Below are 71,218 nucleotides of genomic sequence, written 5' to 3' on the forward strand. Positions count from 1 at the left end.
TCATCAATTGGGTACTGGTATTGCGGTTATATATATTACTATATATTTCCTCTACTATTTCATTGTATGATACCTTTAAATCTCTTGGATATCTGAAAGAACAAAAAAATTAAAGCTGAATTCCTTATTTCCTGCAGTATTATGCTTTTCTAGAATCTGATGTGGGCACTACTTGCATAGGAAAATGTGACCTTTTCAATGTAGAATGGCTACCAAATCCTTCTAGCCCAGTCAAGCTGTCGTTTTATAAAGATAACAAGAACTGCATGAGAATGGTAGACCAGACACCAGGTATCTTCACTAGAAACCTAATAAGCGTGATCTGCCCCATTTGATGAAGTTAGATTTCTAGCTGCTATGAGGAGCAAAGCATGGGACTAACCAGTAACTTCATTCTTTGTAGACAAGTTCAGTCATTGATTTGCATGTTGTCTAAGGCAAATAATATAGCATTACGTGACTCCTCCTTTTAATTCTCCATTTCTCATACTGAGGTGTTGTTGTTAATGCTTACTTTGAAGCACCATGTCTGTATTGCATTTACTTATTGTTTATGTTCAAATGCCGTCAAAATAGCATTAAGATATTCTTAGAAAGGGTTCATGTGGTCCCCGTGATTATGCCTTTTGAGAATGGGTTGATAGTAGGTCCTGTGCTTCAGATAACTGAATGTCCAGTAATATCATCAACCTTCAGCGAGCAGCGACTCTAAACTACATCGCCTCAAACGGTCTAGGATATATTGATGTGTCCTTTCATGTGCTTTGTGAGCTGAATTTCTATTGGCCTCGACCCAACATGTATCTTCACTTTCAGTTGTCGAACTGTAGACTATGAAACTGAGGAAGATGTGAGGCTTTTGATAGGTCATGTGTTTTTACTAAAATGTTTGATTCTAAAAGAATGTCCAGCAATATACGGGTTGTTTGCTAGCTAAGGGATCATTTACAAGGCTTTGGAGAGGGGATTTAGATTGTGCCTTGCTAGAGCTAGAGAAATAGATAAAGATTATTGGGAAAGCTCTTTGCAAGCATAAAGTGAATCTTTCGCAGTTTACTTCTTAATATTGTTTGGCAAGTACATTGTTTTTATTTCTGAAAATTATATCCTCAAGGTAGATTATCTCCGATGAAAAATTAAACCAGATCCTAGGGTTTCCCCCGGAGCAGCACAAGTGGGTCGACAGTAGTTACACGATGATGCCTTCATCAAGGTAATGACGCAGAACGCCGTCATCGCTTGTCGTCGGCTTGGTTTTCACCGGCAACTCTGTCTCCCCAACTCCCAGCTAGGACTAGATGACGGATCTCGAGACCTGACCACCCAACCTCTGGCCGGCCACCTCCGACAGAGAAGATGACCACCATCGCCGGCTGTGTCGTGGATCTAAGACTGACAGTAGAATGGGGGGTAGGTATGAGGAGGCAAGATCCTAGCTATGGGTAGTTGTACACATGAGTTTTACGAGTTCAGGCCCTTCTTGGAGGAAGTAACAGCCCTACGTCTTGGTGCCCTGAGGCGGTCGACTAGATTATACGTGTGTGTGTGTGTGTGTGTGTTTACAAAAGTGCGGACCCTTGTCCCAGAGGAGGGAGGTGGCTTATATAGAGTGCGCCAGGACCCCGGCTCCCCTCTGTTACACAGAGTTCAATGCTCATAAAGGAAAGGCGTTATAGGTAACGTCTACAGTAAATGTCATAAATGCTCATAATGCTATGGTTTAAGTCTTAACCATTGCAGAGTGGAGGGTTCCTCATCTTCTGGTGGTCGAGTGTCTTCAAGGTGGTCGAGTGAGCGCATCTCCACGGTCGAGTGGATGATGATTTCTCTTTGATTGCTTCTGATTCTTTGTAAAGATGTCCTTGGGGAGGGTACGCTGGACAGATCCATGACCCTACCCTAGGTACATAGCTTCATCATTAGCCCCCGAATGGATCAGGGTTTGAGTGAGGAAGGGGTCGAGAACACTTCCGACCCACTCTTTGTGCTATGAATATGCCTTGTCCTGAAACAATGAGTTGAGGAGACGAGTCGACTCCTTTCTCAATCGCCTTGGTCCATTTTTGGTTGTTGTCAAGTGAACTTTCATGGTTGAATTCCGAATGATGATGTAGAGGGTGTTTGTCTTCAGTCTGACAGGTTGTTCCGCTCTCCGCGGATCTCGCGGGATTCGAATTTTGGGAATCGCGCCAGAAGGGAGGAAACGAGGTTATCGGGACGGATTAGGTAAGTCTCCTCGATCCCCGCACCACCTTCTTCGCCATGTACTACGCGCGCGACTGTTGCGGGATTTGTTTAGATCGCTTGGGTCCACTAGTCAGCCACTCGGTGGAAGGCCTTATAAAAGGTCTCGGGCCAGGCCTCTGCTCCGCACGCCCCCATTCTCTCTTCTCTTTCTCCCGATCCCTCCGCCACTCTCGCTTCCGCCTCGTCGCCGGACCTCCGCTCGGGCTCGATCCGCCACCATGGGGAAGGACAAGACGGCAGCGTTGGAACGCGCGAAGAAGGCGACCGCGAAGGCGAAGGGCAAGCGGACCAGCCGGGGCGGATCCTCGTCGAGGTCCGGCCTGCTGGCGGGCTGGATCCAGGGCGACTGGATCTGCTCGGCAATCACGCAGGACGACCTCGACGACCTGGTGGAGGGGGGATTGATCCCCCACAAGTCGGCTCGGCTCCCGAGGGACAAAACTGAGCCGCAGCCTACAGAGGGTGAGTGTGTCCTCTTAGCAACCCACGTAGATCGCAGATTCTCGCTGCCTCCCCACCCTTTCTTCCGGGGTTTTTTGAACTTCTTTGGGGCTCAACTCCACCATTTCACTTCGAACACCATAGTCTATCTGGCCGCTTTCGTGTCCATGTGCGAAAACTTCTTGGGCTGTCGACCGCACTGGGGGCTTTTCAAACACATTTTCACTTGCCGATCCCAGTCGGTTAAAAAGGCCAAGTCGAGTGACGAGAGGACGCGGGTGATCCAGATGTGCGGTGGTCTGGGGATCCAGATGAGGAGCAAGAGTACTTTCCCAGCGATGATTCTTCCTGACTCGGTCCGGGGCTGGCAGTCGACTTGGTTTTACTGCAAGGATCAGCCAACCCCTGGCCAGTCGACTGGACTTCCTCCTTTCTCCTTGGCTCGAGTGGAGAAGCCTGCTCCCCTGAAGATAGTTCCAGAAGAGAAGGCGCAGGTCAAGGAGCTGGTCGAGTGGGTCGTCCAGCTTGTCTGCGACGGAGTGACCGGGATGGATCTGCTGGAGGTCTTTCTCGGTCGACGCATCCAACCTCTTCAGGCACGCGACCATCCGATGTGGATGTACTCTGGGCTCGAAGATACCACTCGGATCCACCCGGAGGAGGTCAGCGAGGATATCTTGGAGAACTGGTTGAGGGGAATCACTGGCAACAAAGACAACCCTCGGGGATCCAGGAGGGTGATTCCATTCGACAACTCGCGCCAGCCGGAGCAGGTATATTTCTGTTTTATCAAGTATCTTTCTGATTCACCACGTGATGTCCCGTTTGTGGTCGACTGAATGTCTTTTGATTGTTATCCTTTCAGGCCCTCATTGAAATGTACTCGATGCCCAACGGAGTGCAGGACCCCGGCGCTGAAGAAGAAGGGAGCGGGGGCGAGAGCGGCGAGGAGCATTCGAAAGCCGAGGAAGACGAGGAGAGCAATGAATCGACCGATGAGGAAGAAGTCGACTTGCCTCCTCGCAAGGAGAGGAGGTCCAAGCACACTCATGACCCGGCACGCGCTCCGGACTAGGTGGCTGCGCCGATCGGGCAATCCTCGAAGCGCCCCAGGACGTATTCCCCGACGCCGACTGAGAAGCCTCCAAAGCAATCCAAGGTCGCGCCGCTTCCAGCGCCGAAAGTGCCGAAAGCCATCTCTTCCAAACCGCCCAAAGCTTTGCCTCGGATCAAAGTGACCGTTCCTACTATCTCCGGGTAACCATCTGACTTGTCCTTTATGTGGATTCAATTAACTGGATGTAACCGATTGAATGCGGGCCTTTGCAGTGCTGCTACGTCAGGGACCTCTTCATACCAGTACCGGGACGAGGAAATGGAGGATGCGGTGACCTCTAACCCAGGTATGAACTCTTGTGATTTCGATTCTTGATCCTTTTAGGGTCGAGTGGTTCACTTGGGGTCGAATGTTCTGTCTTGCAGCTCCACCCAACATCATTGACCTTCCGGACGACGACGAAGATGTGGCTCCTAAGCCTAGGAAGAGCAAGAAGGTAACAGCTGGCAGGGTGACTCGGCAGGAACCAACTGCAACGCCTCTCGTTTGTCAGGCTGAAGATGCGGGCAGGGCCGCTATGACGTTCGCTGCACCCTTGCCGAGTGAGCACCCCACGCGGTCGACCGTTCTTGTGGTTCCTTCAACTATCCAACTCCACACCACGGAGCCTCAAGCATCTGCACCTGGGTCGTCTGCACATTTTTTTACCAGCTACCCCGTCCCAGACAACCAGTCAGAAGCGGCTGCGGAAGCCATCCGACAGGATGATATGTTGATGGAGCGGGCGAAGATAGTGCACGAGAGCAGTCAGGCTGCCTACGATGCTAGTGCCGCTCTTCGGGCCAACGTCAAGGTGAGTAGACTTTCTGACTGTTTTTGTTCTCGAAAAATCTTCTTCTGCACAATCTCCTGTTGTTCGCGTTGAATTAGAGCACCCAATGGGTGTTGCTGTCGTTTTTGGTAGTTTCGCTCTTCCACTCGGTCTGGGCGAGTGGGATCAGAACCGGTGGGGGCACGCCAAGTGCACCCACCGGGTGTAGTCCCCGAGACCACGGTCGACTGCTGGCAGTCGACTGTGGTCTGAGTTCTTCTTTTCTTGACGGCGCAATTGTTCTTTCTCTCTCTTTTTTTACTCCTTGCACTCGACTCCGGCGGGCCGGGCGAGTGGGATCAGAACCGGTGGGGGCACGCCAAGTGCACCCACTGGGTGTAGTCCCCGAGACCGCGGTCGACTACTGGCAGTCGACTGGGGTCTGAACAGCTTGTTGTCCACTTCTTTAGGTTTTATTCATTCGAAAATGAGCTGCTTTCGAACCTATCGATTGACCTGTCTCTTGCCTCCTGCAGAAGTCTTGTACTCTTATCTCCAAGTTTGCCGAACTCGAAGAGAAGCAGAGGCAACTCAACTTAGACTTGGAATTGGCTCAGCAAAATCTGAAAAAGCTCAAGACGAGGCCGCTGGTATGGAAGGTAACTGATTGCCGACTGAATTTCAATATATCTCTTTGATCTCTTTTTTGATTCGATTATTTCTTTTGCAGAGAAAATGAAGTTGGCTCTGGACAAGAAGGACTCGAACCTCGCCACCACGCAAAAAGCAGCCCAAGACAAAACCGCTCTCGCAGAGAAGAAGCTTGCTTCAGTCGGAACGCTTGAAGGAGAGGTGACTAGACTGACATCATGTCTTAATGAAGCTAACCGCGAAGTGACCGGCCTGAAGAAGGATAAGGTCGCCCTGAAAGAAAAGTTGGAGTCTGCGATCCGCAAGAGGAACGACACAGAAGCCTATCTGAGGACCCTCACCAAGAAGTTTTATCTCGCGCTGGGAGGTATTTCTTTTAATCCGACTGTGTTGATGTTTGCCATTGGATTTTTCTCGGTTGATTGAACTGACTCTTGGCTGCAGAACTTTGTCAAGACTTTGACGAAGAAACTGGGAGGGTCGAGACGGGCCTGGACCCTATCGCTTCCCTGGTCTGCGACGAAACTACGATGAATGTGCTCCGACTGGAGTCCCGTATCGCCAGCGCCACAAGCTACCTCGCACGCCTGAAGGAGGTTGTCTCTCGAATCGACTCGACACTTTGGCCGGAGGTGACGCTTCAGAATGATCTAGAATCTCTGATGACTCGACTGAACGAGATCCCTGACCGAGTGCAAGAATGGAAGAAATCCTCCGCCCGTGTGGTGCTGATGTGGCGTTGTCCCTGGTGCGAGTCCATTGCAAGGAGGTTCGTGAAGACAAGCTGGCTGTGATCAAAGTTGCTAACACCAAAAAGCACGACTTCCAGTCCTTCATGGAGACTTTCATTGCTGCTGCCACTCGGATCGCTGATGGGATCGATCTGGACTCATTCGTGGAGCCTGCCAGTCCTCCTCCGGCTGAGTGAACAATCTTGTGAAACTTGGATACGCTTTAAATTTGCCTCGGAATGCCGAGTGGTTTCTGTAACCGTTAAACTCCTTCGGGCTTGGTGCCCGAGTACTTTTGATTCGCTGCTTGGAACCATTTAGTATTTATCTGAATTTGGTTTATCTCCGAATGTGCTTGTGTTTGCCTTCGGATGGACTTTGCTTGCTGCACCTCTTCGTCCTTGCGGATAGGGATGGAGCGGACATTGTATTTGTGCCGCAGCTCCGAAGGAGAAGGTAGCAGTCGACCTGCACCTCATTGTCCTTGCGGATAGAGATAGAGCGGACGTTGTATTTGTGCCGCAGCTCCGAAGGAGAAGGTGGCAGTCGACCTGCACCTCGTCGTCCTTGCGGATAGGGATGGAGCGGACGTTGTATTAGTGCCACAGCTCCGAAGAAGAAGGTTGTAGTTGACCGGCACCTTGTCGTCCTTGCGGATAGGGATGGAGCGGACGTTGTATTTGTGTCGCAGCTCCGAAGAAGAAGGTTGCAGTCAACCTGCACCTCGTCGTCCTTGCGGATAGGGATGGGTCTCAAACTTAGGCGAGTACTGGACTGCAGCTAAGCCCCCGAGTGGGAGGATTACTCTCCACTCGGTAGGATTTTTCCAAACTTAGGCGAGAGCTGGACTGCCGTTAAGCCTCTTAGTGAGAGGACTTAGGCGAGTGCTCGACTGTAGCTAAGCCCCCGAGTGGGCGGGCTGCTCTCCACTCGGTAGGATTTTTCAAACTTAGGCGAGTGCTGGACTGCCGTTAAGCCTCAAAGTGAGAGAACTTAGGCGAGTGCTCGACTGCAGCTAAGCCCCTGAGTGGGAGGACTGCTCTCCGCTCAGTAGGATTTTTTCAAACTTAGGCGAGTGCTGGACTGCCGTTAAGCCTCTTAGTGAGAGAACTTAGGCGAGTGCTCGACTGCAGCTAAGCCCCCGAGTGGGAGGACTGCTCTTCGCTCGGTAGGATTTTTTCAAACTTAGGCGAGTGCTGGACTGCCGTTAAGCCTCTTAGTGAGAGAACTTAGGCTAGTGCTCGACTGCAGCTAAGCCCCCGAGTGGGAGGACTGCTCTCCACTCGGGAGAATTTTTTCAAACTTAGGCGAGTGCTGGACTGCCGTTAAGCCTCTTAGTGAGAGAACTTAGGCGAGTGATCGACTGCAGCTAAGCCCCCGAGTGGGAGGACTGCTCTCTGCTCGGTAGGATTTTTTCAAACTTAGGCAAGTGCTGGACTGCCGTTAAGCCTCTTAGTGAGAGAACTTAGGCGAGTGCTCGACTGCAACTAAGCCCCCGAGTGGGAGGACTGCTCTCCGCTCAGTAGGATTTTTCCAAACTTAGGCGAGTGCTGGACTGCCGTTAAGCCTCTAAGTGAGAGAACTTAGGCGAGTGCTCGACTGCAGCTAAGCCCCCGAGTGGGAGGACTGCTCTCCGCTCGGTAGGATTTTTTCAAACTTAGGCGAGTGTTGGACTGCCGTTAAGCCTCTTGGTGAGAGAACTTAGGCGAGTGCTCGACTGCAGCTAAGCCCCCGAGTGGGAGGACTGCTCTCCGCTCGGTAGGATTTTTCAAACTTAGGCGAGTCCTCGACTGCCGTTAAGCCTCTTAGTGAGAGAACTTAGGCTAGTGCTCGACTGTAGCTAAGCCCCCGAGTGGGAGGACTGCTCTCCACTCGGGAGGATTTTTTCAAACTTAGGCGAGTGTTGGACTGCCGTTAAGCCTCTTAGTGAGAGAACTTAGGTGAGTGCTCGACTGCAGCTAAGCCCCCGAGTGGGAGGACTACTCTTCGCTCGGTAGGATTTTTTTCAAACTTAGGCGAGTGCTGGACTGCCGTTAAGCCTCTTAGTGAGAGAACTTAGGCGAGTGCTCGACTGCAGCTAAGCCCCCGAGTGGGAGGATTGCTCTCCACTCAGTAGTATTTTTCCAAACTTAGGCGAGTGTTGGACTGCCGTTAAGCCTCTTAGTGAGAGAACTTAGGCGAGTGCTCGACTACAGCTAAGCCCCCGAGTGGGAGGATTGCTCTCCACTCGGTAGGATTTTTTCAAACTTAGGCGAGTGCTGGACTGCCGTGAAGCCTCTTAGTGAGAGAACTTAGGCGAGTGCTCGACTGCAGCTAAGCCCCCGAGTGGGAGGACTGCTCTCCACTCGGTGGGATTTTTTCGAACTTAGGCGGAATGGATTTGTGACTAAGCCCACCCACTGGGGGATTTCAGGAGTAAATAAGAACAACACAATCGAATGAGAGAACCGTAAGCTCTCATCTTTGATAAATGAATTACAAAAGGTGTTGCTTATTACATTTTATTTGAACAAGTGTTTAAGTATAAAAGGGGCGGAGCAGCTCCGCGTTCCAAGCCCGTGGCTCGTCTTTCTAATGCTCGATACTGTAAAGATGGTATGCTCCGTTGTGGAGAACTTTGGTGACGATGAAGGGGCCTTCCCAAGTTGGAGCGAGCTTGTGTGGTTTCTGCTGATCCACTCGAAGAACCAAGTCTCCTTCTTGAAAGGCCCGACCCCTCACATTCCTGGTGTGGAATCGACGCAAATCTTACTAATAAATGGTCGAGCGGATCAAGGCCATCTCTCTTTCCTCCTCTAAGAGATCGACTGAATCTTGCCGGGCCTGCTCTGCTTCTGCTTCGGAGAAGAGTTCAACTCGGGGTGCATTGTGGAGCAAGTCACTTGGCAGGACAGCTTCGGCTCCATAGACTAAGAAGAAAGGAGTTCTTCCAGTCGACCGATTAGGAGTTGTCCTTAAACCCCACAGAACTGACGGAAGTTCATCAACCCAAGCACCTGCTGCGTGTTTGAGATCACGCATCAGTCGGGGCTTCAGTCCTTTGAGAATTAGGCCATTGGCTCTTTCTGCTTGTCCGTTCGACTGCGGGTGAGCAACAGAAGCATAGTCGACTCGAGTGCCCTGAGAGGCGCAGAAAATTCCGAACTCATCAGAATCGAAGTTCGATCTGTTGTCCGTGATGATGTTGTGTGGGACTCCATATCGAAACGTCAATTCTCTGATAAAACTGATAGCGGTGCTAGCGTCAAGGTTCTTGATGGGTTTGGCTTCGATCCATTTGGTAAACTTGTCGACTGCAACGAGCACATGAGTGAATCCGCTTCTGCCGGTCCTCAGCGGTCCAACCATATCCAGTCCCCAAACAGCGAAGGGCTAGACGAGGGGGGTGTTCTTCAGGGCTGACACTGGCTTGTGAGACATATTGGAGTAAAATTGACAGCCTTCACATCTGTCGACTATATCTTTCGCCATCTCATTTGCTCGTGGCCAATAGAATCCAGCTCGGTATGCTTTAGCCACGATGGCCCGAGAGGACGCATGGTGACCACAGGTCCCCGAGTGGATGTCATTGAGGATCATTCAACCTTCTTCTGGTGTTATGCACTTCTGACCGACTCCAGTCACACTTTCTCTAAACAGCTGCCCTCTTATCACAGTAAAAGCTTTAGATCGGTGGACGATCTGTCAAGCTTCTTCTTCATCCTCTGGGAGCTCTTTCCTGAGGATGTACACAATGTAGGGCACCGTCCAGTCGGGAGTAATGGCCAGAACCTCCATGATTAGGTCGACCACAGCTGGGACCTCGACTTCAGTCGGATCTGTGGCGCTCTTGGGTTATGGGGGCTCTTCAGTGAAAGGGTCTTCCTGAACTGTCGGCGTGTGAATATGCTCCAAAAACACATTGCTGGGAATGGCCTCTCTCTTGGAACCTATCTTTGCCAATTCATCGGCTGCTTGATTTTTCAATCGGGGGATGTGGTGGAGTTCTAACCCCTCAAACTTCCTCTCAAGATTTCTCACCGTGTTGCAGTAACCAGTCATGGCTGGGCTTCTGACGTCCCACTCCTTCATCACTTGATTAACTACCAAATCTGAGTCGCCATAGACCATGAGGCGACGGACGCCGAGTGAGATGGCCATGCGCAACCCATACAGGAGTGCTTCATACTCTGCTTCATTGTTAGAGGAATCAAAGTGAATCTGGAGGACATATCTGAGCTTGTCTCCTCGGGGGGATACTAGAACTACTCCAGCACCAGAACCGTTCAACATCTTGGATCCGTCAAAGAACATGGTCCAGTGCTCCGAGTGAACTTGAGTCGGCAGTTGCTGTTCAATCCACTCGGCGAGGAAATCTGCTATTGCTTGGGACTTGATAGCTTTCTTTGCCTCAAACTTGATATCCAAGGGAAGGAGTTCAATTGCCCATTTTGCCACTCGACCAGTTGCATCCCTGTTGTGCAGAATCTCTGACAATGGAGCGTCACTTACGACTGTAGCAGAGTGATCTGAGAAGTAGTGTGCAACCTTCTTCGTGGTCATGTAAATTCCATAGACAAGCTTCTGATAGTGAGGATATCTCTGCTTTGACGGGGTAAGGACTTCAGAAATATAATAAACTGGGCGTTGAACTTTGTACGCTTTTCCTTCTTCCCGCTCGACCGTAAGTACTGTACTGACGACTTGTCCAGTGGCTGCTATATAAAGCAAAAGAGGCTCTTTGCTGATTGGAGCAGCAAGCACCGGCTGGGTGGAAAGTAGGGCTTTTAGCTCTGCAAATGTTGTATCAGCTTCTGGAGTCCACTCGAACGCATCTGATTTCTTCGTCAGTCGGTAAAGAGGCAGGGCCTTTTCACCGAGGCGAGAAATGAATCGACTTAGGGCGGCCAAGCAACCAGTAAGCTTCTGGACATCATGCACACGCACGGGGCGTTTCATCCGAAGTATAGCGCCTACTTTCTCTGGGTTAGCATCGATTCCTCGTTCGGAAACAAGAAAACCGAGTAACTTTCCGCCTGGAACTCCAAACGTGCACTTTGATGGATTGAGCTTGATATCATACCTTCTGAGGTTGGCAAAGGTTAGGGCGAGGTCGGTTAGCAGGTCAGAACCTTTACGTGACTTGACCATAATGTCATCCATGTATGCTTCCACATTCCGACTGATCTGAGTGAGCAGGCACTTCTGAATCATTCGCATAAATGTGGCTCCGGCGTTCTTCAAGCCGAATGGCATTGTGACATAACAGAAGCACCCGAATAGGGTGATAAAGGCTGTCTTTATTTCATCGGGTCCGTACAGACGGATCTGGTGGTACCCGGAGTAGGCATCCAAAAGGACAAACGCTCGCACCTAGCAGTCGAGTCGACTATCTGATCGATGCGAGGGAGAGGGAAGTGATCTTTCGGGCAGGCCCGATTGATATGCTTGAAATCGATGCACATGCGGAGTGAGTCATCTTTCTTTGGGACCATGACAACATTGGCTAACCACTCGGAGTGGTAAATCTCTCGGATAAACTCAGCTGCCAAAAGCCGAGCCACCTCTTCGCCGATTGCTTTTCTTTTCTGGATGGCGGACCGCCGAAGATGCTCTTTGACTGGTTTCACTTTCGGGTCGACTCACAAACGATGCTCAGCCAGTCCCCTGGGAACACCTGGCATGTCAGAAGGCCTCCATGCAAAGATGTCCCAGTTCTCACGGAGGAACTGGATGGGCGCTTCTTCCTATTTGGAGTCGAGTGTGGTCGAAATGTGGGTCGGAGCCGCATTGGGGTCCGTCGGGTGAATGTGAACAGACTTCGTCTCGCCAGACGACTTGAATGCTGAATCCGTGGCTGGCTTCTTGGCTCGCAACAAGTCACTTGGGTCAGCATTTTTCTGGTATTCTTGCAATTCTGCCACGGCCATCTGGGCATCGGCGATCTTTGAGCCCTTCTGGAAACACTCTTCTGCCTTTTTCCGACTACCAGAGATAGTGATCACCCCTCTGGGACTAGGCATCTTCAGTTTGAGGTACACGTAACAAGGTCGAGCCATGAACCGTGCATAAGCTGGCCTGCCCAGAATTGCATGATATGCACTCTGAAAATCCACGACTTCAAACGTCAACTTCTCTTTGCGGTAATTTTTGGCATCACCGAAAAACACGTCGAGTGCAATCTGACCGAGGGACACAGCCTTCTTGCCTGGGATGACCCCATGGAAACTCATGCGGCTTTCACTGAGTCTGGACATCGGAATGCCCATTCCTTTCAATTTTTCTGCGTACAGAATGTTCAGGCCACTGCCACCGTCCATCAGGACCTTTGTCAGTCGAGTGCCTTCGACCACCGGGTCGACCACCAGCGCTTGCCTCCCAGGGGTGGCGATGTGCGCTGGGTGATCAGACTGGTCGAACGTAATGGCAGTCTGCGACCATTTCAAGTAATTGGGTGTCGCCGAAGCGACCATGTTCACTTCTCTGTTGATGACTTTCAATCGACTCTTGTTTTCAACATCAGCAAAAATCATCAGAGTGGAATTCACGTGAGGATAACTATCATCATCTTCCCCTTCACTCTCAGCCTTGTCTGCCTCCTTCTCCTTTTCCTTGGACTGTTTCTCTCGGAACTGCTGGATCAGGAGCCGACACTGTCGAGTGGTATGCTTCGGGTAAATGAAATTACCTTCTTCGTTTTTTTTGGTGTGGATATGGCACGGCAGATCCAACGCATCATTTCCATCTTGATCTTTTACTTTCTTGGGGTTCCACGGCCCTTTGGGCTTCCCCTTGAACTTTCCTTGAACCACAACCAAGGCCTCACCCGGAGCAGCTGGTTCGGCCTTGCGTTTTTGTTTCCGACTGGAGTTTCCTCCTCTGGCTTCGTGGGCGACTGCCTTGTGCTTGTCGCTCCGCAGTCGCTCCTCCTCTTCACCATTGGCATACTTGGTGGCGATTTCCATCATCCGAGTCAAAGTCATGTTCCCTGTCCGACCGAATTTCAGATTCAACTCTCGGTACCTGACGCCTTCCTTGAAAGCACAAATTGCCTGATGATCAGACACATCTTTCACCGTGTGGTGCAGGGTGATCCACCTCTGGATATAATCTCTCAAAGTTTCATTCGGTTTCTGGATGCAACACTGTAATTCCGTCAAACCTGCTGGCCGCTTGCAAGTACCCTCAAACGTTCTGACAAACACTCGGGCGAGATCTTCCCAAGTATAGATACTGCCAGGCGCCAACTGATTCAGCCACGCCCTAGCCGAGCCCTCCAACATCAGAGGAAGGTGTTTCATGGCCACCTCATCATTTCCGCCACCAATCTGGACAGCCACTCGGTAGTCTTCGAGCCAGGTGTCAGGCTTGGACTCTCCGGTGAACTTACTAACTCCAGTCGCCAACCTGAAGTTGGGGGGAATCACTGCAGCTCTGATAGCTCTGCTGAAGCACTCTGGGCCAGAGACATGCACCCTGTTGCTGGTTTGCGGGCCTCTGTCATGGCCATCTCGGTGAGCTCTATTTCTGTCAACCAAGCCTTGTACGAGAATAGATCTCGCATCAAAGCCTGGTTCCCTGGGGTCGACTGGAATACCTCTTCTGACGCTGTTAGGGCGCCTGTCTTCATGTGGCCGCGGCACGTACGACCCACTCCTTGGAGGAGGCGTGGGCACTCGACGGCGACCATCACGATCGGCTTGACGATCATACTGCTCCTGATTTCTGTACTGATCACGCCGCTCTCCACGTCCCTCACGCCTCGGGGGCAATCTCGGGCTATGGGCCGACTGGACCGTATCTGCAACCACAGATCTGCTATGGATCCTATCCCGCGACTGAGACACGGTCGTATTCTGCTCTCCTGCTGCCCGGAGCAAGGCCCTAATCTGAGCCAGACCTCGACCAACTTCTGACTGGGAAGGTTGAATCGACTCTGCTATCCGGGCCGCAGCTGCTAGGTTTTGGACCGGTGTTCGGTATACCTGAGCTGGAGGTGGAAAAAGTTGACGTCGGCTGGACTCATGAGCACGTTGACGAGCACGATCATCGAGTGCATGCTGTAGGTTCTCCAGCCAAGTGCTCTCAGCCAGATTAGCCAAGTGAGCCCGTTCCAAGGCCTGGGCCTCGGGCGTTTCTCCAACGATAGGAGGATGCAGGGCATCCATGTTTCGGCGATGAAGTTCTTCTCTCTGCTGCGAGGAGAGAGGCTCGGGGCGGTACTCCTCGTGAACGTGCGATGGATCGCCGTTCCCGTCACCTCTGTCTTCACGATCGAAGCCAGGAGGACCGCGTGGTTCATTGACCATCAGGACTTCCGCTGTCGAGTCATTGCTGCCGCACTCGGATGCAGTCTCTATGGAGCCAGTCGACAGGTCGAACAGGCCGTAGAGAGACTCGTCGGGCTCGAGCGCCGCGATTTGAGGGGTGGCCGACTGGCGGGCCACCGCATGCTTCACCCACCGTTGAACCCTCGATCGGCCGGTGCACTTGTTCCGGCGGGTCGCAGGGAGGGGGAAAGCCGTAGGAGTCGACTGGTACTGGGTCGACAGTTGCTGCAGGAGGACGCCGTGGACGCACGCGTGAAAGTGCGTCGCCCCGCGGGCGGGGAGCGCATCGACGTTGAGTGGTGCCTCCTGAAGCCAAGCGGAGTCGTCGGCGACAAACACGAGCGCGCCGAGACGGATCTCGCGGCCCTCAGCCAAACCTCCGCCTGGAACCATGATGATGGGGATCGGAAAAACTGCAACTTCTCCAACAAGTCGCTAAGACACCTGCCCCACGGTGGGCGCCAACTGTCGTGGATCTAAGACTGACAGTAGAATGGGGGGTAGGTATGAGGAGGCAAGATCCTAGCTATGGAGTAGTTGTACGCACGAGTTTTACGAGTTCGGGCCCTTCTCGGAGGAAGTAACAGCCCTACGTCTCGGTGCCCTGAGGCGGTCGACTGGATTATACGTGTGTGTGTGTGTTTACAAAAGTGCAAACCCTTGTCCCAGAGGAGGGAGGTGGCTTATATAGAGTGCGCCAGGACCCAGGCTTCCCTCCGTTACACAGAGTTCAATGCTCATAAAGGAAAGGCGTTACAGGTAACGTCTACAGTAAATGTCATAAATGCTCATAATGCTATGGTTTAAGTCTTAACTGTTGCAGAGTGGAGGGTTCCTCATCTTCTGGTGGTCGAGTGTCTTCAAGGTAGTCGAGTGAGCGCATCTCCACGGTCGAGTGGATGATGATTTCTCTTCGATTGCTTCTGATTCTTTGTAAAGATGTCCTTGGGGAGGGTACGCTGGACAGATCCATGACCCAACCCTAGGTACATAGCTTCATCAGGCTGCACCGACCATATTAGATCTGATCGGAGGTGCCGCTAAGCAGTCCACCAGGTCCTCGACGCCGCCGCCAATCCAAAGCCGGATGACGCACCGCCACAGCATAGACCGCCCGCCCAAGGAATTTTCAAGCTTTGTGTACCTTATAATAGTGACACCCATGGACGTGTCAAGTTGAGTGATACTAAGAGCTTGTTCGGAATCCTACCAGCTCCGCAAAATCCCGAGAGCTGCAGAGCCAGGAAGCAGGCGCTCCACGTTTTTCGCTCCGTATTTTTCAACTGTAACCCCACCTGCTCCTGAAGTGGAGTTGTGGGGTAGAGGTACTCCGTACATGGCCTAATACTATTTAATCGTGGACGACATATATCCAGTTAATGAATGATTTGGTTGGTTAAGGAGACACAAAGACTACCGAGAAGGAAACAAGTGGAAGAGTCTTTATTTGTCGTTATATGAAGAAAATCAGATGCCACCTTGCTTACCACATATTTCTGAATTAAAAGAATAATTTGATCAATATATCTATATTATTATTATTATTATTATTATTATTATTATTATTATTATTATTATTATTATTATTATTATTATTATTATTATTATTATTATTACGTGGCAACGCACGGACATTCGGCTTTTGCCTGTAGCAACACACGAGCATTCTACTAGTTACAATCATATTCCGGTTTGGATAGAAATGGTTTTGGTACAACAAATTGATCCAGTACGCGCTTGACAATCTCTGGACCAGTTTTCTACTTTTTCATTATTATATTTTCCTCGGATTTGCCTTCTCATTTAGATATGAAAATTACCAAATGATCATCTGGCTCCTAAGCAATTTGGTTTTACGTGAAGGTTCGTGTGATCTTTTCCTTTTTTTCTTAATGATTTTTTCTTTTACTTTTGTACTTTTCATCGGACATGCGCACCCGATTTAAAAAAACCCCGAACGTGTGTGCACCCGTAGTTGCACACCTTTCCACAAATGCATATGCATCGCTAGGGGCGGCGCTAGGGGTATTTTTGGGTCTTCATGTGAATACCCATGATTTTTATAAAACAGTGTTAATTTTGGCAAAATAGTGACAACCTTCGAAAAATAACAATGATTTTGACAAAATAAATATGCATGAATACCCGGTTGCAAATTCCTGAAGCCGCCACTGTGCATCGCCCGCGTGCAATTACAATTGCGCACAACCGACATGGCTCAACTGCATGTCCATCGGTTGCATGCAATTGCAATTGCATACATGCACATGTATGAGCGCATGCCAACCGGTCGCGTGCAACCATCCTTTCATGTGCAACTGTATGCCCACAGACCATATTCATTTATCTACATTCGATCAGATCCATTTAGACCTACCTAAATGTTGGGATGAGCAGCCTGTTCATCGTCCGATTAAAAAACTGTCATCCAACCGGCCTTTCTATGTCCAGTTCAAATGTCCAAACTGTCCGATACCCCTCAAACTCAGCCCATATATAAGATGGAGTATATGAGAAGGACCAGACACGGCTGTCATGTTGGTCTGGCCCACACTAGCACACCTCGTCCCCACCGAGTCCTCATAAAAATCCCACCGGATCCCCACTCGAAACCAAACCCTAGCTCACACACTCACCCTCTCCGCTCCCACCGCACACCCGTCTTTGTCCCCCCTCGTCCCTTCCTTTCCCCACGCCACCACTGCCGGCTCTGGCAGCGAATCTGATATCATGGCAGACCTTGTCGATTGGGACGCGTGCTTCTTAGGGAGGATTCAAGCGATGCTCTGGGCGATGAGGAGTACACGCTCTGCATCGCCCTCCGCCATATGTGGATGGATATGTGCGGGAGCTTGAGCTTTTGCATCGTCCCAGGTTGCCAGCAAGGTAGGTCCACCCTTGTCCGCGCTCTGTGGCCGTTCCTGCTGGTCCCTGCTCCTCTCGGATGGCGCTAGGTTTTCGTCCTCGCACCGTCGAGCCCGTGGCGAAGTATGCGCGAATCGAAGAAGCAGGCTTCTCGTGGCGCGAGGCGACGAGCCGCGTAGAAGACGACAGAAGCCAGTCCTAGCTACTTTGACTGTGCTCGTGCATATTCGTGACCGTTGAGCCCGAGGGCAACCTTTTTCGCGATGTCACCCACCATGCGTTGGCCTTAGAGGAGACGGACGCGAGGAGGCGCCGCCACAAAAATGCCAAGGCACTTCGGCTGGCATCATGGAGTCGGAGCGCCTTGCGAAGGAGAAGGTGGCCGCCGCGGCAAGAGCCGCTAGCCTCGCCAAGGGCCAGGATCCTCTCCTCGGCAGAAATCACATATTTGACCTGAGGCAAAAATCAATTCACAAACTGACCTGCTTTCAATAAAATTTCACTCTGCTGACCCTTCGGTGTGACGCCCGACAGCTAGGCGTCGCACCCTACTGTGCAGCGCCCATCACTTAGGCGTTGCACTTGCTGCTAGCGTGGCAGCCCTGGTCCAGCTGCGGCCCCACACGCACCTGTGCAGCGCCTAAGTCTTAGGCGCCACACGTGTAATGTGCAGCGCCTAGCTCGTGGGCGCTGCACAGTCTGTGTTCCACTTGGGCTGGCCCCACCCTCTCTCCCCTCCCACCCCCACCCCACACACCCCCACCCCACCCAAACCCTAAGGCTTGCGGCCCTCCTCTCTTCCCCTCTCCCTAAGGCAGCGCCTAACTGTTGGGCGCCACACAGTACAGTGCAGCGCCTAAATGTTGGGCGCTGCAGTGTTGCTGTAAGCAAAACTGCAGAAACAGATGCCATTTTGGGTGGGGTGCACCAGCACTCAAATAACTAAAACATCAATAAAAGTACTATAAACTGGACATGCTAAGCAAAGAGAACAAATAACTTGAACATCACATCATTTAAGACAATTCAAGTTTGCTTCAAGTTTGCAAACACAAATACCATAACATAACCTCACAAGTTAATCAACCTCACAAGTTCACAAGTTCATTATATAACATAACCTCACAAGTTCATCAACCTAACACAAAGCACTAATGCCTTCCACGCGTGTTCCTGGTGCCACGCCTGCAGGTAATCTTCTTCTTTTTAGGAGCACGAGGCTCCTCTTCGTGCACTTCCTCCTCCGCCTGCGGCTCCGCCTCCGCCTCCTCCTCCGCCTCATCATCCAATCTAGCCATCCGCAAGGTCCCTACGACCACCTTTGGGTTGCCTCTGTTGTCATAGTCGCTGGGCGTGTACCGGCGTCTGGGCTGCCTAGGCTTGAACACATATGCGGACCGAGCTTGAGCGTCCGCCAAAGTCATGTCATCATCAAGCTCATCGCCCTATCACACAACGAAACAATATGGTGAAGGCCGATGTCGTAATCAAGTGAGAATCACATCTAAATGATTAGTCATACCTCTTGGGTGATCCCACCCTCATCATTCACATAAGCATATGAGGAACTCACATCGTCCCCCTCATGGTGAGGTGCGGGGTCTGATGGTGTACCAGACCTAGAGGCAGATGGTTCATCATATTCAGGATCACGGCAACCGAGAAGGTTCGATAACCGCCTTAACTTCTTGGCCTGACGCTGTAACATGAACAAGTGTGTAAGATATCAAACTTCGCAATATAGACTGGCTCTCATAGTGAATGCGATATGTACCTTGAGGAATGCTCGTAGTGAACCATCATCATTGCCAGTTCCAATCCGTGTCTTCTCCAGAATAGACTGGCTCTCATCAGCTGCTCTCTTGATCTCGGTGCGCTGCGGATGAGAAAAAATGAATGCGTTAGCCATTCAAACATGTGTAATACGGTCAACAGGAAAGTAAAGAGGGGAACACTTTACCACATAGTTAATCACCAGAACAGCAGACACTCCTTGCCCTAGCCTGACATCTCTGTTGTACTTCCCCTTTGCTAGATCCTCAAAGTTTACGGGTTCTTCAAGAATATCCTCATTATATGCCGGCGGGCATATCTCAACTCGAGTAGTTCCAATAAACCATCATACGTAGTTATCAAAAGCAAGTGAGTTGTGCTCACGAAGCGGGGCGCGTGCAGTGCTACGAGCTTGCTCCACACAAAGCTGGAAGCGGGTAACATACGCAGAATGATGCTTGGCCCAGTCCTTTATCTTCCGTTGCCTTCTCCTGTCCAACCTGCGTGGTATAAAACCAAACATTAGCACAATCAAAAGGAGTCCCGATGATTAGACAATACGCACACATGCTCTCTTACCTATGAAGTGCTTTATCCGTGTCCACCCAATCCGGCGGGTGAGGCTGGAAAAGACCAAACTGACGATACACGCGATGCGGCAAATGAAACTCAACCGCCCAGTTGCATATCAATGGGCACCGCATAAGCCAGAGATCCTTATCCCGCAAGCACATCGGGTTGAGGCGGAAGTCGGCGGTGTACCCCAAGCTCTCACCCGCGCCATATGGCTGCCATTCCACCTATGAAACAGGGCAACAATGCAAATCTGATAACTATTTTTCAAGCAAGCATGAGAAAGGACTAAAGTAATGACCTCCTTACCTGCTCAGGCGTAATCGTGTCCAACTCGGCAATGTACTTTTGGTACATGAGATTGACATCGTTCGTCATCTCGGAAACGATATCCCACTTGTAAGCCCACGTGGGGCGCCGTAATTCGTCATGTTCATCTGCATACCAAGGATCAAACCTGACGCTCTTCGGGCGTCCAACAGGCAGACGCTCCCAGCTCCATACAGAAAGTAGAAGCAGATTACCACCAATGCCTACACTAGGTGTGATCCTGCAACACGCATCATCCAGCTACATATGAAAGAAAAACAATGTTAACTTGACAGCAAGCTTGCATTGCTAATGAATAAATGAGTTGATCACAAAACAGACCAACTACCTGTCGGTACAAGTAGGCAAGAGTCGCTGAACCCCAGCTCCATTTGCTATCGAAGACGGTCAACGCCTTCAGCCACATCCATGGAGCGTTCTTGCCAGTGGAGTCAGGAAACAAAGTCCTCGACACAATGTACCACATATACACACGAGCATGTGTCTGGATCACATCATCAGTTGCATCCGGAGGGCACGTCGCAAAGTTATTTTGAATCCACGTGAAAGCAGCTCCAGCTGCCTTCCTTTCCCTCTTCTTCTTCTCTTCTCCCTCCTCTACATCATCCTCAGCCTCGGTAGGAGCCATACCGATAAGAGCAATCATCTGCTCGCGCCACCCATCAGAATCGGTGCTCATACATAGAGGCCTCCCGTCGATAGCAAGACCGGTGATCAACGAGACATCCTCGAGCGTCACGGTCATCTCCCCGGTCCGAAGATGGAAACTGTGGGTCTCTGGCCTCCACCGATCAACAAGAGCAGACACCAGTGGAGCGTTCAGATTCGGCGTGGACCGGCTGACCAACAGAATCCACGGGAGTAGTCCTGCCTGCTTGATGTACGGTGTGTACCGCTCATCGTAAGGCATGGCAGGACCAGAGACCCCGTGATACCGAATCTTCAGAGGTTCAAGCTTCTGCAAAAAACAAGTAATGACAAATCTTAGGGCATGTAAATTTCAACTAAAGGCAAATTTGCAAAAGATTTAGAGTACTCAGTATTACCTTATCCTTCTCGCGCATCATGTAGGACCGGTGTTGCACGTCGTAGACATCGTCCAGAAGCCAAACCATCCTTACAATTTCAAACAATAAACATACATGAGTTCATCTCAAATATCGGAAAACACTCAACATTTCATATGTGTTCATCTAAACATCTCATATGTATTCATCTACAAGAATCTCAACATCTCCTTCTCACACAATGAATAAATAATTGTAAATTCTCATATATATCTCGTATGACATATGTGTTCAAATAAATCAACATCTCGTATTTCAAATAAACTCAACATCTAATATATATCTAAAAAAACTCAACATCTCACATATATCTACAAAACTCAACATCTCATAATTATCTACAAAACTAGGCATCTCATATATATCTAAAAAAATAAACAATCTAGGTTTCACTAACAAGAATCATATACTACCGGATATGACTACACATCCTCCATCACAACACACAATCTTGGACAAACAAAGATCCAAACCAAGCAAAACTAAGTTTCCACCTAATCTTGGGCAAATCCCTAAAATTGCAACGATTTTACGGAGGAAAAGAAAGGGAATGAAAGAGTTTACGTACTAGGAAGAATTGGAGATCGAATCCAGGCCTCAAAACTTCAGATCTGAGAGGGGGTGTGGGGGGATCCGAAGGGGGCGCCGCCGCCGGTCTCTGTACAGAAGAGAGCAACTTCTCAGAGGTGGAAGAACTGCCTGGGAGGGGCTGGCCCGATGCGGCCTAAGTCAACGTGCAGCGCCTAAGACACGGGCGCTGCAATATACACAGTGCGGCGCCTAAGCCTTAGGCGCTGCACTGCTGTCTGTGGGGCCGCAACTGGACCAGGGCTGCCACGCTGGCAGGAGGTGCAACGCCTAAGGCAGAGGCGCTGCATAGTAGTGTGCGGTGCCCAGCTGTCGGGCGCCACACTAAAGGGTCAGCAGAGTGAATTTTTTTTGAAAGCAGGTCAGTTTGTGAATTGATTTAGGCCTCAGGTCAAATATGTGAAATTTGCCCCTCTCCTCCTCCTTGTTGGACAGTGGCGCGACTAGCTAGTGATGACTCCTCTCTAACCGCCAACAAGTGCGCCGAAGACTACTAACGACGCTTTGGAGACTCCAAGGGGAGCTCGGCGAGAAAATGGTGAAATCCGGCGCCATCTCTCCGCAACTAAGCTATCTATCTAATTTTATTTTGGCTAAAATGTTTGCTATTACTATGTTGAAGTTTTATCTAAGATAATGTTGATCAAGTTGCATGAACTGTATGGATTTAAGAGGCGAAATATGAGATGGACAGTTGTGGAAGCAGAGACATGAGGGATGGCCGGTCACTGTCCGTAGTCAGGGTCAAATTTGATTAGTCAGGCTGTAGATGCTTTTAGAACATTGATTAAACGCCAACTATCTTCTGATAAAAATGGTTTATTGTAGGATTTATCTAATTTTATTCTGGTCATCTGACCTGATAGTCACGCTCTGATGAAGCTCTCCTCTAAGGCCCGGCAAAAGCTTATCGCCAATCATCTTTGGCAACCAGCTACCCATCGTCGCTTTGATTATGCAAAAATGATTTCATTTCTAATGACAAAAATGCTTCTCTTCTACAGATTATTTTCGATGTACGCACTCGTTTTCTATGTGGTCTACGCTACAACAAGTGGAGTACCAACCGCTGTTCAAAGCGGTCTGTACGAGGTTGGAGCAGGTGGCTACAGAGGTATTTTTTCAACATGGTGGCGGCATAACCTCCGGATTGATCCACCAACAGTTTCGACATAGGCATAGTGTCAGTCTATAAGACTACTGTTGCCGTTTTGCCGGTTTAGTTTCATTTTTTTTACCAGACTTTTCGGGATTGGCTGTGTGCAACTTAGTTATGCAGAGGGCGAGTGTCACTCATAATGATTTATATCCGCTTGATGCTACATTTCAGATAATAAAAGCGCCCTTTATAGGAAAAGCTACCCATCGTCGAGGTCGCCAAATCATGTTAAAGCAGAAGAAACCTCTGAGAGCCCCATATTGCTCAAAACAGAAGTGCTCTGTTTACTCATTACAGAGGATGATGCCACCAGCCCCTGGTTAAGTAGTGCTGGAATACTAGATTCTTGAATGGCACATTCAGTTGGCTCTGACGCTATAGTGTAGTCTGCAATCTCACTTTGTGCTGCATCAACAGATTTGAGCAGCAAAACCTTTGGCCTGTTCGGATGCTCCCTAGCAGCCTTCTCCCATGTTCTTCTTGTTGTTGGAGTGACTCTAGGGTCAAGAGTGACCTCTTTGAGATGTTTGAGATATTCTATTTTGAGGTCAGAAAGGCCATGCAGATCTTTACAGAGCAGCTGGAGTGTGACAAGGAATGGCAGAGCCCCTTCTTCTATTGTAGGGAAAGTTGGACATTGCAGCTCCAAAGAAAGGCGTAGAAGCCTGCAGAACGCCTGGTCTCTTACGATGAACTTGTCAAGGTCATGAGCAACCAGTTTCAAGTACTGGAGGTAGCTCAAATTACTCAAAGCTTCAAGAACACCTGTCGTCAATTTGGTAGACGAAAGGCATAACTCCTTGAGGCCCCGAAGTGAAACAACAAACTGAGGCAGTGCAGCCAAGTCACCGTGCAATTTCAGTGAGCTGAGGTAGCAGGGTCCTTTTAAGGAATTCAGGAGCTCTTCACAGCATTTGCTGAAATGAAGCGATAAAGAGCGAGAACCAATATTTGCTTGCTTTTCATCCTCAATGAACTGCTGAATGGCCTCCTTAAGATCGGTTCGGTCAGCGCAGCCTGCAGGCGACTCACACAAAATCTTCAGCTTACTCAGTTTATTCATATAACCCATAAGATGCAGGAACCCTCCACTTCTGTCGGTAATAAATCCTGCTAGTGTTTCCAAGTTACTTTTTCCTTTGGAGAGAAACTCATGTACTTCACTTTTTGGCTTGACTATATCTGGAAGCTTAAACTTCCCAAATAAGTGAATTAAAGACGGCAACTGGAAGACTTCTACATGCAGTATATGTACCTTTGTTCTCCTTACATCAAGTGATACCAAATGTTTCAGTTTAACAATATCTCTTGGAATTGTGGTAACACCAGCCCCAAGGCTCAGATATTTTAGAAGCAGCAGGTTGCATATGTCTTTGACATGATCATCCTTCAACTCCTCACATTTTTCAAGATCCAATACTCGCAGAAGATGGTACTTGCTGAGGTCCAATACAGTTTGACTTGCCTTCCCGAAGATTGCTAGAGACCGGACAAGTGATAAATCAACATTGCTGAAACTGTCAGCATCTGTAGCAGAGCTCTCATGGAGAGAAAGCCGACGAACGTATTTGGGCTCTATCTTGTCATTGCAAAACAAAGTAACGAAGTTCTGAGAGACGGACATGTGCAAAATGAACTCACGCATCATGCCATATGTTTGACAAGTCTTCACATTATCATTGTTGCTCAAGTTGATTGGCTCAATGATGTTTCGGTCCATGAGGGCATTGAAAGCAGCTATGGGATCAGGGGAGCTCGGCGAAGGTTGCGGTTCCACAAATCCCTCAGCAAGCCATCGTCTCAAAAGACTTTTCTTCCTGATGGGACGATTACTTGGGAACATACCAAAATATAGCAAGCAGGCTTTGAGAGCATGGCTAGGCAGAGTGGTGTAGTTATGAATCAGCACACGTCGCATTTTTTCGAAGCTCTTGTCATTCTCCAGGTGATAACCTATCTGGGTGCAGACGTCTTCACAGCTAGGTCCTGTTGGCCAACCCTTTGCTTGCAAGAATTCACCTATTGTCACCAGCGCAAGTGGCTGGCCATCACATTTCTTCAAAACTTCTGCTGGATCAGGCTGCTTGTAACATGAATATTTGTCCGGACAAGCTTTCTTGGTGAACAACTGTTTTGAGCATATTTTATCAAGTCTGCTCATTTTGTGAACATAGCCATTACTAGAACTGCAGGCATTAGCTACTGACTGAATAGTAGTCGTCACCAGTATTCTGCTGCTAATATCCTTATCTGCTGGCAAGGCAGATTTGATGGTTTTCCATTGATCTTCTGTTCGAATGTCATCGATCACAATGAAATACCTGAAAGACAGATCATGAAGAAAAATAAGTAATACAGAAGCAAAAAATACAACCTTCCATTTATACCGCTCATTGGTAGGATTTGTCTCCATCCATTGTTTTTTGGGGTTTGGACCAACAAATTGAGAACTCTTTTATCATTTATACCATCACAAATTGGGCTGCTGATCATTAAAATTTGGATCACATTTCGTTTAGTTTTCCCTCAAGCTAAATAGCAGGAAAATACCATACTGGCGGTGCATCTGTGGGCAGATAAAACAGAGAGATGTTTCTTGAAATTATAGGTGCAAAGGCGAAATGAATCAGGCAAAGCCGGAAGTCGATTACCTCTTCTTCACCAACTGTTGTTTGAGTTCTGCGCAGAGTTGGCCGACATCGGAGGTCTCCAGTACACTTTTCCCCTGGCAAGAAGGGGCGTCGGAGCTAAGTTTCCGGAGCAGGTCCGCTAGCACCTCCCGCGGGCTCTTCAGCGCCGCATAAACCCACGCGTGCCTCTCAAATCTCTCGCTGCGGGTTTCTCTGTTGTACACTTCCGCGGCGAGGGCGGTCTTCCCCAAGCCGCAAAACCCGACGACGGCGATCACCTTCAGCCGGCTCGGCTGCACCTCAGCCAGCTGCTCCAGCAGCTCCGCGATGGGCTCGTCGACGCCGACCAGATCCGCGTCAAGGATGCGCGGATCGGACGGGGAGGAGGGCGACTCGTCCACCGGCGGGGTGGCAGAGGAGGAGGGCTGGCCGCCGGCCGGGAAGTCGGCCGCGTACCTCTGCTTCCGCTCGTGCGCTTCCCTCGCCATCTGCCTGAGCCGCTGCATCTCCCGAGCGAGCTGCGCACTGGTCTTGAGCGCCTTGGGGGGCCGAAGCCGAACGCTCCGGCGGAGGAAGGACGCCTGCTGCTCCCAGGTGGCGCGATACATGAGGCCGTCGATGCAGTCCTCTATGCCATGGGCCAGCTCGCGCAGGTCCTGGATCGACAGGCGCGCGGCGGCGGAGGTGTCTGAGAGCTCGTCGTCGTCGATGGCGCCGACGATCATGCGGAGCTCCTTCACGAGGAACTTGACGTCGCTCTTGACGCCCCTGTGCAGCTTGTACTTGTCGTCGATGAGAGAGAAGAGCCTCGGCAGGATGACCTTGATGAATCCGCCCAGAAGAGCCGCCTCCATCGCCGTCTCCTCCACCCAGCTCCCTGGCCGAGAATGTGGGGAGGGAAGAGCAGCTGAACTGTGGGGAGATTATCCTGCAAATATTAGTGGAGAAGATTGGAGAAAGGGGAGCGAGGAGAAAAGAGGACTAGACTCGGGAGGTGGGCCCCGCCGGTTTGTCGACAGCCCAAAATATCTCCCAACCTTTCTATCGTGGACTGGGCGGAGTTTCTCCTCCTCCTCCGTCGTATTCTACCGCTGCGGCGGTGCCTCCTCCTCTGTCCGGCAACCGCATCAACCCTAGCTTAGCTCCAAACCGATGCCAGCGGCTGCTCTTGGTCTGGCCGCCGTGCATCATTTCCACCCATACAGAGCAGCAGCCTCGCCTTCGCCCTCGCCCTCACCCTCACCCTCACCGGCCCTCCCCTCGCTGTAGCGCTGCCGCAGAAGCCGTCGACGAGGCCCGCGCCGGCTGTAGTCCCTATCCCGCTCCCGGCTACATCGATTTGGGGATTTCTGAATTGCTGGGAGGAAGAGGGGATTTCGGTGGCGATGCGGAGAAAAGGCTATTCTGACCGATGGTGTCAGGTATTAGTCAGAGGAGGACTTGTAGTGTCATGGCAGATTGAATGGCCAGGATCAAAAGGAAACCCAAAGGCAGAAGATCTACCGCTGTCAACGTTTATCCATTTCCGTCCTTGTTATTATTTCTATATTCAACTTACTCTCTGTAACCTCAGGCTATATAAGGGGTGGTAACTAGAGGAGATGTATCGATCAACTATTCAGCCAAATATTGGTTATTATCAATACAAGAATACCTTTACATACATACACCATATACACAAGTTCCTCACTGTTCTTGGTGATTTCATACTTTTCCCCAATTTCTTCTTCTTGATCCACTTCAAATCCATGGCTGATCCATCCGGGATCTGACAAATGGTATTCAGAGCCTCTGCTTCCTTGGTATTTTGACTAGATCTGGTTCGGGTTTGTGCTGGTGTTGTGAAATCCCCAATCCCACCCTCCCAAATCGAGCGTTTGTGCGATGGCTTCTTCGTATGGCGTTGATTCCTTGCTTGGTCCGATCTTCGCCGCCACCGCAGCTACTTCACCTCGCTCGTCCACAAACCCAACTTCTCAGATCGGTGCCCTCGTCACCACCGCCACGCGGTCAGTGTCACCATCGTCTTCTCAGTTCAACAAACTAAATGAGATGTGTGATGCAGTGGGCAAGGTCCAGAAGGCAGTCGCTGATTTGGGACATCAGCTATCTGCGTTGTCTCAAGTTCTTCTTGCTGCAGCAGCCCCCATCGCCACCGCCACCGCCACCTCCCATGCCACCGCCGTGGTCGCCACGCCTACAAGCAGGTTTCCCGTTGCAGCAACTGGCACCACCTCAGCATTGGCGCCCACTAGGCGTTCGACTGAATGCTCGAGTAGTGTTTTGACCTCCATCACTGCGCATCCGAGCGGAACGCCTCCTGCAGTCACCACCATCTCCACCACCTCTGTTGCCTGCGTCATCACCGCGCCTCCAACCGGACCCCCTGCGGCAGTCACCACTGCTACTGCTTACCGCGTCATCAGGATGCACTGGAGTGACCTTCGTGTGGTGAATGACATCCCCAGTGAAGTGTCTCTTTCATGTACACAAGCTTCAAAAATGTTGCCCACCAACTGTTTGACTGAATGCCTGAGCGACATTATGTATCTGAAGGAGGCAAGGTTAACAACCAAAACGGCTCACCTATCTCCGCCAGCGACATTGGTCATGCCTGTCATCTCTGTGCGTACATCAACCAACATCAACACCACCAGAACCGTTGGCGTTGGATGCCCAGGACTCCATCTGCATTCCCAGGTCAGCGGCGCTCAAAGCCACTGTCACTGTCGTTCCAATACAGTCCATGGTGACAAGTGCCTTCATAGAAAAATGCCTCGACAAGGACAGCCCAGAGAGGGACATGTCTTTTGTGGCGCTACTATCATGGTTTTCTATCAGCCCTGTGTGCCAGGTGTTTGTCGTTGGTTTCCTTCCTGCAGAGATACGACCACCATGGCGACCACCTCTGGTCTGTAGCAGCCATTTGAGAGCTAGCCCTCTAGTACAGAAGGTATTGTATGCAATAGTCAACAATGACATGAGGAAGGGGAGCCTTGGCGCAGTGGTAAAGCTGCTGCCTTGTGACCATGAGGTCATGGGTTCAAGTCCTGGAAACAGCCTCTTACAGAAATGTAGGGAAAGGCTGCGTACTATAGACCCAAAGTGGTCGGACCCTTCCCTGGACCCTGCGCAAGCAGGAGCTACATGCACCAGGTTGCCCTTTTTTTTAGTCAACAATGACATGAGGGTGCAGAATAAAGGAGTCAATGCAAATCTTATATTGCCGTGGAACCCCGGCATACAGTCCGTAGCTGAGCCACACCATGTACAAGATGATGTTATATTGGTTTATGCATATTCTGCTGAGCAGTCCTACCACAAGTGGTTCATTTCACTGAAATATCACTGCCATGTTACTGGTCATTCCCTACCGTATTACGACTTGTATGGAACACGGTTGACCCTGATTACCGTTGGCGTGTGTTCCAACATGATTTTGCTACACACAGTGGAATATCCAGAGTTGGAAGAAAAAAATGGACTGAAGAATGTTACAGCAGCAACAACTGATGAGTGTGTTCTTCCTTTAAAACAGTCCCAGTTTTGTGCCTTTGAATTTTGGGAAGAGCAGCCCAAAAGTGCAGCTACTACAGAAAGCGATGCAAGCAACCCAACAGGGGTTGGTGATCTATATATTGATGGTTCTTTCACTCTCTGGGCCAAAATGTTGTTCATCAATTCTTTGATGCAGAATGAATACTGGAAACTGGAACATCAACCATTAATTGGTCCCAAGAAGGAATTGTTTTCTACTGGTAAAATGTCTTGGTGCCATGTCAATTTTCCAAAATGCCGTAACCAACTCAGCAAGGAAAAAAGAAGGGATAGTAATCAGAGGTATTGTTGATCTTTGTCTGTCGGGTGCTAGTGCTATAGTTGATCACGAGAATCAGATGTACAACAAAGAGAAAACTAAAATTTCACACTGGAAATTCAAAGGAACACCTCTTGAGTTTGACTTCTATGATCAAAGTGAAATCAATATTGAGTTCTTGTTGCTGTCATATGCTGCATCTCAAGTCAAGCGGCTTTTTCCATGGGATCCAGGAGAACATGACCATTTAGTGAAAATTACTGCGATGATACTAGTTGGAACTGCGGGACAGGTTATTTCTGAACTTATCAGCAGCAAAGTGATCACTCAAATGGCCCGATGTAGCACAGAGAATAAGATACCACAGTCGGATGCCTCGCTGTTGCCTTTGTCTGTCGATTGCTTGTACCCATTGGTCAACATCTGTACAAGATCTGTGAGAAGCAATCTGAAAGCTAGCTCTCCAGTTCAGACGTACAATGACATGAAAGTGCAGACTAAAGGAATCTATGCAGCTGTTGTGTTACCATGGGACACTGGCGTACAATCCATTGTATGTACAAATTTTACTACATGTGCTACTGCCAGTTATCTTCCAGGGAAGCATACTCCAGCACATAACATGAACATGGTGCAGGTTTTACAAAAGGAAAGAATTATGGGGCTGTACAAGGATACTGAAGAGATGATTCCCATATCTCTAAGAGACCTACTGAGCATCACTTTCTCATACCAAGATTGTATAGCGCATGAAGATCTCTTTCATCTGAAGCAGCGAGTGTTTCCTAAATTTCCTTCTGATCAAATCTCAATGGAGACATTGACTGTGATAATGGTTGTTGCTACTTCCACTTCTTTTGAACCAGCACGACAAGAATCCAAGTTCATTGTGGTTTCTGCACAAGAGCTCAAGAACATTGTTGTTATTGTACAAGGTCCATACTATACCAATTCTAACCCTACAGGTTGTGGACTATTCTGGGAAACAAACTCTTCATGTTCAACCTTGCGACAATCTGTATCATATATATGGGTGTACAAGCGATTTGACCCAAGAGATCCACCATTGGCATTGTTGTTCAACATGGCGATGCAATCAGGGGAATGCTATGCTACGGTGAAACAAAGGAAGTGTCAGAAGCTCAAACATCTTGAAATCATATGTTGGACGTCTCCAATTTGGATCATATCATTTATGCCTCCCTGAGGCTCAACATTCTGCTCTCAACTCAGTCCAGGGAGAACCACACTTGGGGACAAGTGTGATTTCAAGAGGGATGGAATGTCAGGTATTAGTCAGAGGAGGACTTGTAGTGTCATGGCAGATTGAATGGCCAGGATCAAAAGGAAACCCAAAGGCAGAAGATCTACCGCTGTCAACGTTTATTCATTTCCGTCCTTGTTATTATTTCTATATTCAACTTACTCTCTGTAACCTCAGGCTATATAAGGGGTGGTAACTAGAGGAGATGTATCGATCAACTATTCAGCCAAATATTGGTTATTATCAATACAAGAATACCTTTACATACATACACCATATACACAAGTTCCTCACTGTTCTTGGTGATTTCATACTTTTCCCCAATTTCTTGTTCTTGATCCACTTCAAATCCATGGCTGATCCATCCGGGATCTGACAGATGGACCCCGCAATCGATGCTAAACTTTTTTTTTTTGGATGAACAGGGAGGCTCCTCCCTGGTTCCATTAGCAGAATGAAACCAAAATGGTCTCTGTCTCATACATCAGCTCACTGAAAAGAGCAGTTCAGTAAAAGGAGAACTGAAAGTAAAACGCAGTTTTCTAAGATTGGAGCAGAACTGGTTTTGTGTGTCTAGTTTTTCTCTTATCACATTGCTCTTGCCCTTACATGTCATTCTTCTCCATGCTTTGATTTTTCAGGTAGAGATGAGTTCTTCTCTGTTCGCCACGAGCGCCATGGAGGCTCCCATGAGCTCTTCCCTGGGTGCCATGGGCCCCCTTCTCAGGAAGCTGCATTCGCTGCTAGACCCCGACCACCGGCTGCCCAAGCCACTGAAGCACGGAATCGGGCTCCTCAAGGAAGATTTGGAAGAATTAAGCGCCGGCCTGTTGGAGCAGTCAATGGCGGATTCCCCCAACCAGAAGGCAATGTACTGGATGGATGAGGTGCGTGAACTTTCCTATGAAATAGAGGACTGCATTGACGACATGATGCTGAGGCACACCGGCAATGGCGTCAAGACCAGACCCGTCCGCGGCCACAGGGTCAGTCGTGTCAAGGTGTCTCGGCTTTTCAAGTCGTTGAAGCCGTGCACAAGGGTTTCCAAGATCGCAGAGCTCAGGACCCTGGTGCTGGAGGCAAGTGAACGGCGTGAGAGGTATCATCTTGATGACTGTGCCTCGAGTTCTAGCCGTGTGTTCACTGGGCACAATCGGGTTCCAGGCCTATATGGACATGCGACGGATTTCCTTGTTGGTGTCGATGACCTGAAGATTAAGCTTACCAAGTGGCTTACTGAGGATGCTGATCAACAACTGAAAGTGGTGTGTATAGATGGACCTGCAGGGGTTGGCAAGACCACGCTGGCTAAGCAACTGTACCGTGAGCTTGGAGGGCAGTTCGACTGCTGGGCTTTTGTGCGGGCATCGCGAAGGTCTGACACAAAGAGACTACTTGGGGACATCCTCTCTCAAGTTCAGTGTTGTCAGTTACCCTCTTATTTCTGCGAGGTGCAAAATCTCATTGGCAATCTCATGAAATATCTCCAAGATAAGAGGTACCTTATTTACCTTTTTTTGTCCCGTGGAGGTGTGTGCAATCAATTGATTTAGCTATCCTAAGACTCAGACATAAAACCCAGTGCTCATGATTGTGCACAGTGGAATTTTGTGAATGTGCACAGTCGATGGACCAAATGTATGGTATAACTCTTTGAACGTTTGGAGAAACTAAAACAATAATTGTTTAATTGTATTTCTTGTTTCTACTTAGTGATAGAAATAAAAATGCCAATCAATCATTGTGTACATTAGTATATTTCAGAAAATACATAGTTATATATACATTTATTTTGCAGATACTTTATAGTAATTGATGATCTGTGGGAAACAACAACATGGGATATTGTTAAAAGCGCTTTTCCAGATGGTAAAAATTACAGTAGAATAATGACAACAGCAGAAACTGACAGTGTAGCTCTGGAATGTTGTGGTTATCAGTCTGATAATATTTTGAAAATGAAACCCCTTGGCAGCCATGCCTCTGCAGAATTGTTCTTCAGTATTGTTTTTGGCTCTGAACATCTGTGTCCTGATCAATTGAAGGAAGTTTCAGATAGAATCATTAGAAAGTGTGGTGGTTTGCCACTAGCAACCATCTGTATTGCTGGTCTCTTAGCAAGTCAGACGGATAACTCTGAGCTATGGCATCATCTGCAGAAATGTTTATGCTCCAAATTAAGTACAAGTCCTACTTTGGAAGAGATGCTGAAAGAAGTACTAAACCTTAGCTACAGTAGTCTTCCTTATTATTTGAAGACATGCTTGCTGTATCTTACTATGTATCCGGAGGGGTACACGATGTGGAAGGTTGATTTGTTGAAGCAATGGATATCTGAAGGTTTCATTGCTGCAAAGGAAGAAAAAGAGGTAGAGGAAATTGCAGATAGCTATTTTTATGAGCTTGTCAACAGGGGAATGATCCAACCTGAGCAAATTAACCATAATGATGAGGTGTATTCCTGTACAATGCACCACACTGTACGTGATCTTATTATGTTCAAGTCCAAAGAAGAGAATTTTATCACTTCCATAGATTATTCAAAAGCCATCACAGGACATTCTAATATGGTCCGTCGACTTTCTCTCCACTTTAGCAGTGCCAAATATGCGACCAAGCCATCAGGTGTAATACTGTCGCAATCGCGATCACTTTTCTTTTTTGGACTTCTCAGATGTTTTCCTTCTGATGTGGAGTTTAAGTTGCTGCGAGTTCTGACCCTTGAGTTTTGGGGCAACCAATATGGGCATACGAATCTCGACCTCACAAGAATTTGCAGTTTGGTTCACCTCCGATATTTGAAGATTTCATGCAATATGATTGTAGAACTACCAGCCCAGATGCATGGACTACGATACATGGAAACACTGGAAATAAATGCAAGAATATCTTCTGTTCCATTGGATATCATTGATCTCCCAGGCTTATTGCATCTATCTCTCCGAGATGAGAGAAATCTACCTGATGGGATTGGCCGCATCAGATCTCTGCGTACACTACAGTATTTTGACCTTGGCAATAACTCTGAAGACAATGTACTGAGCCTCGGTAGCTTGATGAACCTGCAATATCTTCATCTCACCTATTCCACAGTGCAGTCTGATGAGCACCTGAAGAGAAATATGGTAGCTTTGGCCTCTTCTGTTATCAAGCTTGTTAACCTCAAATCTGTCATTCTGGCTCCTGGAGCTTTAAGCACAGCCATTTACCATGATGTCTTGAGCAGCGTTTCCTCTCCTCCTGTCTTTCTTCAGGGTCTTCAGAGACTTGATTTGTTGCCCCCAATTTGCATGTTTTCCAGGGTTCCCAAGGATATTGGAGTAGTTCGCAAACTTTGCTATTTGAGTCTTGTGGTCCGTGAACTACGAAGGAATGATATTGACAGCATCACAGGATTGCCTGCCCTCACTGTTCTTTCATTGTATGTCCGACAACCCCCTGCAGAAAGCATCATCTTCAACAATGGGTCATTCCCTGCTCTCAAATATTTCAAATACATGTGCGGTGTACTGTGCCTGGCCTTCCAGGAAGGAGCATTGCCCAATGTTCTTAGGCTCAAGCTAGGTTTCAATGCCCGCAAAGGACAGCAGTATGATGTTTTGCTTGCCGGCATTCAGCACTTGGTAAACCTGAAGAAGATTGATGGAATAATTGGGGCAGCAGAGGGTGCTGAGGGACCTGACAGAAGTGCTGCAGAGTCTGCGTTCAAGGACACCATTCACAAGCATTCAAAGTTTCCTAGTTACGTCAACGTAAAAAGGGTAGATTGGGTTGAGGAAGAGAACGAGCCAAGGACCCAAGTTAACAGCTCACCAAAATGTCATGAAATTCTACAAAAACAGCGTGGGGTAAATGAGACCGAGGAAGATACAAAGCAGTTTGCTGATAGTGGGTAGGCTATTAACACCCCCCCCCCCCTCTCGCGCGAAAAAGGCAAATATTATGTTCTTTACGACATTTTCCCACAAGTAAAATGTGCACACCGTATTTTTCCAGCAAAACCTTTATATGTTACTCACATTTATTTCCTGATGATTACACAGGGTGAAGAATCAGATCATGCAGGTGTCTCCTCAGCATATGGATTTATGCCCAGACGATACAAAGCTGACTATGCCTAGTAGCAACAGAACGTCATTTCCTGAAAAGTTACAGGATAATATTGCAGCTGAAGCAGTGAGCTTTTCATCTACTACATCATCTGCTCAAAGTCCACAGTCGTGGTCAGCTCCATCATCTCACCACTCTTTACCTGAAACATATGCATGGGACCCAGAGGGATCTCCTTGGTCAAGGGCATTGAGTAGTCCTTCTCTTACGCCAAAGAATACCAGTGCCCCTCAATCAGCTATGCACCCGATGTTATCTCCAGAAGACCATGTTTCACGTACTGAAGGCACCCGGAGTACTGGCTATTTTCACCCCTTAGCACTTCCTCCCAGTGCTAGCAACCAGCCCGCTCCAAAAGTTGAAATGTCCTTAGTAGGTCAATGGCAAAAGAGCAAACTTATAGGTAGTGGTACATATGGTGATATATATGAAGCTACCAACAGGTATGGAAGTGTAATCCGTATATCATTGCCTCTATTCATGTTAAATTCTGAATGTTGGGTTACTGCCATTTAAATGTAGGCACACTGGAGCTCTTTGTGCAGTTAAAGTGATCAGTATAATTCCTAATGATTCTAGATCTGCTGATTCCTTGAAGCAATTAGACCAGGTTATTAAATCTGGCTATGCACTCTTAAGTAATTACAAGCTTTTCTTTTGCAGTAACTTAGAATCTTTTTTTATCAGTTCTATAAATTCTGTCTTAATACTTTTGTTTGTTATTGTTTGTCGACGTGTGATCGTCGAGTTCAGGGATCAAAGGAGATCCCCTTTTAGTTGTTCGGCCAGGGGCTAAAACACTCACAGATTCTCACAGCTTCCTTAAGAACTAATGACACAAGCAGTTACCCAGGTTCAGGCCACCCTTAGGTGTATTACCCTACTCCTGCTTTATGTGTGTTTGATGGATGATGAACAAATGAACTACAAGCTGGAGCTAAGTGCTCGCAGCTAGCTAGCTTTGGTGGTGCTCGGGTGGGCCTATAGCTGCCCCGAGCACCCTTCTCTTCTTCCTCTTCCTAGCTTTTCTCCAAAAGCTAGATCTGAAGTTTTTGGGATCGGTCCCTTCTACTGGCCATGGTCCTGCCCTTATATAGTGTTCGGGAGGACCTACAAATGCCCTTTAAGTAAAAAGGTACAAAGGTTACAGTAGTCTTTGTTGCTCATGCGTCCATGGAGTTTGCCAAGAGTGGCAAGTAAATGGTCGCCCGAATCCTGTGTATCTCTGGTCAAGAGATACATCTCTGGTCAAGAGATACACCTGGTCGTCGCTGGCGTCACTCTAGGCTCCACACACCTGCTTCTGGTAGTTGATGGAGGTTGCAGCTCCTTTCAGGGCGCCGGGGCCATAGTCAAAAAGAGGCCCTATGCAGTCATGTCAGTCTGATCAGCTGCCCCCCTTATCATGTGTGGAATCACGATACCGCCCTACAAAAGCGCCATGCCGCCATCATTCCCCTAAAATACGTAGCCTGCGGCGGGCTACGGTTGATAGCCTGCCTGGCATTTAATGCCTGGTCGGGCATGGCTCTGTTTTGCATTAAATTCGCTGTGGGCAAATTCGCTTTACTTGACCCAGCCACTTAAGCCCGAGGTAGCCATTCCTGGAGGCTTTGGCTATGCTCGGGAGCCTGGTGGTGCTTGGCAAATTTAGCTTTGCCAGGTGTCATGCTCGGAGTATCTCTTCTGTTCTTGTGAATGATTTCTGAGTTGATTGATTGGCTCGTAGCATAACTGGACGAGGCCAAGCTTCTTCAACTTAAGCCATAACTTAACTTGGTTAAGTTCGTGGAATTTTCCTCGGGAGGCCCATTTGGTGTGCTTGGGGAAAACCTGTTTTTTAGTACACCGACATTGTTCTTTTTCAAGGTTCCTCATTCTGAGAAATACGTTTCTAGCTTATTTTGTTTACTGAATATTATGATTTTTTAAGTGTTACAAATACCTACAGTCATGTGGGAGCAGATGTACGGCTGACGTGCCAAGGAAAGGCCAGCCAGTCGATGACAGTTTGATCTTCAAGTCAGCCCAGGGATTTCCATATCAATCTATTTAATTAGTTTCCATGTTTGTTTTATTTCAATGGCTTTCAATTTATTTCAACGTTCTCTATATAGAGAGGACTACCAATGTAATATCAAATTGCCAATAGAACAAGAAAATTAGATTATACTCCAACCCTAGCACAAACTTAGAACATAATTTCATATGCTCATAGAAATACTTACAATCTTTGTCAACCAAAAAGGAACTTAAGTCTCTAAGCATCCTAGTTGTACCATCTTTCTGAGGATTCATCTTAGTTCTCAGCGTGTGACAATCACTCGATACTTGGCTTTTTTCCTCTGTGATGATGTATAGCAAGTTTTCGAGATGCCTTTGTTGACTTAATTTCATTATTTTCAGGAAATAAAGCTTCTAAGCCAATTTAAGCACGAGAACATAGTTCAGTATTATGGTAGCGAAACTGTAAGTTTCTCTTCCAATCTAGGCTAATAAATTCCACATGTTTCCATGATGTAATCTTATTTCTTGGAGGATCTTGCAGATAGAAGGCCAACTCTACGTTTACATGGAGTATGTTCATCCTGGTTCAATTAATAAGTATATCAAACAACATTGTGGAGCGATAACAGAATCGATTGTCTGCAACTTCACTCACCATATTCTTAGGGGTTTAGCATTTTTGCATGGCCAAAATATTATGCATAGGTATGTGCAAACATGTATCCTTGTTTACATAGTTCCTGCTAACTAGGTCAACACCTCAGCGGCTTCTGAACTCATGGTTTGCTCTTCACTACTGGTTGTAATTTTTTACCTTCCACTTTTGTCCATTCTCCTTAAACCGTCTTCTTTTTTCACTTCATTTTCTAATATTTTCTCTGATTTTGTTACTAGATCTGTGATATGTGATCTATTTTGCCCATCCTCACAACGGACAGTAAATATTGCTGCTGGTTATCTTGTTTTGGAAGCAATTCTGTCCCCGTGCACCCTCCTCTCGCCTCCGCCAGTAGGCACAGCTGGGCTTGCCCGCACGGCCCATGGCGGCGGTGGGGCTCCGTTCCCGTGGCGTTTGGGGGCGGTGTTTGGCAAGGTGCAGGCAGCGGCAGTTCGTGGTTGTGGGCGACGGTCTCGTTGTAGACGCACTACCCAGCGACAGTTCGTGGCTAGGCTGTTGCCTCATTGAAGGTGGGAATCTGCGGCGGTGGCAAATCCCGAGACATAGGTTTCTGGGCTCTGCAGACGCCTTGGCCTCCAGCCGGACCTTCTCCTCCACCTCATTCTTCAACTTCTCCAGGCGATTGCGCTCTGTGGCCTGCTCCCGGGCTGACTGCTCCAGCTCGGTGTCACGGCCAGCGAGCGCGTCTTCCCAAGCCTTCAGCTCCTCCCGCGCCGCGCGCTGACGAGCCTCGGTAGCGCGCTCGTTGCACAGGGTCTCCAGCTCGGCCTCCGCCACTCGGCAGCGCTCCTTGGCAGCCTTAGCATCCCCCAACGCCACGCCGCGGGCGGTCGCGGCCGGGCCGGCAACCTGCTTACCTTCCTCAGAGGCCGTCATGGCGTGGCTCCATGCCGCCCTGACGGACGCGTTGGATCGCAACCACCCCGAGATCAGCTCTAGGCACCCGGACGCCAGGCGACGATCGGTGCCTTGAAGATCGTCGCGAAGTTGGGTCAGCGCGGAGAAAGCCTCCCCCATAGTACCAAGCGAAGCAGAAGATGGCACCGACGTCAGGATCGGCAAGCCAGCGGCGGCAGCAGGGGCTGGGGGCTTCAGAGCCTTTGGGACCTCAGCAGGCGAGCTGAGGGCAAGCACCTCTGGAGCCGGCTCGGCCATGGAGACCGCTTCCTCCTGAGGCTGGGCCCTCGGGTCTCGCGAGGACAACCCGCCGCAGGAGCACAAGGGTCACCACCGCCCGTCTGTGCGGGGGGCGGTGTGGCCACGGTGGGCTGCTGAGCTGCGAGGACCACGGCCGTCTCCTTCACCATCGGCGCAGGCCTAGCCATTCCAAAGGAGGGGCATCAAGATACTACAACAAGAGCAAGGAAGGAATACCAAGGCAGGGCACTTATTGATCCACGGCGGCGTAGTCTCTCGCCCTCTTTAGAAGCACCATGCCCTTGGTCTTCGCAGGCTGGGGCACGGGCGCACGAGCCCCAGGGGCAGACAAGGGCGTGGCGCCCGGGCCTGCGTCAGCATCGGCCGGCGGCAAATCGGAGGCACCGCCTCGGGGAATCGACGCCGACCGGCTCTTCTTTGGGATCCTCGGCGCTGGCTTTTTCGAGGGAGTACCCCTGGATCTTGTGGTGACCCCAGTGCTGTGCAGGGGCTCCCGAGCAGGGTGCTCGCCGGCGTCACCATCATCGTCAGAAAGGACGAGGAGGGGGCCCGGTTGGCGCGGGGGGAGACCTGCCCCGTGCCTTCCACAGTCTCCTTTGAGTCCGACTCCTCGTCAGAAGCCGCCACCACCAGGGAGCCTGGAGGACCGGTGGGTGCTGGCGGTACGAGCCCGCTCTCGTTGAAGACCGGCATAGCTGCGGCGATCTTCACCCCATCTAGGCGACGGTACAGCGGCAGATGAGTGTCCGACAGGCAACCCTGGTCCTTCCCGACCAGGAGGCGCAGGACCTTGTTCAACTCCTCGGGCAGATCGTCCGGCGTAGGCGGAGTACGCCACCCTTGCCCGCGAGCTCCCACAAGGGGCGCGAGCGTTCCTGGAGCGGAGCCAGGTGCTGCTTCAGGAACTCCTTCACAATAATGGCCCCCGTCAGCTTCTCCGCCTTCGGGTCATCGGGCTTCAGGTTGGCCATCATCCTCTCTACCATCTGCTCAGCCCGGGGGTCGGTGAGCTTCGCGCTGTTCCATCCTTCATGGGGCGCAAGCATCCCAGTCGGCAGCGCCAGCCGAGGGTGGGAGCACTTGGCGTCCATAAGGATCCACTTGTTCCTGAAGTCCACCACCTTCCCGGCTCGCGAGATCGCGGTGGTTCCATTGGCCGCAACGAAGTTGGCAGACCCCGAGCACTGGCCCTCTTTGAGCCGGAGGTAGAAGAAATAGCGGAGCAGCGCCACGGATGGCATCACCCCCACGAACGCCTCGGAGTAGAAGGAAAAGATCGACATGAGGAGGGCGGAGTTGGGATGAAGATGGAGGGCATGCAGATTGTAGTGACGAAGGAAGACGTAGAAGAAGCTGGAGAAAGGGGGGACCAGCCCTGCGAAGATACTGTGCAAGAAGAAGGGATAGAAGGTACCGCCCGAAGCTCCCGGCTTGGCGGAGCCGGCCCGAAGCGCTGTCTCTCCTCCCTCGTTGCTGTCGCCCGCCGTCACCAGGAGCGCGGCGGCGAAGTTCTTCTCCGAGACCGTGGACGCGCTCAGGGCAGGCTCGAACCAGGAGCGTGTGGCCTTGGCCTTGTCAGTGGCCATCAGCTGTAGGCTTAGGGGAGAGTTTCGGCAGATCCGGGGCTCTCTGGGCAAGGAGGAGAAGGGGATCTGGAGCAAGACGAAAGGGAAAGGCAATGAAAGCTGTGCAGCAGGCGCCAACCTTTTTGGGTTTCATCTCCATAAGAGTGGCGGTTGACGTTGGCTCGCCAAGCCTATCACAACCCTCCTCCTTTACCCGGTCTTGGGACCGACTATGTTGAGACAGCCTAGGCGGAGCTCAAAGTTGTTCGAAGCTCGACTGGGCAAATACCTCGGCCATCAAGCTACACATGTTTAGAACATCGGTAGCTCGATCGGGGGCTAACAACAGCTTAGGCTGACACATTCACCACCATGGAAGCATACTTCGAGGCACTTGATCGCCATTGATTGTGATTGAACAAAAAAGGTGAGCACGGTGGAAGCAGGACCCCTCGGTTTGGACGAGGAAGCACTATTCGGGCATTGCAAAACAAAGGCTGCAGCCCTTGGTTTGGCAAGGCTGCACGGAAGAACAAGCATCGACAAGGTGACGCTGGACATGAAGTCGGAAGCTCGGACCTCAGCGCGCTAGCTCTTTGAACAGTCTTTGTACTGCTCTTTTTATATCATGTATAGCTCGATAGTAGGTTCGACCTTATAAATTATTGAATAAAGAGACGCCCGAACTTTCTCGGGCTACGTATACACATGGTGCATCCTTGTTCTCTTTTCAATAAACGATTGCTATAATTTCCTTTTTACCATTGCAGACGCCCTCGAGCATCAGCGCCATTAACTGGGGGCTTCGTTAAGAACCAAACCCATTAATCGCCGAGGTACTCCATGGAGTCCTTGGCAGAATGTCCTCGGACCTCTAGGCAATATATGCATGGATATCGATTTTGACTTGTGTCTTTGGTCAATAGCTGGGTGCCTGGTTCCATGTTTACCCCTTACGTTCCCCGCACGGTCGGCTAAGGGTGTAAAGGGGGCACCTCTGCGATTGTTAGTTTTGGTTTAACCGGTTATGTACCTCAGGTGGGTGAAGTCGAAAGCTGACTGTCACAATATGCGCAAATCGGTCGGCAGGCCGAACAAAGTGTTAAACTAAAAACCAATATAGATTAGCAGTGTAAAATAAGGACTTTTCTTCAAAAAGCCCGTAGTATTTCTAATCTAAGGAAGACGGCGCATCAGCCGAAAGAAGCTATTCGGCAGAGGATCTCTCGGCCACAAGGCTTTGCAGAGATCCTCCATGGCAGGCTTGGCTGCCCGCTGCAGCTCCGCCACCTGCTTCAGCTTGTCGCCGAAGACTTGAGAGGACGCTCTAGCTCCTGGAATTGAAGCCAGAAGACCTTCTGCTGCTCGTCGGATGGGCCGGCAGATGTGACAAATAGCTGGCAGGCCTCCTCCACACAGCGAGGGAGGTCCGAGAATGCGCCTATACACGCCAAAGTTGCGTCAGCTTGGGGAATGCTTAACTGCCGAAGACACACTGCAGAATATAGGGCTTACCGAGAGGTTATCCCCATTGCATGCCGCAGTTCTTCCTTCGCTCAAGCTGCTCGGGAGGCGGCTTCTTGGCGCTCATGCTCAAGTCGCTTGAGCTCGGCGGTGTCCTTCCTCTAGGCAGTCTTTAGCGTGTCACGTTCAGTGACGACTGCCAAGAGATCCCCTTCCACCTCGGAGATGCATGCCTTAGCAGCTTTATGCGTTCTTCTGCTCCTTAGCGAGCAACTTGTCACTTTCCTGCGCCGAGGCCTTAAGCTGCTCGGCCTCAGCTCGAGCTTTCTCAAACTCGGCTCGCACGTCAGCCATGTGCTTCTCAGCCGCTGCACAATTAAACAAGCCGAGTTAGACATGAAACTACTTGGTGAAAAGCAGCAAATTAGAGGGACGAGTTAGCACATTCTTACCCTATGCCTGCTCGACATCCTGTCTCAGCCGAAGAGTCGACTCTTCGGCTTGAGAAAGCTGATGTTTTACCTCTTCCAGCTCCGCAGAGTTGGCCGAAGTATACGAGGTAGAAGCCTGCTTAAAATATACAAAAATAAAGTGAATATGAAAGAAGGCACCCACTTAAAGGACTAGCTTCAATCCTCCTGTTGGTTTCTTGTAAAAACGAACACGAGGCTCGGGGGCCACTGTAATTGCGATCCAAAGGAGTCTTGAAAAAAAGCTCTGCAGTCTATCAAAAGTTGAGCATTATTTTCTGATGTCTTCGGATGATGATTCGACATCCTCCTTGAGGGCTACTATGTATACTTATACTAGGTGTTACCATAAAGCAAAACCATGTTGCATAAAAAAGCACATACCTCGAAGCCTTTAGCAAGGTCGAGGAACACCTCCATTATTCCAGCTATGGTGGACCAAAACTGGTTTAGTGCCATGCTGAGGGCATGGTGCGTCGAGAAGGATAGAGGAGCTGGTCAAAGCTACCTCCACCGCCCATTGGCGCTCCACCAGCTCAGCCTCTCCATGGCTAAGCGATGGTAGCACAGTCCTCGGCGCTCCACCATCGGCTGGAGGTGAAGGGAGCGTCGGTTGGGGTCGCATGGCTCTAAAAACCACGCGGGGCGTTTGATCGCCGACTCTTCATGACCAAGTTTCTTCCCCTGGTCCGCTGCTCTAATCTCCATGGCTAAGGTTTGGTCCTCGGCCTTGGAGGTATTGGCCCTGCCTAGCATCAGACGCCGGGGGAGGAGGGTGTGACGAGACCTCCCCTACCCCGGCTTGGGCAAGGAAGGGATCGACCTCTGTCTCCGAAGAGCTCACAGCCAACGAGCTCCTCGGGAATCCTCGTTCGGCGAGTCGTACATCTCTTGTAAAAGGAAAGAAGACGAAAGTAAGGATCTATGGCTTGCATCACTTTGCTATTTGAAAAGCTTATTAAAAACTTACCTAAAGGCAACGGGGCTTGCGCGACGAGGGCGGCCGAGACTCCTTGGAGGAGTGAGCTGATCTGCTCGACAGGTGCCGGGACTGGCTCGCCCTCTAAGCCTTGGCTCTCCTCGGGCGCTTAGGAGCCTGGGGGGAGAGCAGTGCCTCGTCATCCCCCGATGCCGCCTGTGCTCTCTTCACTCAGGAAGATGGAACCTCATTGGACTTCTGCTGCTGCTCGAAGTTGGAGTAGGAGTCGGAGACCGAGCTCTGCTGGCTCCTAGCAGGGAGCTCAGGAACAGTGTCCCGAATGACTGGGCCCTTTGCCCTGGTCCTCTTCGGCCCCTTGGCCTTCTTCGGCTTGACCGTGACCACATATGGGTCCTCGGTCAGCAGCTGCTCCAACTCAGCGCTCACGGGTTCCATGCGTTGGGGCGTCGAAGATCTGACCGATTTGGCGAAGGTACGCCAGTCCTGCAATATGGACACATGAACCCAATCATTCAGTTAAAGAGTGAGATGGAAATAAAAAGAACGAATTGAAAGTGGATGAGGTCAATGTCGTCCCCATCTGTCCGGAAGGTGTTCTCCTTGGCTGAGGGCTTGAAGAGGATCGTGAGCATCCCGCCGAGGTCCTTCCCTCGAAAGAAGCTTCGGATCACCGAAGCCTCGCTGTCAGGCGCATATCTCCATAGAGGAGATGCTAGGGCCTGGGAGGGCTGGACCTTGCGATGGAGCATAATATGGATCACGTCCACCAAGGTGACACCATCGCCGACAAGGACGCTCACCCGCTCCTGGAGCGCCTTGACTTCCTCCTGGTTCCCCCAATCGAGGCCCTTGGAGGTCCAGTAGTGCAGCCTCTTCAAGGGAGCTGCCGAGATGGCAGGGACACCCTCCTTGTCCCTCGATGGCACGTCGGCCATGTAGAACCACTCTTGCCATTGGTTCATTGTTTCGATGAATTTGCCAGGAAGCCATTTGACATTGTTAAGCTTGCTTATCATGGCCCCCTCCGCACTTTGTAATGTGGTGGCCATTGTCTGTGGCTTCACATAGAACAATTTGAGCCAAAGCCCGAAGCGAGGTTCTATTGGGAGGAATGCCTCGCAGAAAACGATGTATGCGGCAATATGGAGGATGGAGTTGGGTGCGAGGTGGTGGAATTGGACCCCCTAGAAATACAGGAGGCTTTGGAGGAAGGGGTGGACTGGAAAAACCAGACCTCAGACAAGGTGGGGGATGGACATAACACGCTTGCCTGCCCGAGGTTCTAGAACTCGGGAGGCGGCATAGATCTTATCTCAAACGAGGGGTAAACGACATTTGACCTCGTCCAGCGACGGTAGTTAGCCTCTCGCCTGGAGCTCGGCGATGTTGTGCGTTGCCGGTGACGGTGGAGAGCATCCATAGGCCCATCTTGAAGGGGTAATAACTTGGAGCCTTTTGATTTACAGTAAGCTTATCAGCATGCACTTCGTGACTCTAGTATGCGTAGCATGGAGAAAATAATATAAAATGAAGTGCTTATGCTAACCGGATCATTTGTTTGGGTAGACATGAGGACCATCAGCATCAGCACTGTCATTCTAATCCTGAGCTCAGATGCTCCTGCCATGAACATGCCATGAACAGTAAAATCCCCAAATATAGTCAACAAATTAAAAAATTCTATTTTTTTTGGCAACAAACATGCTTAGTTTTCTACCTACGTGCAAATTTTGATGATGGAATGACATCCGTGGTGGTCTGGGAAAAAAGAACAAATTCCATGCTCCAACCCCCTCCTCCCCTTCTCCCCTCCCCCGCCGTCGCCTGCGAGCTCGGCCAGGCGAAGCACGGCAGGCTCCGGCGGTGGGGGGCGTCTTCCCCTCTTCGTGTGGTCGCGTGTGGCGCGGGACGGCGTGGCCGGCGGAGGCGCGGCGCGAGCAGGGGGCGTGACGGCGTGGCATCCGGGCACGGGGCAGTGACGACCTGGCCAGGTGCTCGTGCGGGTGGCTCTGCGGCGGCGGAGGTGGCTGCGGTGTTGCTGGCGGCTGCGTTTGGGCGTGCCCAGATCTGGCGACGGCTGCGCCGCGAGTGGCGCGGGCTCAACGACAGCCTGGGTGGCTCGGCGTGTGCGGGAGCTCGGCGAGCGGTGGCTCGGGTTGCCGTTGCACCTCGCTGTCCGGCTGTGTGGATGCTGGTGGTGGATGGCGGCCGCTGGTGAGGTCTTGTCCAGCCACGGCTTCGGTCCGAGTGCGGCTCCAATCCAGCCCCTGCTGAGCTTGCACATGTCGCGGCATAGGGCTGGACCTTTCCCAACGATGGCCACCGTTGAGGGACGGATCTGAGGCCGGGAGGGCCATGGAACCATCCTTGCCTCCTGTCAAGTGGCGCACCGGGGAGCTCGTCCTTGCACGGCCTGGCAGGACGGGGCGGTGGCGGCCAAGGCGGCCGGCCCCGGGGGTGGGCCTCGGACCTGGGGGCCGTCCAGGGGCAGGGAAGGAGGTGCCTTCCCGCCCGTCTCTTTGCCAGTCATGGCTGCAAGCTTCAGTTGGGGATGGTGTTGGGGCCATGGGTGTCGGGGCAGCGGTCTTGGAGGTGGGAGGCATGGGCTCATGGGCAGAGCTCACGGCTCGGGTGTGAGCTGGCTGCCATGTGCGGGCGGTGTGGTGGTCAGGGTGCGACAACCGGAGGGGTGGGTGCGGTGGACCTGGCTTGCTGTGCCTCGCCTCGGTGGCTTTGAGGACCTCTCGGGGTGAAAACCTGCTTTGGCTCTGCCAAGCCGACAGCAACGTCGCCTATGGGTGTCGCCTCCTTGAAGGCGTCATCGCGGCTCCGCTACATGCTCCGATTGCTCCGAGGGAAACCTTGATCGCAGGATCGGGCGGTGGCGATACTCCTGTGTCGTGCCCTTCTTGAAGGCACCGCCTTGGAGTTTTTAGCTTGTCGTGCACAGCTTTCTCTCTTCACGGTGACTCGCTCACGGTTGAGGTCTCCGGAGACCATTGTTTTTAAGGCGTCCCGCCTTGGACGCTTAGGCGACGCTTAGGCGATAAGGCGCCCCCCCAGCGCCTTACAAATATGCCCGCCTTAGGCGCTTAGGCGTCCGCCTTAGGCGCTTAGGCGTCGCCTAGGCGATAAGGCGCCCCCCCAGCGCCTTAGGTCGCCTTACCGCCTTAAAAACTATGCCGGAGACTCCAAGTGGTGCTCTCTCTGCCTACATGTAGTTGCTTGGAGTGGATGGGGTGATCTGGCTGTTCTTATACACCCTTGTATTTTGTCTTGAGTGTGTGTGTTGTGGGGGTGAGTTGTATGTGTTGGTTTGTATGGTGATCGTTCCTTTATACATAAAGTGGGGCGTGAGCCTTTTTCGGTAAATGCTTTTAAAAACAGCCTTTTTGGAGCATTGATTTTTTCCCAGAGCATTACAAATATTTTTTATTCATGAAACTTTGCACGCAGGTGAAACACTCGACAGTGTTTGTCAACCCAAAATTTTTGTTTTTTTTACTCTTTTGCTATTTATTGTTTTGCCAAAAATCCATGTCGCACTAAAACACAATATTTTACTAGGAAGTTTACGCTATATATGCTGTAAGATTATCATCGTGCGGATAAATGTCTCTGATTTTAAAAGAAATGTGTAATTTTCTACACTAGACTGAATATTCAAAACATGAAGTTTTTGTTCTCATAATCTCTTGTCAGAGTTTTCTTTCGCATAATCTCTTGTCAGATGGAATATAAATATAGTGCTAGAGGGCCTAATAATAAGCTATAGTAGTGTTAATTTTATTAATGAATTGTCAGGGGAAGTCTAATATGCTCCTATGTCCATATACACATAAATAGGTGTGGAAGGTAACCAAAAGCGTTGTCACGAGTTATTGATCATTAGAAACTTGTAGTCTGGGTATCAACACCATAAAGTTGTACCAACACACAAAAGCTACTTCTAAGAAACCTTTTTTCTACTACAGGCTGCTGCAGTGTTTACGATTTTGCATAAGAACCCACCGCTTCCTGACAATTTATCACACGAGGCAAAGGATTTTCTGGAATGCTGTTTCAAGAGGAATCCAGCAGTGAGGCCAAGCGCAAGCGAGTTGTTGAACCATCCGTTTATCAGGAATTCAAGTCATTACAGCAAGCATGTTAAAGAAGTCATTATTACAGGCTGTGAGGAAGTCGTTCGAGCAAGCTGTGACCCATCCTTAACAGGGAAAACTGCAACTGGGTGAGCAGCTTGGTTTCATTCATTGTTAAGTCAAGTAGAGTGGTTCAATTATTCAATTTTCTTTTGCTGATCCTAATATACCTTCGTCTTTTATTGCCAGTGGAGGAAATGATGCCAGGTCTTCCGAATCATTAGTTTCACAATTAACTCTGCAACCAGTCCAGGTAGCCACACCTTATTTCCCCCTAGAAATTCAGGTGTTGCCTCCAATCCCGGTTCTTAAGCATGCCAGCATTGGGATCTACACTCTGCATTCTAGGATGGTTCCATTGTAACATTTCAGTAGGATTTCGGTAGACGTCAAATTTCATAGAAATCCTCTCGAGTCATCAACAAAATGTACGGACCAATAACACCCAGAGTCCCAGACCACAAAATATAGTTGTTCAATGCATAGAGAAAGCGGTACAACAGAAGATATCTATAATTTTTTGCAAATCCTCGGTTATTGTGCTACCAATAACCCATATTCAAAGAATATTTACAACTGAACTTATGGTTTCACTTCTAAATATTATCTCCGGAATTTCGAAGTGTCTGAAGATTGGGTGTGAACTCTCCACAGTCCAGACAGAGAGAACTTGAGTAAGTCCTGAACCAAAGAACCCCATATTGTTTTCAAAATACCTAACAATAACTCACTCTGTTGCTTTTTAGCATGTCGAACGCCACCTAAAGGCTAAAACCCGTGGACATATATTGTTTGCAAAAAATAGGCATATAAGAGGCCTTGAATCTACTACATAGCTGACATTATATGGCTCTGCAGCATGGTAGAAAGTTCTGAATCTGCAGATTGCAAGCCCTCTACTTATTTGTTTCAGTAGTCTGGCGTTGGGGTAACACCACTTAACGATATTCTGGTTTCTGCAGCAGAATATTTATCCAAGTGCGATCTCTCATCCCAAATCCATTGTTAGTTGGGCCCCACAAACTATTTTGTAACAATTCTGTCTGACACATCATCAGGTACCCCCACCATAAGGACACCTCATCTGAGGGCCTCTTCCACTCGTCTGCTTGGTAGATCAATCGCTTGCCTCAACGCCTCCGCATTGCTCCGCTCGAATCCTCGAGCGACAATGCCGCCTGCCCTCTTTCCCCATCCTAACCTTGGTCTGCCAGTCTCCTCCGATCCCATTCCGTCCCAGCGAAGCAAAAAAGTTAAAAGGCACAACGCCATTTGGTACGAGATCGAGCAAGCGTGGCTGAGGGAGCGGCCGGAGCACTAGGGTACGGTGGTTAAAGGAGGGACAAGATAGAGGTAGAAGAGATGAGGTGACAGAGTAGGACGAGAGGCACGGCAGTGACATGAGCTAAGGAAAAGCTGTAGCTTTCCCTCATCTACAGCAAAGGCGGCAGCGAGGTGGCTCAAAAAGGGGAAGGAGGTAGCCCCAGAGGGGTGTGCTCAGCGGAAGGGGCAGCATTAAGTATGGCGAGTTCTTCGTGTTGTCATCACGTTTGGCCACACGACCGGCTTCCAGCTCTCTGACCAAGGCTGCTGGCACCACGCGCCCCATCATACCATGATTTTTTTTTAACTGAGCTACCATGTGATCCTCTTCAAATGTATGTAGAGGGACATGATGAGGGCGTTGGGGGTACCGGTAATCAGCCGTTTGCTCACCTCCACCGGCGGAGCTACGCGAGGGCAAAAACAGGCCGTCGCCCGCTCAGCCGTTTGCTCACCTCCACACTGCATCGCAGACATACAGCACTGGGTCGCTCGTGTCCTCGCATGCAACACTGAATTTCCTTCACTTCCAGCTCTGGTCTGGATTTCCAGAGATGGTTGGCGCCGATGGCACTGTTGTATTCATGGTTTAAAAGGCGGTAAAGCGACCTAAAGTGAGCACCACCCGCTCTGACACTTAAGCGACGCCTAAGCGCCTAAAGCAGGCATATTTCTAAGGCGCTGCCAGGGCGCCTTATCGCTTAAGCGTCTGAAGCAGGACACTTTATAAAAAATGGTTGTATTTTGTCAATTGCTCTTTTCGTTGCTTCTGTTTTTTTTCTTCTTCCTCCGCCTAGGCATCGCTTTGGTCTTGTATGAGTTTGCTCTTTGTCGGCGTGATCGTTTGTGTGTTGTGTTGGCTGTGTGCATCCTAGTTATGCAGAGATCGGGTGTGTACTCATGATGATTGTATCGCTTGATGCTACACTGAGTCAATAAAATACACCCTTTATCGAAAAGCACTGGTCTGTCAGGTAGGCTAGTAGCTAGCTAGCCAGCCCCGAACAAGCCCACTTCGACATGCAGCTGGAGGACTGTGTCATCTGCTAAATATCACGAATTATTACGCTAGCAACCAGCATTGCACAGGCAATATAACCAACTAATGCCTGCTGAATTAGTATGGTTCAGATTTTTTTTGTGTGTGTGTTTGTGTTCTCCTCTAGGAAGGCCCGCCCAGTTTTTTCTTCCTAGCTCTGCCATGTCACCTCGTCTGGATGGGTTGTCCCCTTCCAGGTCTTATTGGTGTCAACTGCTGGGGTGTAGCAAGTCAGCAGCAATCTTGACCTCGACGGCAGCCATGCAGCTGACCCTGGCAGAGGAGTTTGCCATTCCGAGCGTTCTCCACCTATGCGAGAACCCTGCAATCTTTCACATCTGTTAGAATGGAGCAAGGCAGTCAAGCACGTATAGCTTCACAATAACTTATTACACTTATTCTCGTTGGTGAAAATAGCAATAATTTAATTGTATTTCATAGAGTTTTGGGAGTATCATCGCTAAGGCCAGTTCCGAGTTTGTTAAAATGAGTCCTCTGTATGTACTCTTTTCTTACAGTGGGAAAAACATTTTGGTGGTGTATTGTAGTTTGAGGGTTAGCTTTAAGGAACTGCCTCCAGTTACTAGATTTCTACCAGAATTTATCTTGTTTGAACTTTGCTGGCTAGAGCTTTGCTGATGTTGAACGTGGCAATAGTCGCTGTATCTATATACCTTGGTGATAGTATTCTTAGATGCATTTGCTTCTACACACTGCAGGAAATTGAGAGTGAGGATGAGGAGCATGATGATGAGGCTGAGGATGAATCTGAACATGAAGTGGAAACTGCGGATCCTGATGTCGCTGCAGCGGCACCTAAAGAGACAGAAAGGCAGCTGTCTAAAAAGGAGTTGAAAAAGAAGGAACTGGCTGAAATTGATTATGTGTTAGCTGAGTTGGGGATTTCTGAAAATGAGGCTGATGCTGAACAAGATGGTAAATGCTCCATTTTTAGTTTTTTTTTTCCTTTTCATTCATATTTCTCTTTTGTAACCCTATGAAGGGCTAGTAAAGCTGATTACCTGTATGTGGTTTCATCGCTTTTATAAACTTTGTTCTTGCATGATAATCATTGTTGCAGCTGAGAAGAAAGGTGCGAATCAAACCGGTGATGGAGAGAGAAAGGAAGACGCGCCTGCCCCTTCAGGGAGTAAGAATGCCAAGAAGAAGAAAAACAAGGACAAGAACACAAAGGAGGCAAAGGAAGCTAAAGTGTCGGAGGAGGCTGCCAGTGCAGAGCCCGAGGAAGACACAGCCGTGGGTGTCAAGGAGCGCCTAAAGAAGATGGTCTTCATGAAGAAGAAGTCGGGCAAGGAGACGGACACAGCTGCAAAGATGACCGCCGCAGAGTTGGCAGCTAGGAGGACCGCCAGGCTCACTGCGGCAAAGAAGCCCGACAGACAGCCAGACAGGGCCTGCAGCCAGAGGGAGAAGCCCGATGGGAATTGGATCCCCAAGAGAAGGAGCACCATCAAAGCGATCATCACGGCCATGATTGGCATACACACCAAGAAGAGCCCCAGCACCGCCACAAGTTCTGGCGGCAGGGGCGACAGCGATGGTTCCTAATGATCGAGCATGAGTGCACACGTACATCGGACATTGATACTTTGTGATTATGCTGGACTGCTGAAATATTGCATTTCATATTAAGGAGAGGGAATAATACGGACCAGCCTAGTCGGCAAAGGAAAGAAAAACAATTACCAAGAGGACTACTATAGAAACAGCAACAGCGAAAACAAGACACAGGCCAAGACCTAAGAGCCATGAGATCAGAAGCTCCAGCTGCGCCCCAGCAGTGAAAACTTTACTTGCATCTTTCTATCAAGGCCTTTTTTTGGTCTAAAAGGGAGAGATTCTCTCCAGCAAGCCACTATTCCCCCAAGGATTGGTTGACGGAAGGAGCGATTCTGCTCTACAATTTTGTTTCAGAATTACTGATGATGCATGCTACCAGTGTTTTCATATGTAGCTTTGCTTGCCTGCCTGCTGGGTGCTACAGTAGATGCTTCAGTCATTCCTGACATATGCTTGATCAGATTTCTCAACCATTGCTGGATTGCCTGTCATATCTCGATGGGATGTCTCGACTATCTTAAAAATTGAAGAGGTTTACTCTCTTTTTTGCCACTAAAGGTATTGCTGACATCACTATTATCATACTGCAACTGAAATATTACACCTATTCTTTGGATGTTATTCGTAATTTGAGTTTTTTCTTGGGTTTTGAATGCCCTCTATCAGCGTCATCTAAGGCCAACTCCACCGCACAACCCCAAACGGACGTCCACTTTGTCCAGATTTTGTCCGTTTGGGGGTGCCAATGGGTCGTGTCCGCCCGGATTTGGATTTCCGTCAGCCGGGCGCCCAGCGCAGCATACCCATCCCAAATATTGTCCGGCTCGGTCATTTCTTCAAACACATAAAAGACAGCCGGCGTCGCCCTCCCAAGCGGCTGGCTAGCTAGCCAGCATGCTCGCTAGTTTAGCCCGCACGCGATACGCGCACCGGCTCGCTAGCTAGCAAGCCCGCTGGCATGCACGCACGCTCGCATGCCTGAAGCTAGCTAGCTAGCCCGCAGGCGCGCACCGCATGCTCTCGTCGCCACGACCGCCTGCTCTGTCGCACGACGCGCGATGCCCGCCCCCGCGACCTCGCCATGCCCGTTTACCGCGCTCGCAGCAGGGCCGCGCCTCGCCCGCCCCCGCGACCTTGCCTCGCCGCGCTCGCAGCCGCACCGCGCCCCTTGCTCCGTGCTGCTGCTGCCGCAGCCGAGCTCTCCGCGGCCTGCCCGCCCTGTCGTACTCGCCGCTCCTCGCCACCCGCCCCGCCGCACTTGCCGCTCCCCGTCGCGCCTTGCGTATGCGCGCCGGCCTTGCTTGGTTGGTGGGACGGTGGGTGAAAAGGAGGAGAGAGAGATGGGTGGGTGGGTGGTGGGTCCCTTTTTGTTTCGATGACAGATGGGGCTATCATCTGCATGCGTGGACACAGCTGGACGCACGGGCGAGAAAAACATCCGCATTCTGTCCGCTTTAATCCCAAAACCAGACCAAGTTTGGGTTGGGAATGGGTCCAAAGCGGACAGAAAACGAACAAAAGTCCGTTTGCGCCCGCGCGCTGGGCCGTCTGATATGTCTGTTTACCCTAAACGGACGCATCCGGACAGAATGGGGTCATGCGGTGGAGTTGGCCTAACAAGAGTAGAGGCATGTGTAGCGCTGCTGTCCTTCCTTAGGATTATCTTGGAAAAAGCTCTTTTACAATGTGAAGTTATGGTTTAGGTGATCCTCATTTTTATTTGTTAACATACAAGACATCTCTTAACTGTAATCAAACTGAAGCACAAAGCAGATTTTCATGAGGTGAAAAATAGCCATCCATATAAATTCATCATGGTACAAGTAGCGCTCATATACAGAGCAGTTCTGAAATCAAAATTATTTAGGAAAACAGAAATGTGTTCGTCGACCTCAACAGCTAGGAAAACATTGATTACTTCTTGGAGGGGTCGAGGACGTGCGACAACTGCGCCGGTCACCTCCTCCACTATGTAGTAGGCAAACGGATGGTCGGCGATGAAATCCACCTGTGGAGGTGGTGGCCACGAGCCCCCAGCTGCGCTTCCAGAAGGCGCAATGACCATAGTGACGGCGGCGGCTTCAGTACCTTCCTCGTTTACCTCGTGGACGGCCTTGTGGATGACGTCCTCCGCTACTATCGGCAAGCCAGAGCCGTCGTCCTCCACCATGTCAGATAGGTCGCCCTCCTGGCAGAACGGCAGCTCGAGCCCCAGCTTCTTGAGGACGGTGACGACGCTGCTGTGGAAGGACAACTTGAACTTTGGCACCCGGAACTCGCCAAGGTCGATCCGCTGCTCCGGCAAGTGGTCGTGCAAGAACCCAGGCCGGGACGCTATCGTGTCCAGCAGCCCCAACAGACCGTCGTGGGCGTCCGGGAGGAAGATGCACATCGAGAACTGCGTATGCTTGTTACGATCGGAGCTGGAGTGCGTCCACGGAGCAGCACGCTGGAACGGTTGGAGGTTGCCTGCCCATGGATCATGGTGCGTGGCATAGGGGATCGGAGGGTAGCCAAACGGATTGCTGCCAAGTGCACCATAAGGATATGGCCTAGGATAGGCATACGGAGAGAAGGGGCCGCCGAATGGAGGAAGGGGAGGAATGGCATTTGGAGGGGCAAATACGCCACGGTGATGGAGGGGCAAATATGCTCGCGGAAGCATGGCAGTCTCGAGGGGCGGATAATTTGGAGACGGACCCCCATGGTTGTAAGCACGAGGATGGGCGTACGGAGATGCATGGCCGCCATAGTCACCGGGCTGACCAACACGGTTGTGGCTGTAGGGATAAGCAGATTCAACACGGCCCAAAGGAGGAGGATGCGCCTGCTGCTCGTGAACTGGGGACGCCATCTTGTACCGGAGTTTCAGTACCTTGAACCCGTCATGCACGGCGACTAACTGCGACTCCCGGCTCTGCATGAAGGGCACGTCGACCTGGCTGCCGTCGAGCCGGTGGAAGGGCTTGTCCACGGTGTGCCTCCGGTCGAACGGCTGGTCCTCCCACTTGCCCTTGAAGTACATGGCGTTGCCGAGCACCAGAGCTGTTGCTGGTTTTATCGACACTGCCGGGAGGACAGAGTCGATGAGGTTCCTCGTCACTTGAGCCACCCATGCGTTGATCTGGACACACGCTTCCTCCGGCGCGCCGCGGAAGTCGACGGTGCTCGCCTCGGCCTTGTACGTGCCCACCACGGCCTCGCGGAAGGCCGGCTTCAGCGGCCGCATTAGGTCGCTCCACACGCCACATGCAAACGCCACGCAGGGGCCGCCCAAGGCGGACCTATCCTGGAGCGCGTCCACCGCCATGCGCGACACGAACTTCTCGAGGTCGCCACGTGACCGCGCGCCGAGGACGCGGAGGATCTCGTCCAGTGTGGCCTTCCGGGCGCCGGCAGCCAGGAGCGCCAAAGCGGTGTAGATGGACAGCGGCGAGAAGACTAGATTGTCGTCCGTGCTGTCCTCGGCCAGGCGCCTCGCAAGCCTCGCGGCGAGCGCTGCCAGGCCGCTGGAGCGAGGATTCTTCGTCTGCCCTGCTGCATCGAACTGCACCGGCGGGTTTCTGGTCACCGGCAACTCGTCGTATCCTCCCACAGGTAGCCGCTGCTGGCTAAGTGCACCCCCCTGTTTCTGTTGCACAATCCGCACCGGGCCTTTGCCATTGGTAGGGTCGACAACATGCCCTGCAAACATGATGACGCTGGACGCCTCCTCGACTGTGAAATACGCGAAAGGATGGTCGGCGACGAAATCCACCATGGGCTCCGGCATCATCATGGCACATCCAGGAGCCGCGAGCATCATGGTGACAGCCGCAGCTTCCGTCCCTTCCTCGTTGACCTCGATGACAGCCTTATGGATGACCTCTTGAACGACCAATGGGTAGCCTGTGCCGTGGGCCTCCACCATGTCAGACAGGTCAGAACCCATGCCGAACGGTAGAACGAGCCCCAACTGTTTGAGGGTTCCGACGATTTTGCTTGAGAAATCAAGCTTGAACTTGGGGACCCCGAAGTCGCCGACCTTGACGGGGAAGGCCGGCAGGTGATCGTGCACGAAGGCCGGACGGGAGGTTATCTCGTCGACGAGACCCCGCAGGCCGTCGTACGCGTCCGGCAGGAAGATGCACATAGAGTACTGCGTGGGTTGCTTGAAGCCTTCCGTCGACTGGTACGATTGATATCCTCGTTGTGGCATCTTGTACTGCAGCTTGAGGACCTTGAACACATCGTGCACGGCGATGAAGTGGCGGGCAGGGTTGCACATGAAGGGCGAGTCGACGGCAGTTCCGTCAAGCCGGTAGAACGGCTCCCTGGTGTGCCTCTCGTGGAACGGCAGTCGGCAGGTTCCACTTGCCTTTGAAGTATATGGCGTTGGCGAGAGTGGTGTTGGGCGCCATGCTAACGTCTTCAGGACGGACGACCTCCGTGATGAGGTTCCTCGTGACCTTCGCTACCGTGCTGCGCCGCTTCCTCTGCGTTCTCCCGGAAGTCCAAGGTGTGCGCCTCTGCCCTGTAGGTGCCGACGACGGCCTCGCGGTAGGCCGGCTTCAGCGGCCGCCTTTTGTCGTTCCACACGCCGCACGCGAACCCGACGCTCGGTCCGCCGGATCCTGACAGGTCCTGGAGCGCGTCGTCCGCCATGCGCGAGATGGATTCCTCGAGCTCGTCGCGGGAGCGCGCGCCCAGGACGCGGAGGACCTCGTCCAGGGTGTCCCCCTTGGCGCCGGGCGCCAGGAGCGCGACGGCGGCGTAGATGGAGAGCGGCGAGAAGACAAGGTTGGAGTCGGGGTTTGCGTCGGCGAGGCGCTTCATGAGGCCGGCGGCGAGCTCCGCCAGGCCAGAGAAGGATAGCCGCGGCTTCTTGCTCCGACAGGCCATCATCGCGGGATCCATCAAAGCCGCGCACAGAGCACGTACTTACTTGCAGATCGTTCCGCGCGACTTTTCTTTGCTTGATTGATCTCGTATATATATATATGTAGTTACCCTTAGGTAGCACTCCCTCCTTCCATCTATATATATATAGAGAGCCTAATGCGTTTTTAAGACCGCGTTTGACTATTGACAAGATTAATAGTACATGACATGCATAATGTGAAAATTATATCATTGAAAGCTCCTTTCACATACGAATTTGACGATGTACTTTGTGTAACTTGCATGTTATATATTATTGCTCTAACATTTGGTCAAACTTAGCCTCGAAAAATGTATTATGCCCTCTATAGATGGAAGGAGGGTGTAACTTAACACATTCCAAAACAATTTTGCTTATGTGGCAAGTATTTAATGAGGAGAGAGGTGCTTGGAGTAACATAATATGTTACTGTAATATAACGTTTCCCGAGGTAAAATGAGTCTACAAGGCAATAAATAAAACAAACTACCTCCGTCCGGGTTTATTAGGCCTCTCAGCATCACAAGCATGTCCCCTTTTATAAGGCCCGGCATTGGAAAGGTGCATGCATGCAACCATTTCATTGGTTGTATTGAAAGCTATTGTTGTTGGTGCCATGGCTGAAAAGTTAATACACTTCATGTGTGCTTTTTCATTGGCTGCATGCATGTGAGAGAATGCATTGGGAGTGGAATGGAAGAATTAATGTGAGCAAATTACTATGTGTCTTGGTCTAAGAGAAGTTGTCTTTAGGCCTAATAAACCCGGACGGAGGGAGTACTACTAAAATACTTTGCACTATGGAGGTAGTAACTTAGACTAGTGTCATGCATATGACACTAGTCTAAGTTACTCCCCACTATGACCAGCCTCACACAAGCAAAATTGTCTTGGGGTGTGTTAAGTTACTACTTAAATTATCCCACTATGACTAGCCTAACCTGCCTTTCTAAATCTTCTCGGCCCCCTATTTTCAGGGGGTGGGCCCCTTCGCGCCTAATGACCCACTAATAACACTCCATGTCGCAGTTAAAAAAAACAATTCACGTCGCTATTTATGTAAAGAACGTAACAACTATTACGTAGGTCTAGCATTGCTTTTTCTTTGCAATAATCCTACATCTACGTAACCTACCTTTCTAAATCTTCTCGGCCCCCCTATTTTCAGGGGGTGGGCCCCTTCGCACTTAATGACCCACTAATAACACTCCACGTCGCTATTTACGTAAAGAACATAACAACTATTACGTAGGTCTAGTATTGCCCTTTTCTTTGCAATAATCCTACATCTACGTAACCTATCTTTCTAAATCTTCTCGGCCCCCCTATTTTCAGAGGTGGGCCCTTTCGCGCCTAATGACCCATTAATAACATTCCATGTCGCTATTTACGTAAAGAACGTAACAACTATTACGTAGGTCTAGCATTGCCCTTTTCTTTGAGACATCAAACGTCGATTTCATGTGATGGCCGATGGGCCAGTTTGGGCTAATACGGCCTCCCTGGATCTCGTTTCCGGCCTAGCTTTCTTTAATTTATATCTTTTGTTCATTGTTTTTAAGATAGCTAACTAATTTTAGCAAGTGGCTTTTTTTTGCGAATAGTTAATTTATTATCTTCACGAAAACTAATTATTACTTGTATCTCCCTAAAGAAAATATTCGTAGCAATTTGGTGCCGCCCGCGCAGCTCCTGCCTCTACTAATATATTGGACAAAAATTCTTTATTTATTTATTTCAAAATTTTCACGTCCAAAGTATATCTCCATGGAATCTTTAATATATTCTCCTATGCTTTCACTGATGCAAAATACAATCTTATTCACAAAAATTTAACTATGCTTTAATACCAGCCGATCATCATCATGACAAACGAAAGTCACGTAACTTTTTTTTATCACATGGCAAATGTGGTTAGTGTCTTCAAATCATTGAAAAAAGTACTCTTTAGCGTGCATTCATAAAAAAACTTTGTAGAAGCATGCATGACAAATGATACACAGAAGGAACAAACACATTTTTTTTAAAAATCACCTCATATATTAATATTAATTAAGTAAAAGAGTCAATACAATCGTTCATTATAAAATTCACCACACAGGGGAGAAATTGTTTACAAGGATACCATTCAATCTATTATCGAAGCTAAACTTAGCAATCATATGGGCCAGCACATTGGCCGAGCCATTAACTAAGGAGCCTTACAATTAGTTATAAGCTTTGAGATATTCAGCGCTTCCTTCATCAAATTCACCAATGGTGACCTTTTATTTGCAAGGGTCACAACCACAAACTCAGAAGGAACAGGCGCATTTCGGTGTTGCCATGCCAACCGTGGGCGTTAACCGTGGGCATTGGCTGAGTGTTTTTTTTTCCTTCAGATTTTGAGCTTTTGGCAGATTAAAAGGTCATGCCGTCTCCGGAGGAGCGGTGGTAGCAGTTTGGCGACGTGTACTGCGTCGGGACTGCCGATGGGTCGGTGATCCAAGAATTTAAATGTAATTTTCATTTTTTATGGGGTGCTTTGTACCACTGGTTGCCATTAATATAAGAACTGGGGTCTCTTTCGCAAAAAAAGATTTTTTTAGGCTTTTGGCATTCCCTTCAAAACGAGCACCTCTCATTTGTATAGTTTGTCATTTCTTTCGCAAAAAAGAGAGTATAGTTTGTCATTTCCTTTTCAAATACATGTACAGTTTGTCATTTCTTTTGGCATTCCCTTCAACACGTGCACCTCTCATTATTTCATCAAACAAAGCGTCGACACGACAATAAAAGGAAGAACCCCGACGCAAAAAATAAAAAATAAAATTGGCCTGGTCCGTGTCTTCTTAGCCGGCTAGCATTCGGGCGAGGCGTTATAGAGGGTGAAGTCGAGCGGCGTCTTGGCGGCGTAGGTGAATGTGATGGGCTTGCCGTTGAAGATGGGCCAGCCGATGTTGATGAGGCACAGGCCTTCCTCCCGGTTGAGCAGTTGGATCTTGGTCGTGTCCAGGATCACCCCCTTCACCTCGCCGAGGTTGCACGACATCACCAGCCGCTCTGCGGGCACGAGCATAGGTTCTCCACCGTCACGCTGTGCTGCGGCACGTTCAGGAAGGAGCATCTTGGCGTTGTTGGCCGTCGGGGCATCAAACCGCGACACCAACCCGCCGGTGAATCGCCGGACACCAAGTCTGATCCCCGGCGGCCCACCTGCCCCGTCACGCCACCAGACGGGGAAGACTCACCAAAGGGACCGCCGTCCCTAACCATGAATCGCAACCGCCATACCAGCACCGAGCAGCCGGAGAAGGGCCCCGCCATCGCCTTCCTCGGAGCCATTCGAACTTGGCTGGAGAGCGCCTTAGGCGACGGCGAGGGAATGAAGGTGTGGTGAAGGAGGAAGAGGCGTCAGGGTGAGGTGGCGGCGAAGGAGCGATCCAGTGGAAGCGCTAGATCGAGATTGCGAGTCCCTTCTCCCACAAATATCTTCCTGGCAGTGAATCAGTAGAAGAACCATTTCAACTCAGATTGCCTCTGCCAATCATCAAATTCTGGGACCTAATTTGGTCCCCCATTGCCCCAAAGATAAAAATAGCATTTTTTGTTAGGAGAACCATAAGACTAGATTGTAAAGGACTAGTGGTACAACACAACTCGGAAAGAAAGAAATTATAGCTCGTCCATGGCAGGGGTCGATTCACCACATCCACCATCGCCAGATGCATGACAAAGGAAATTCATCTGATGCAGAATGAAGAATCCAACATTCTTGTGTTCGCACACGAACACGTCACCGTGTATCTCCAACGCCGAGGGTGATGCACCGCAGCTCACGTCGAAGGAGACTCGTCCGGAAGCGTGGTACGCAAGCAATCCGGCGGGTGCTTTTGAAGACTCGAAACCTCACACGCCCGGGAGGGGCCCCGTCAGGGCGCGCGGTGGCTATGGGCTGCCCTAGGTCGACCTGATCGCCCCTAGGGCCTCGAGGTTCGCCTCCCTGCAACAAGAAGAACCGAAGGACGAGGAAGAAGAAGAACTAGGGTTAAGAAGAAAAGATAGAAGATAAAAAGTGGTAGATGATTTGATCGCTTGTGTGTTGTTCAGACGGGCGTCACCTCTCATCTATTTATGAGGTGGCTGGACTTCCCGTACAAGAAAAGGAATAAAAATTCCATTCAAAACATCAAAAACCCTAACTTAACTCGGACAGGAATCTTTGGCAATTTTCCGGATCAACTCGATCTCACCGATTGGTTTGATTCGGTCCCACTGAGTGAATGTGGCCAACTCTCTGTAACTTTCTGTAATTTCCCAGATCAACTCGGTCTCACCGATTGGTTTGCTTCAGTCCCACCGAGTGAACGTTGCCAACTCCCTGGTAATATTCCGAACCAACTCGATCTCACCGATCAAATCAACTCGGACGGTCCGAAATGACTCTGCAACTTCTGTTTCTGACCTTGTTTTGCCTCCATAGATTGCATACGAATTCGGATTAAGACGATTTTTATATCAAAATCAACCGTTTTGACGAGACACACAACTTTCATGTTGAAACAGTTTCCATCAGAGGCCATATTGATTGAGTTTCATGTCTTTATTTACTCTGGTGTCAACATGAGCATCTTTGAACTTGTCACAATTTTTGCGTCCGAGCTCTGTTTTAGACCATCTTCATATCCATCTTGATCTTCTTGAAGAGAGACATTCCAAGGTGACTTCCAATCGTAAGTTTGAATTGGTCTTGATATGACCTAAGCTAATTTTATGATTGTGCCAATTTTGAGCGTCAACACACACCCCCTGTTTTTCGACATAGCTAGCGTGCCGAAACATAACGTGTACCATGTTGGTTCTAAGGACGATGTCAACACTCCATCAGCCATTCTGAATCTTCTTATGACGATAAGTATATATCGGCCATTACTTGTTTGAATCCTTGATGAAAATTTGGGTGAAACCTTCTCAATTTCATTAACAATCCGGTGATAAATTTTTATAGATATGTATTTCAAAGTCATCCTCCGAACCATATTGTTCACCCTTTCGCTGGGATTTTGCAGACAATCAAGAATGAATTCCCCCTAATCCTTTCTTTCACCTGCATACAAATTTCATTAGTGGCTGAAGCAGTGGCCTTTGGTTCGGCCTTCCTATGTCCATGAGATTAAGCATCGGCTATTGATAGATGTGCAATACACCATGATCAACATGGTACCCGAATGCCTGTTGCGCCAACTCATTTGCTCTTCAATTTTCAAGTCTAGATATATGAGAAATATTAAAGCAATCCAAGGTAAATTTTATATCTAGAGATACCTCAAGGTAAACTATAAGTGATTCGTCGAAACATTGATAACCCTTGGATATTTCTTGCACTACTCATAATGAATCACCAAAAGCCTCAACGTGCGTAGCACCTATGGCACCCAAAAGATCCAAACCGAATAACATTGCATATTCGGCTTTGATTATTGTGCAAAAAAAAAATTAAGTGGCATGATGCTTCACAAAATAGCACCATAAGGAGATATATAAACAACACCAACACCTTGGCCATTGTTATGAATGCAACATCAAAACGTAATCTCCACAGTATTAGAAAGACAAGGCTAATATCAATATTATGCATGTCATAAATTCGATGGTCGATAATAAAACAATAATGATTTGGCCTCTCGTAGACTTGAAAGATTCATAGGCCAAATCATATATATTAAATCAAAGCATAAACCCACTCAATTTCTATGAATTGGTCTATGCAACATATTTTGAATGGTATCGGTCATAATGTTTCATCTCCATGCAAGCATAATATAAGTATACGTATAGATTTCCATGAACATGTACCTTGTCTTGCTCTCCAATCAAACTAAGGACGATGTTAGAATGCTATACCGGCCATGGTTTGTCATATTTTTAGGGCGATAAATAAATATCGGCCACCTCCATAAGGTTCATGTAGAATTCATCCACCAAAACATGTATAGCTGAAATAAACAAATGAAATGACAAATCAAGTATTTCGGCTCTTTGGATCAGCAACGAACTTGTAGCTAATCAAATGTATAGTGATTTGGTAATACCCTATCATGATACAAAAAATTATGTTGCATCCATGGATCAAAATAAATCCATGGAGGGTAATTGATCATACCTAGGGATGAATTCCATGGCAAAGGCATCAATGACATGGTTGAAGAAAATGGATGTTGTGCTAACCAAAGATTTTGATATTGTGATGCACGCCTTCGGCGCAATTGTTTGTTGCTTCCATCCTTCTCTTTCTTCACTTTTATTGTACTTGTTACAATAGAAGCATGCACATCATTTTTCTTTGATTGATCCTCTTGGGAACCCATGCCATGTTCTTCTTTTTTAGCTCTTGTGCACTAAGATTTTGTAATTCCTTCTTTTGCCAATATGATAAGACGAGTGGGCATTTCGGTTATGATTCTGTTTTGACCAATGGCAATTCTTTTTTGGCCTTGTGTACCCTCAACTTCTTTTCTTCAGATTTGGCACTTCATTTTTAATAACTGATTGCTCCACTTCTTTGCCTTTTGTAGCCAATGTCAACACTTTAATTGGATCTTTGTTATTTGAGATCAAATCTGAAGTAGCACACTTACGGCCATCTCTTTTAACACGATAAACTTACTTGACCACCTCTTTCTTCTTCCTTGAGCTCTGGACCGATTTCTTATGATTGAAACGGTCTTTAACATGTGATTGTTCAAATGTTGGTCTTCTCGGAGCTGCATAATATTGGTGAGATGGTCTAAAATAAGATGGAGAATGTGCCCTTGTATAATACCTGTCCCATGATGGATATGAATCTATATGAGTATAGGAAGGCATCCACGGCATTGGCATTGGCGGCCCAAAATAAGGATATGAATATGTTGCATTAAAATTCTCACTTTGCCAATACCAATCCTCATATTTGCGCCTTGGGGGTGATCTTGGTTTTTTTGCATGATTTGGCTGATAAGAATTCTTATCTTCACTCTTCTTTTGATATTTATCCAATAGTTCAGTGAAGGTGATTTTTAATCTCTTACACTTGCGCTTATTTCGGCCTTTGTTTTCTTTTGGTTTGCTTTCATCGATCATTGGATTTGCTTGCTACCCCCTAGTCCTTAGCGTCTCCATTGTAGCTTCGATGGAATTCTCGCCCTCAAGATTATGTTTATTATGCTCTTAAACAAATTCTTTACTTGAAAGCTTGATCCCATCACCTATAGTTTTTACCTTCTCTTTAAATGGATCGGCTTGAAGCAGCCGATGCAGAAACTTTCTGCCATCGACACCAATCAGAATAGATTGGTCATCTCTAGGTGTCTCAACAAATTTCAATCGTCCTTTATCAACAGCCAGTTTAACTATTTGATGAAACATGTTGCAATCCTCAAAATTATGCTTGGACGAATCATGCAACTTACAATACATTCGTCCCTGGACAGATGGCTCAACATGGTGATCAAGAATTTTAATATAATTATTTCTCAACAACAAATCAAAGATTTGATCACACATGTTTGAATTGAAGGTATTTTTTATTTTCTAGCCGATCTTGCTGTGAAAATGGATTTGGAGTTAAGCAAACGAATGGTTCAGATTTGGTATCTCCCCATTCGGCTATGATTATTATTTTGCACTCTTTTACCGATGTCATTGGATAAGATATTATACTAGCGTCGGTTTTTTGAAAACAATCTAACCTTGGCTTTATGTTTCTGAGACAAAAATAGTTAGAACATGCGTGCCTCAATTGATACCAAGAGTAAGCCAAGTATGAAACAAGCAAAGCTACCCATTTAGATATGAACTTTAGATAAAGCCACGGGGAAAGCTTTGACTGCAACAATAAGTCATTATCGGTCTCTATAAATGGCGCAATGGGTTGACCGATATGTTCTATAACAATTTTATTGCTAACAAGTAAATTACCCTTCTTCATTTGTCTTTCAAAATTACTTATGAGGATTTTTCTTATAGATGCATCAACAATAAAGTTCTGACCAAATCTGAAAATAGGTAAATTACTTGCTAAACATACCTCTTCAAATATCTTGGGAGAGCATGATGGTGGTGTGACTTGAACAATATCTTGATCTGCCTTTGGATGGCTCCCCAACGCCTCTTCGTCATCTTTTTCTTGATTTCGTGCATCATTACATTGAAGATTTTTGTCAGTCGAACTTTGTCCGGCTACTTGCTCTTGTCCTTGAAGTTCATCTTCTATGGCACGAAACTCATCGGGTAGGAAGTAGGTTCCATTAACTTCAGAAAAATCAAGCACCACTGTTTTCTTATGCTTGCTATGCCATTTCTTAGTGATTCTTGCCTCTTTGGATTTGATGAATTTGAAGTATATACTACTTGATTCCGCCTTTTCAACCGAAGCACTTCCATGTTCCGAATCATCTTTCTTTACATTGATTCTACAACTTGGCAATGCTTCTTTTACTTGAGCCAATTATGTTTCTTTTTGTTTCTGGCAGCGAGCGGCAAAATTGGCTTTAATCTTTTTCTCAATTTCAGCCCACTCCAGATAAGATTGCCCCCCAATGCTTTTAGATTCTTTTGGAAATGACACATGGGTGTTGCTCAAACTTTGCAATTGTGTAGGGGGTGTATAATATGATGTAGTACTAGGTGAAGGCATATGCATTGTTATAAAACCATATTTTTGCTCGCCAATTTTACCAATTGGCAAAGATTCATCTTCTTGCAAAACTCTAGCTTTTATTGCATTATAATTAGGAAATAGCCCATTTTCATGTTGTTCAAGGCAAAGAGCACTGATCCTCTTATTTTGGGTTAAACTCTTCAATGCAGCCACCACTACCTCATCTTCTATAATATTGGGCACAAGCGCTCCTGTAGAATTTACATTTATTCGGCTATGACCAGGAAGGTGTGAAGCCGAATTATGAACATCTACAGTTGTGTATGGTGCTGAAAAATTACTGTCATGAGGTGTAGTATATGACGGTTGAGAGTAACTGGCCGAATAGCTAGTAGCAGTATGGCCAATTCTCCCATCCATCAGCAAGGTTGGATTCACATATTGCAAATTAGTTGCCGATGAATAAACGGGTGAAACACTTTCTTGTATGCTATTGGAAATTTTAACATGAGGTGTTTCAAATTGATTTACCAAACCCATCATGTTGTTCATCGGCATATGGATTTGTGGGGTTGCCGATGCATGAGAGTTAGAATACATATGTTGTACGTTGCTAGAATCATAAGAATTTGATGCATGAAAATTATTTTGCATCGGCCCTTGCGCATAATTAGATGCATGACTGATAAAACTAGGGCTAGCCGATACATTATGCTCATTAAGCGATCTAGCAACAACATATGAATTATTTGCATCTATAAAGGGGAATTGAGTATTCATATTACCTTCGTAGATTGCAAACCCTAGATGACGATCTCTTCGTAGCAAGAACGCGCTGGAGACCATTCAAAGCTTCATCCCCAGCGGGGTCGCCAAAAAGTGTGTTTGCACACGAACACGTCACCATGTACCTCCAATGCCGAGGGTGATGCACCGCAGCTCACGTCGAAGGAGACCCGTCTGGAAGCGCAGTACGCAAGCAATCCGGCAGGTGCTTTTGAAGACCCGAAACCCCACACGCCAGGCAGGGGCCCCGTCAGGGCGCGCGGTAGCTATGGGCTGCCCTAGGTCGACCCGATCGCCCCTAAGGCCTTGAGGTTCGCCGCCTGTAACAAGAAGAACAGACGAAGGACGAAGAAGAAGAAGAACTAGGGTTAAGAAGAAAAGATAAAAGATAAAAAGTGGTAGATGATTTGATCGATTGTGTGTTGTTCAATCGGCCGTCACCTCTCATCTATTTATGAGGCGACTGGACTTCCCGTATAAGAAAAGGAATACAAATTCCGTCCAAAACATCAAAAACCCTAACTTAACTCGGACATGAATCTTTGGCAATTTTCCGGATCAACTCGGTCTCACCGATTGGTTTGATTCGGTCCCATCGAGTGAACGTGGTCAACTCTTTGTAACTTTCTATAATTTCCCGGATCAACTCGGTCTCACCGATTGGTTTGCTTTAGTCCCACTGGTGAATGTTGCCAATTCCCTGGTAATATTCCGGACCAACTCGGTCTCACCGATCAAATCAACTCGGTCGGTCCGAAATGACTCTGCAGCTTCTGTTTTTGGCCTTGTTTTTCCTCCATAGATTGCATACGAACTCGGACTAAGACAATTTTAATATCAAAATAAAGCGTTTTGACGAGACGCACAACTTTCATGTTGAAACAGTTTCCATCAGAGGCCATACTGATTGAGTTTCATGCCTTTCTTTACTCTGGTGTTAACATGAGCATCTCTGAACTTATCACAACTTTTGCATCTGAGCTCTGTTTTAGACCATCATCATATTCATCTTGATCTTCTCGAAGAGAGACATTCCAAGGTGACTTCCAATCATAAGTTTGAATTGGTCTTGATATGACCTAAGCTAATTTTATGACTGTGCCAATTTTGAGCGTCGACATCTTGCAAGAAACTAGAAAAGGAAAAAACACGTTCACCAATGGATGATACTTGCAAGGATGATGTCTTGACGCCAATTGCCGATTCCAGAGCAAGATTAGTTGATTCTTCATTGATCTTAAAAGAAGTCCTTCCAAATGAAACCACCATAACAAAGTGGCCAGAATTATGCACAGGATGCACCGTGGAACAACACTTAGCGACGCTGGATTTATTTCATGACGTGGCATGAAATAAATGAGGAGAGAAAGGGAGGAGAGTTGTGTGCACATTAGGTGAAATGAGAGAGCAACGTTTTTTTTGCAGGTGAATGAGAGAGTAGCCTTATAAATGCTCTCACCTCCCGTTGGGTGCAATGCATACACTATATTGGAATAGTTGTAAGATGAAATGTTGGTTGATGACATGACTACTTTCATCAACAAACAAACCAAAAAAGCATTTAAATGTCCTTATTGTTACATGTTGTAGATCTCTTCTTGGCACTTGCATACCTGCTCCATGCCATGCTTGTTTGACTAATCGACGGGCTCAATCAACGGGGCCAGGTTGGTCTAGTTACTCCAACTAGCTTAAACTATTTGGGGATTAAGCCAAACATCTTGCTATATACGGCAACCTAAAGAAAACAGCAGCTGGGATGATACCAACCGTAATCTGCAATAAACAAGAGGTGATCGGTTCAACAATCTTCTTTCCAAATGCCTACTTGCCCAAGTTGCTTGACAATTTGCTCAATTGACTTTTAGCATTACTACCCGCTGCTCTAGGTTGCACATGTCCCGCGCATTTTGTTGTTGCACGCGATTAGGCGACGGCGGACCACATATAATCATATGCCTTAATTTCCTTGTTTGCTCTCATAAGTTGTTTCAGATGTTTAAGATGTCGTCTAAACATCATAATAACTAAATATTTAGGCTGTGTTTGCATACAAAAATCGCCAGTTCCACTGTTCCAGTTGTTTTTCTTAGCAAGAGGAAGATCCATTCTTGACATCCACCGACGCGCACAATATATTCCGGCAGCCAGAGTCACCCTACACTCAAGTGGCCCAATTCGGCGACATAGGTAGAAATAGAATTATCCAACCTATCAGACTCACGGTGTCACAAATGGCAAAGTCTTGCAATGGTTGCTGCTGCCCGTATGGACCACCACGAAACTGTAGGCGGTGGTTCGCCGGCTTGGGCATCGGCCTCACGGTGGCCGCCATCCTCGCGGCTATCACCGTCGTCGTCTTACGCTTCAGCGTCGTCCCCCAAGTCAAGGCCAAGGTCTACGACGCCCATCTCAACAGCTTCACCTTCGCCAACAAAACGGCCAGCGCGGCGGCACCTACGCCCGTCTTCGCCTTCGACATCTCAGTGGCCCTTGCCATCCGCAATCCCAGCGGGGCGGTCATGAAGCACACCAAGCCTCTCGTGGCCACCTTCGTCTTCCACGACCTGTACAACGCCACCGTCGCCCGTGAGGGGCACACGCACAAGATGCTCAAGACGAAGGTGCACGTCATCCGGGCCGTCGGGGACGCCCGACATACGTGCTGGACGCGGTGGCGGAGGACTTCAAGAAGCAGCACACGTTTAGTGTCGAGGTGCGCCTCCCTGGGCAGGTCACCTACGGGCGCAAACATATTCATCATGAGGCTTAAATAAATTTTCAAGATTATAAAAATCAGCATCCTAATCATGATCATTGCAACAACTAGTGGATATAGATAAATAAGCATCCCCAAGCTTGGGGTTTTGCATAGTGTTAGCATAATTGATATTAATAGAATTTATAATAACATCATTGCAATCATGCTTTTCATTCAAGGAGGTATCGTGAATCACTTTATAAATTTCTTCGTTTAACAATTCATCACAATTTTTAGATTCACGAATTTCAAGCAAAACTTCATAGAGATAATCTAGTGCACTCAAATCACTAGCAATTGGTTCATCATAATTGGATCTTTTGAAAAGATTAGCAAGTGGATGGGGATCCATATCAATAGCTTTTTAGCAAGCGAAGATGCAAGCATATAGAAGACACATGGCAACACAAGCAAACAAAAAATCTGACGAGAAAAAGGCAAACGAAAAGAAGGTGAATAAAAAGGAAAATATTTTTGTGAAGTGGGGGAGATGAAAATGAGAGGCAAATGGCAAATAATGTAAATTGTAAGGGGATGAGATTTGTGATTAGGAACCTGGTATATGTTGGTGATGTCTCCCCGCGATGGCGCCAGAAATTGGCAAGTTGACGGGAGACTATATTGATGTGATCCTCCCTGGTAACGGCGCCAGAAATTCCTTTTGATGCGGCTTGGACTACGCCGGTATTTCCCCAAAGAGGAAGGGATGATGCATCACAGCTACGGTAGGTATTTCCCTCCGTGATGAGATCAAGGTTATCGAACCAGTAGGAGAACCACACAACACCATGTAAACAACTCATGCACACAAAAAACAAATACTTGCAACCCAACGTAAGAAAGGGGTTGTCAATCCCTCACGGGTAAAAAGATAAGTAAAATTGTAGTAGATTGGATAAATAGATCTCACAGGAACGCGAGATAAAATAAATAAAAAAATTGCAGCAAGGTATTTTTATATTTTTGGATTAATAGATCTGAAAATAAAAGCAAATAAAAATAGATCGTGAAGGCAAATATAATAAAGAAGAGATCCGGGGGCCGTAGATTTCACTAGTGGCTTCTCTCGAGAAAATAACAACGGTGGGTAAACAAATTACTGTTGGGCAATTGATAGAACTTCAAATAATGATGATGATGATATCCAGGCAATGATCATTATATAGGCATCACGTCCAAGATTAGTAGACCGACTCTTGCCTGCATCTACTACTATTACTCCACACATCGACCCCTATCCAGCATGCATCTAGTGTATTAAGTTCATGGAGAAATGGAGTAATGCAATAAGAACGATGACATGATGTAGACAAGATCTATTTATGTAGAAATGGACCCCATCTTGTTATCCTTAATAGCAACAATACGTACGTGTCGTTTCCCTTCTATCATCGGGATCAAGCACTATAAGATCGAACCCATCACAAAGTACCTCTTCCCATGGCAAGAAAAATCGATCTAGTTGGCCTAACTAAACCAAAGATTCGAAGAATAAATACGAGGCTATGAGTAATCATGCATATAAGAGATCAAAAAACTCAAATAACTTTCATGGATAAAAACATATATCTAATCATAAAGTCAAAGTTCATCGGATCCCAACAAACACATGGCAAAAAGGGTTACATCAAATAGATCTCCAAGAGACCATTGTATTGAGAATCAAAAGAGAGAGAGAGGAAGCCATCTAGCTACTAACTACGGACCCGTAGGTCTATAATGAACTACTCACGCATCATCAGAGAGGCACCAATGTTGATGATGAACCCCTTCGTGATGGTGTCTAGATTGGATCTGGTGGTTCTAGAACTTGCGGCGGCTGGAATTTATTTTCGTCGACTCCCCTAGGGTTTCTAGAATATTGGGGTATTTATAGAGCAAAGAGGCGGTGCGGGAGGCCACCGAGGTGGGCACAGCCCACCTGAGCGCACCTGGGGGCCCAGGTGCGCCCTGGTGGTTATGCCCCCCTCGGGGCACCCCCTAGGTGCTTCTGTGGCCTGTCTGGTGTCTTCTGGTCCAAAAAATCCACAAAAAGTTTCGCTGCATTTGGACTCCGTTTGATTTTTTTTGCAATGTAAAAAACAAGCAAAAAACAGCAACTGACACTTGACACTATGTCAATAGGTTAGTCCCAAAAAATGATATAAAATGATTGTAAAACATCCAAGAATAATAATATAACATCATGGAACAATCAAAAATTATAGATATGTTGGAGACATATCATATAGCACCTAGACATTCTGAGCACATGCTCACTGGCTAAGCTATTCTCCTCCATCTTGTAGGCAAAGAACTTGTCAGAGGTCTCATACCTCTTAACACGGGAATGAAACTGAAATACCAATTTCAAATTTTGGAACATCTCATATATTCCATGACGTTCAAAACACCTTTGGAGCCCCATTCTAAGTCGTAAATCATGGCGCACCAAACTATCAAGTAGTCATCCGAACGTGTCTGCCAGATGTTCACAACATCCATAGACGATGCTAGAGGGGTTGGCACACCGAGCGGTGCATCAAGGACATAAGCCTTCTGTGCAGCAGTGAGGACAATCCTCAGACTACGACCCTAGTCCGCATAATTGCTTACAATATCTTTCACCTTAGTATTTATCTAGGAACGTATTGAAACAAGGAGCTATAGCCGAGCTATTGATCTACAACATAATTTGCAAAGACAACTTAGACTATTGTTCATGATAATGAGTTCAATTAATCATATTACCTAAGAACTCCCACTCAAATCAACATCCCTCTGGTTGTCTGAGTGTAACATGATCCAAATTCACCAACCCAATCCTGATCATCACGTGAGATGAGGTAGTTTCAATGGTGAACATCTCCATGTTGATCATATCTACTATATGACTCATGTTTGACCTTTCGGTCTCTTCTGTTCCGAGGGCATGTTTGTACATGCTAGGCTCGTCAAGTTTAACCCAAGTGTTCCGCATGTGCAAAACTGGCTTGCACCCGCGATGTCTACTACACAACCTTCTTCTTGTAGATGTTGTTGGGCCTCCAAGTGCAGAGGTTTGTAGGACAGTAGCAAATTTTCCTCAAGTGGATGACCTAAGGTTTATCAATCCGTGGGAGGCATAGAATGAAGATGGTCTCTTTCAAACAACCCTGCAACCAAATAACAAAGAGTCTCTTGTGTCCCCAACACACCCAATACAATGGTAAATTGTATAGGTGCACTAGTTCGGCGAAGAGATGGTGATACAAGTGCAATATGGATAGTAGATATAGGTGTTTGTAATCTGAAATATAAAAACAGCAAGGTAACTAATGGTAAAAGTGAGGACAAACGGTATTGCAATGCGTTGAAACAAGGCCTAGGGTTCATACTTTC

General features: G+C 48.5%; 3 protein-coding genes and 1 pseudogene across 5 annotated transcripts; 2 read left to right on the forward strand and 2 right to left on the reverse strand.

Moving 5' to 3' along the window:
- Positions 1-22,710: 22,710 nt before the first annotated feature.
- Positions 22,711-26,561, reverse strand: LOC123086722 (disease resistance protein RGA4). 2 transcript variants are annotated; one of them, XM_044508498.1, is made up of 3 exons: positions 26,270-26,561; positions 25,254-26,144; positions 22,711-24,923 (listed from the first exon to the last, which is right to left on the reverse strand). In XM_044508498.1, the coding sequence occupies exons 2-3, from the start codon at positions 26,084-26,086 to the stop codon at positions 22,826-22,828; spliced, it is 2,931 nt and encodes a 976-aa protein (XP_044364433.1). In that variant the 5' UTR covers positions 26,087-26,144; positions 26,270-26,561; the 3' UTR covers positions 22,711-22,825. The 2 variants fall into 2 exon arrangements, with proteins under 2 accessions (XP_044364433.1, XP_044364432.1); XM_044508497.1 differs by having other exon boundaries at positions 25,254-26,160; positions 26,270-26,535.
- LOC123086721 (disease resistance protein RGA5) lies at positions 26,441-50,146 on the forward strand. Of its 2 annotated transcripts, XM_044508496.1 has the most exons (11): positions 26,585-26,653; positions 30,339-30,840; positions 30,955-31,811; positions 32,112-34,205; positions 34,357-34,866; positions 34,946-35,033; positions 36,830-36,892; positions 36,972-37,135; positions 46,681-46,937; positions 47,038-47,101; positions 49,930-50,146. In XM_044508496.1, exons 3-9 carry the CDS (start codon positions 30,961-30,963, stop codon positions 46,787-46,789), a joined length of 3,879 nt encoding a protein of 1,292 aa, XP_044364431.1. In that variant the 5' UTR covers positions 26,585-26,653; positions 30,339-30,840; positions 30,955-30,960; the 3' UTR covers positions 46,790-46,937; positions 47,038-47,101; positions 49,930-50,146. The 2 variants fall into 2 exon arrangements, with proteins under 2 accessions (XP_044364430.1, XP_044364431.1); XM_044508495.1 differs by lacking the exon at positions 30,339-30,840 and having other exon boundaries at positions 26,441-26,653.
- Positions 27,117-30,580, forward strand: LOC123086723 (uncharacterized). Its single transcript, XM_044508499.1, has 2 exons — positions 27,117-28,212; positions 28,417-30,580. Exon 1 carries the CDS (start codon positions 27,117-27,119, stop codon positions 28,149-28,151), a length of 1,035 nt encoding a protein of 344 aa, XP_044364434.1. The 3' UTR covers positions 28,152-28,212; positions 28,417-30,580.
- Positions 50,147-52,705: 2,559 nt separating the features above from the next.
- Positions 52,706-55,672, reverse strand: LOC123083877 (uncharacterized; annotated as a pseudogene).
- Positions 55,673-71,218: the final 15,546 nt, after the last annotated feature.

This window comes from Triticum aestivum, chromosome 4A, assembly GCF_018294505.1.
Source record: "Triticum aestivum cultivar Chinese Spring chromosome 4A, IWGSC CS RefSeq v2.1, whole genome shotgun sequence".
In the NCBI taxonomy this organism is placed as follows: Eukaryota; Viridiplantae; Streptophyta; class Magnoliopsida; order Poales; family Poaceae; genus Triticum; species Triticum aestivum.

Bases quoted from the DNA above. Each gene is read 5' to 3' on its own strand.
- LOC123086721 (XM_044508495.1), top strand. From the start codon at position 26,618: ATGCGGAGAAAAGGCTATTCTGACCGATGGTGTCAG. The intron at 26,654-30,954 runs GTATTAGTCAGA...TTGATTTTTCAG, and splicing joins ATTCTGACCGATGGTGTCAG to GTAGAGATGAGTTCTTCTCT. The intron at 37,136-46,680 runs GTATGTGCAAAC...TTTCTACTACAG, and splicing joins GGCCAAAATATTATGCATAG to GCTGCTGCAGTGTTTACGAT.
- LOC123086723 (XM_044508499.1), top strand. From the start codon at position 27,117: ATGGCTTCTTCGTATGGCGTTGATTCCTTGCTTGGTCCGATCTTCGCC.
- LOC123086722 (XM_044508498.1), bottom strand. From the start codon at position 26,086: ATGGAGGCGGCTCTTCTGGGCGGATTCATCAAGGTCATCCTGCCGAGG. The intron at 24,924-25,253 runs GTAATCGACTTC...TCTGTCTTTCAG, and splicing joins CAACAGTTGGTGAAGAAGAG to GTATTTCATTGTGATCGATG.